The sequence below is a fragment of the Thalia democratica genome, chromosome 2 (assembly GCF_965202585.1).
Source record: "Thalia democratica chromosome 2, ktThaDemo2.hap1.1, whole genome shotgun sequence".
Lineage (NCBI taxonomy): Eukaryota > Metazoa > Chordata > Thaliacea > Salpida > Salpidae > Thalia > Thalia democratica.
The window spans coordinates 29,254,424-29,326,512 of NC_139166.1; the positions used below are offsets into that span (position 1 = coordinate 29,254,424).

Sequence of the window (72,089 nt, forward strand, 5' to 3'; positions counted from 1 at the left end):
CATTTTTAAGGGCTTTTAAAACTAAAATATTTGTTTGATAACATTTTTAAACTTTATTTAAATGATAAAGTTTATATTTATGTAATTTTACTTAAATACAAACAATTTAAGTTTAAATAAACAAAAAAGAAAAAACAAATGTTTAAACTTTCATTTTTTATTAAACAATGACACTCAACTTAAAATTAAAACGACTTTTATAATATCAAATAGTATTAATTAACCACATTTACAGTTTAAATAGGACCTCATATATGTTGCAGTTTTTAATTTTAAATTTTGCCAAAATATCTTGTTTAAAGTTATTGTTATAAAATTGTTAGTTACTAAACAGTTTGAGTGTTATTCTTAATTGCTTAGTTATATGTGAAGTAATTGTCTGTAACAGCTTTAAGCAATCAAAATAAACAACTAAATTAAAATAATTTATCTGTATGGTATTAAACTGTTTTAAAACAAGGTAGTCAAATTAAACGTAAGTCTTTTAAGTATACTTTATAATTAGCATTTAGTTTTATCAAAAAACATCAAACAAGTTTTATTATTTTCTATTATATCAAAGACTGTTAAATTTTTATTTTACTTCGTTTATTACATTACAGTCAGTAAAAGAAAACGTCTTTATAAAAAATAAGCTATGCCTTCAATTAAAAAAATCAAACAATTAGATCGGTCGTAAAAGTTCTAAAGTACTTCGACTTTTAGTGAGGTAATTTAGCTTATATTTGTTGTGTACTAAATATTAAGGCGTAAAAAGGTCAAAGATGTACAAAAGGCTGTACATTGTGAAAATGTATGATGTTTTCAACTAATATCAAAAGTTTTTTTCAGCTAGCTGTTTAAAGAAAAACGACAAAGAAAAAAGGACGGAAAATTCGACAAATCTATTTTTGCTGTTTTCAAAAAAGAGTAGAACAGATTGCTAAATTTTGATTAGATAAAGTTTTTTTCGATGTCATCTAATTTATACAAATATATGCTGAAAATTATGTGCGGGCGAACAAGCATTTTATAACTCTGATTGTAATTACAGTCTTAAAATATACACAAAAAGACAAATGAAAATACAGACAACTAATTTAAGTAGAAGTGATTCCTACAGTTAAAAGAGGCAAGATTGTTAACTGTAATTTGCTGAGAAAAAAGTTTTAATGATTAAGTTTGTATCATAAATACTTTTCAATTTATTACATTGTTTAAAACCTACAGTTGATAAAAATCTACAAAGAAACCAAATTATAAATAAAGAGGTCTTAAAACGTTTTACAAAAATAAAGTTTCCAGCCAGCTGAGAACGGAGCACGAAAAAAAAACGGAATTCCAACAAACTTAGTCCTCTTTAAAACCTCCGCAATTTTAAAACAATTTTCCAAACATGTCGTCACAACCGGAAACTGGTTAGTCCTCCTTCAAGTTGCACTCGCGAACGTTGATTCGTTCCAGCGCTTCGCTGTGACCGAGGTCAACTTTGTGCTGTGAGGCGGACGAAGTTGCTAAGGTGAAGTCGCGAAGGCAGCCGACGAATCCTTCGGTGTATCTGCCTGATGTCAAGTATATCACGTCTGGAGCTCCACCTTTAATTGAGTTTCAATCAAACTTTTAATATTTTTTCTTTTGAAAAGTAATGGTTTGTTGTAGATTGATACAAAAAAGACAATTTAGTAAAACAAGCAAAGCTTAAATTTACTATAAACAACCATATCATTTTAAGATGATGAAAAAAAATGCTATCTAGTTTTCCAATAAGAAATAATAAAACAAAATTTAAGATAAGAATAGTTTTATATGTTAGTTTAAAAATTCATGTTCGTGTTCTACAAATATATTTTTTTACACTTTTAAAAACTAATTCTAAAATAAATCATATTAAATGAGTTAAAAAGATAAAAAAAAATCCTGGGGTTTACATACTACTTAATTAAACAAACCTATGTATACCCTTCCAATAGTTTTTATATCAACTTGGTTTCTATCGCTTTTCGTGTCTTCCGAGTCAAGTATGGAGTCAATGAAAATATCAACGTGGCTTCCTTCTCTAATAACTACCACTTCGTGCCATTTACCGTCGGACACAAAGCTTTTACTTCTCGTCGTGATCATTTTGTTAAATTCTTTTGTGTTTAGACCTGTTGAAAGGTTGTATGCGACTTTTCCTTCCACTAACCCGATCTCAATGTAGGGAGATTTCGATTTACCCATGTTCATTCCGGCCAAGCTAAAATCCTGTTGCAATTAACCAATGTAAAGTTCCTAAAGATTGTGAAATTTAAAATTACAGTAGATAACTTATTTAAAAAAACATTAACACTTTAATATTTTTTCTAAGTTACAGTAATTAGTAATACAACTAACTTTTATACTTCAAATTATTAAGATTGCAACTGAAACTTAAGATTCATAAAGTTTTTAAATGAAACAACTGTTGTTTAAAATATAAGACTTTTGTATAACCATTATGTTTTAGTCTAATTCTATTGATTAAAAAACATTTTATGCTACACTTAATAATTTACCTCCCCATGAAGTAGTATAAGACCATTGTTGTTTATTGTTTTTAATTTGAAAGAAACTGTCTCTGCTTGACTATTGTGCAAAAACATGTTTGGAGTATAAGATATATAAGAAGATCTTGTAAATCTTGCAGCACTTTGAACTATAAGGTATAACTTATTAAGATCGTATTACAACTTTTATTTTTTATCAATTCAATGCATTGTATTAATTTTCTCTGTATCGGTAACTCAAACTACCAATAACATGTTTACGTTAAACTCTAAGTTACTTAAAATACGGAAATTCTAACCGAACCTGTATCAAAAAACTAAATATATTAAAAACAATTTTAAGATGGGCAAATAAAAAAAAATAAGTAAACATATAAACTAACATGGATAGTTATTGTAAGTAGAAGATTCCTTTTTTACGCACTCACTTACGCCTTCGAATTGAAACTTTTTACTTTCAAATGAAATAAACTTGTCGTTTATTTTTAGCTAAAAAAACAAAATTATTAATTGCAAACTTTAACTACCAAAAATTTTTATATCAAAACTTCTACATAACAGTTGTAGATAGGGAGTAGTTGAAGAAAATTGCTAAAAAACTTAACTGTTTAAATATTTTAACTTGATTACTTACCCCGTCAATGCAACCTTTAAAACCGTCAAAGTTGAAACCATTTGGACCTCCTCCTATGTAATAAGAATCATCGGTTATAAATTTACCATTTTTGTTTTTGGATTTGGCTTTTCCATCTGGAACACCATCTATGAACAAGTAAGATTTGTTCTTTTTGACTTTTGCTTCAACAGTGTGCCATACACCTACTTTTGCCGGCTGAGATTGAACTTCGGTTGCAGTTTCTGTAAAGTTTAAGTATTTTTTAGATGTTATATTTTATAAAAGCAAAACAATATTTTTCATTTAAGTCTAGTATTTAATATAGAATAAATGAACATAAAAAGTTTTAATAAAGTGATTTGATAAAACTATTAAATAGATATCTGTCAAGTCAAGACAAAACTCGGTATACAGCTAAAAAACTTTATTAGAATATTTTTACTATGTTTTTTTTTTAATATATAGAGAAATAACCTGATCCAAAATTAAAAATGAAATTGATTGCTCCATTTTTTACTGATAGCATAATAAATGAATTTTCATCGCCTGTTTGATAAAACAAAACTCCGTTTTCAGTTGTTGACCGACGAATTCTCATTGAAATCTTAAACTTTTTTTGAGGAGATGGTGATTTTGTTGATGTCTTCTTTAAAAAGGAATCCTGAAAACGCATCGATTATGATTTATTTCTAATAAAAGACCTTGACTTACAACAAACAAAAAAAATTAAGTTTATTATTTTACTATTGATAAAATATACGACGGTGATTATTAGATAAAAATACTTCTTACATACCCCATTGAAAGTCAAAGCTCTAGGTATAACGCCTCTGTCGCTTCCCAATTTCTGAGGTTTTTCTGTAGTTGCAGGAGCGATTTCAATCACACTTATCAACTCCTCTTCATCATCAAAGTTTCTTGATCGCCCTTCAACAACGTCAATCATTGCGGAAAACCTGCAGTCTTGACCGTAGTAACCTCTGTTACATTTGCATAAAAACTTTTTAGAAGATCTGTCAACAACACAAGCTCCGTTCATACACTTACCTGTCATATTTGAAATTTCTCAATATAAATATTTTAAAAAACATACACAATGTTTAAAAAATGCTATGTACTCAAAATTTTAAATAAATTTGTTTTAATTTTTTTATAAATAAACATTTGCTCGTAGTTTAGACCTTTAAACAAGTATTGTATCTACTAACTATTCTTTGTTTAAGCGCGTTTTTAAACGAATCATATGTAATATTAAACCAGTTTTGTTCTAGTTTGCTAGAATACTATTAAAAGTAATTTTTTTGTTAAAATTGTCATAAATAACTCTAGTTAATATTTTTATGAGCAATAAACCATAAGTCTGCGACGTAATGTAAATAAAAAAAGGAAAAACAAAATGTAGTTATTAAATTATATTTTTTTATACATTTTTATGCCGACCAGTTTAGTTTGTATTTTAAATAAGAGTCTAACATATAAACAACTTTATATATAATTAGAATTCTAGTTTAAAAAAATCGTTTACGCACTCTCACAAAGATCCTTTTTCATATCATCGTGGCAGCTGTCATTTTCAGTGCACTTGGCGCAAACGAATCCGTGCATGGTGCTGTGGGACTTTATGCAAGTTTCGTTGTCGGCGCACTTTTTATCGTGTGGGGAGTTCCCGCACACATCACATTCAAAAATTCCGACTTTCTTCGAGACTTGTGCTGGTGAACTAAAGTCGATCATTTTTTGATCCGTCAAAAGTCCAGATGATTCCAAAGATTGGTACCCAAGTTGGCTGATGCAACCTTAAAACAAATGTTATGTTAATTTTGGCTTAGAAATCTGCAGACAATGTATCTTTCAAATATTTTATATAAAAAATTTTTCAATTTATTATACAATTCTATTAAATTAGCAAAACAAAAAGCTTTGATTGTTAAAAAGTTAAATAACCATAAGAACTATGTAGTGTATAAACTGCTACTTAGACAAGTCTTAAGTTGTTTAATTAAAAAAATTACCATAGAATCCAGTTTTGGACTTTATAAACTCCAACTCTTTATTTAAAACTTTGTCTGTAGGAATTCCTCCTACGTAGAGGTCACCGTCAAGATCTAGTCCACGGAAAGCGCCAGGAGATAATCCGACTATTTCTTGTTGATCATCCAACGATAACCTTCCTTCGCGTTCATCCCGATATATAAGCAGTGTGTGCCAATCGTGCAACGTCACTGGTTCGTTTGAGCGAGCCAGAAATGTTCCCGAACCGACGTTGAACCTGAATTCCACCTGAAAGGTTTTTGTTAGTTTATAAAGGAATTTATTTTAAGTATTTTGGAAGCTTTTTTTCACAAAAAATAACTTACTTTTTGTTTAAAAAAAAGTCAAAGACTTTTTAAACACTTGAATAATAAAATCTACTATAAGCGCAGAACTATAAAGTCTATATGTCGAGTTTAACTATAAAAGTCTAACGTATCCGTCGATCAATGTAACGCTGAAAAAATCCACAGCCATTTTCGAATCCATATATAAAAGAACTCCTTCGATTGAAATGGGCTTAAATGAAATCTGTATGAGGAAACCCCTAAAAAGTAAGCCATTGTCTGGTAATTTAATTGAGGTGTACGAAACTGGTGTTTGTGTGAAATGGGGTATTTCAGCTGTTTAAAAATTGTATTAAACAAATTAAACTTTTGGATGAAAACTTTACAAAATGTAAGCTGTTAATGTTATATTTCTTTTAAATTAATTTTTAATAAGTTTTTAAAGTAAATGCTAAATAAAATTTTTAAAAACAGCTTTAACCTTTGACTTGAAGTTTTTCAAAAAAACGAACCTTTAATCCTTACGGCTTTTAACTCTTACATTAACAAAAAATATAAAAATAACTTTTACTGTAGCTTAGGTAAAACGTAAATAAGTTTAACCTTCCACAGCAACATTATATTCTGACAGAACAACTCCTCTACTACTTTTACATTCGTATGATCCACTATCTATCAAGTATACAGATTTTCTTAAAACTTTTCTGTTGTACCCGTTTCCAGTGAGAAGTTCACCATTCTAAAATAGTAAACAGTTTTTTGGTTATAAAAAACTGTACATTATGCAATTTAATTTAACAAATTTAATAAAAAAAACCTTTAAGTAGCTCTTTAGTTTTCGTAAAATGTAATTAAAGTTTTATTGTTTGTTTATTTTCTATATTTACATATATGAAACTAGTATTTGGGCATTAGCTTGCGATAATTTTTGAGTCTTAAAGTAGTATTTAAAAGAAAAAAGTTAAGTCTTGAAAGCAGGCTTATTTAACGTTTTAGTATTTATAAATCTAGAAACTTAAACAGGTCTCACTCCTGGACATAACATTAAACTGTATCCTGGTGTATGACTCGATAACCGAAAGGTTTTTCGTACACCAGGTCCTTAGACCAAATTTTTGAGCGCTTTTTATTTCGTTTAATAAAAATAAATAAATAAGTAAGTGGTCAAATTTTTTTTTAATTATATAATATGGTTGTATAAAACTAAATCATCTTTAAATTTAAAATTAAAATTTTTTCATAAAAAAAATTGTTTGATCTATTTAAGAAGCTTTTTACTGAACTAATAAAAGAATTACATGTTCTTTCATTTTCTCAGTTGTAAGAATGATTGTTTTGTTATTATTTTTATTGTTTTAAAATTCAGCTTTTTAAACTAAATGCTAATATTTTTACTTAATGGAAAATTTAAAATGGTACATAATTTTTAAGCATTGCTTTATTTTTTCAAATTAATACAGAAACCGAGTATTTAACAGGTTTTTTAAATAAAAAAAAAATGTCCTAAGAAACTCATCAGTCAAATAAAAATTGTTCTTTTTCTTATAAAACAACCCATTAATGCTCTTTTAGAGTTAAAAACAACAAAACTTTTAGAAATAAACTTTAAGAATAATTTTTTCAAACCTTAGACCACTTATACAAATTATCGTCCGCTGTGTCGCACTGAAGTTTTAAAACATCCCCAGACTTAACTTGAACAATCTCTCCACCTCGCTTTTTATACGGCTTAAGTGTAACACTATCTTTGCCTTGTCTTTTATCAGTAGTACTGCCAACTGCAAGACAAATATTTGTGTTTTACAGAGTTTAAAGAGATAAATCCGCTTGTAATATTTCACAAGACAAACAAATTGCTTTGGTAAGTTTAAGTAATAAAATTTTTGCACAAGAAACTTGGTTAAATATACAAAAAAATGTTTGTACTACTTTTGTAAAACTATTTCTTTACAGTTAATGGTTTTGTATAGTATGTTTGAACGAAATTTCGTCGATTTATACAAAAAATATTAAAACTGGCCGTAACAAGTCATTTAAAAGTGTTCTACTTTTGTATTAAGTATAAAATTTATAAAAGTTAATAAATTAAAGTTTTTTTTAGGTTTAATAAAAAAAAGTTTTAAATAAAGTATTTAAGTAACGAAAGCTAAACTTATAAGTTTTATTAGAGCTGACATACTAAAAAACAACTATTTTAAATAAACTTTAAAATTTCTTGAAAATAAGTATTCTTATAAAAACTAGAACTTTCTACGTGTGTATAAAAAATATTTATATTTAATTTAAAAGTTTTGAGAACAATAGATTTATTCATTTTCTGACATATTTTTCATAAACAACTTTTATAGATCTATAATCACTAAGGCATAATAATACGCTTTATAGTATTTAAACTGAGCTTTAACCAAGTTTCAAAACTACATAATTTTACAAGTCTACAGGTATTTAAGCTGATTATTATGATATATTAAAAAATTAACTTATTACAAAACAATTATTCTTCTCGGAAGCTTTTAAAGTTTTAATCATAAATCGTTTTGTATCAAAAGCCTACTTAATTAGTTTGCTTTGAAATAATTATGATGCTTATTTAAACTTTAAAACTTGAAATAAACAGTTTGTTACTGTTTTTTGTTTTGAGTTACAATATTTTTCTTTTGGAAAATAAAACAAAATTTAATTTAGTACTGAATTCTGAATTTAGTGTCTTCTAGTTCATCCCAAAATTAAGTGAGAAATAAAAATTAATTGCTAAATTAGATTGTAAATTGTTACAATAATACACAATTTTATATCTTTATTAAGCCTTTATATGATAATATGAAACAAAATATTGATAAGTTTTTAAAAGAGTTTTACTAAAACTATTTACAGTAACTTAGTATTCAAATTATTTTCTTATAAATTTTGTAGTTAAATCTTAATTTTTGTATTTTAATATTGACTTATACAAAAACATATGCATAAAGCAACATAATAAATATACAAACTCGGTAGAATAAGATTGACTCTGGAAGCCCGGTATCCTAGCTTGTTTTCTGCCACGCAAGTATAAACTCCAAACTCTTTAAATGAAAACTCTTCAATAACAAATGGCACTTCTTCGTTAAATTCTTCAAGTTTAACTCCATCCTGAAATTTTATTTTTCAAAATATTACAAATAAATTTTCTTTCTTATAATAACTTTTCGAATAAGTGTTTGCCTTGCTTTTAAATTAAAATCATTCCTATTTTGTTTTTTTTATAAAGTAAGATAGATAGCTGTTTTTTGTTGCATTTAATACAAAAAATTTTAAAACTAAACTTTGTAATGAAAAATATGATGAACTTCTCTTGTATAGTGGTATACACAACCTTAAAAGTACTTCACGCTGCGTTCTAGATAAAAATTTTTAATATACGATTAAGAAAAGTTTAAAATACTATTTTAGTTTACAAAATAAATCAGCTGAAGTAATTAAAAGATTCTTGCATTTATCCTACATACCCTGAGTTATCAGAGCTATCAGAGCTGAGACCAGCGGGCCACAATGTTATTCTTTACCGACTTACTTAATACAAAAACTAACTTTTTGTTAACTTAATACTAAAAACTTTTAGATTGTATGGATGTTGTATATGTTTTATGACCGTAGTTTTTATTAACTTTTAAATGTTTTAGAAACTTAAATAAATTCTCTTCCAAGCGCTTTTTTGCTTTATATATTATTATTAGTTAGATGCAATCAAGATAAGGTGTTGTGGACTGCATAAATCCTTATGAACAAACTGTTTCCGGCAGATAAAACAGATATACTTGTTCTAGATAAATTAAAAATATTTAGGAGTATTTTAAAGTATGTTTTATATAAATATTTATTAAGATATACATATACTTATTAAAAAACAAACAAGGTCTTTTACTAAACACAAATATAATTCAACAATTTTCTTCAGTGTGTTACAATTGTTACATAATAAAGAAAATATTTAACTTATATAGCCTTATAATTGCATCAGAAATTAGTTAATCAAGCAAAACAAAAATGATTAACTAGTTTCTGATGCAATTATAAGGCTAAATAAGTTAAATGTTTTCTTTATTTTGTAACAATTTTAAAACACTGAAAAAAATTGTTGAAATATATTTGTGTTTAGTAAAAGACATTGTTTGATTTTATAAGGTACAATAGCAGACTAATGCTTAATACTATTTAAAAAAAATTATTTAAATTCTATCAACCTATTTTTTAGTAAATGTTTAACTTCTTTAAGTTTTGTTCCTTAAACCAGCGAAAAACTAGTTTATAGAAACCAAGCACTTAAAAAAGCAACTGATTGCTTTAAACTTTTTTTTCATTTAATGAAAAAAAAAAGCTAAGTATGAAAATTAATCGTTGTACTTGGTATAAAATTATAAATGTGTTTACTTTGTTGAGGGTAACTTTGGGGCGAGGCTCACCCTCGGCTAGACAGCTTATCTCAACCTTCTTTTGAATTTCGTAAACACTTTCATTGTTGTTAATTATAATTTCCACGGTAGGGGCGTCTGTAAATGGTTGGAAAAGTTAAAAAGTTATTAATTTAAAACTAGATTATTAAAGTCAAAAAATTACATGATCTAATATTGAACTTTAATGCAACTAAAATCAAAGTTCACTATTCGTAAAAGAATGGTAAGCAAAAACTTAAATTAGTTTAAAATTTAAACAAAAGTTTAAAAGTTTGTAGACTTCTAGTAAAGCATACATTGTTCTATACCTGAAGCGTTAAGTTTAGAAACACAACTTATATAACTCTGAGATAAAAATACCACTTTATAGCTTTAAATAAATGATATAAGAAACTATGATAAAACTCACATTTAACCGTTAGTTTTGCATACGAAGTAGTAGTACCGTATTTATTTTGCGCAATACACTTGTATCTTCCACTGTCTCCTTTTAATACATTGTTAATGATGAGTTGATTGCCCTTCACTACCATCTGATAAAAAAACAAATTTTGTAAGGAAGACAATAAAAAAAAACTGTTACGATTTGGGAATACTTAACAGTAGTAACTACTATGTAACATATAAATTTGTGATAAAAACAAACTAAAAAAATGTATAGCTTGTAAAACTATTTTTTTTTTCTAATTACTTAGTGAAGCTAAAAAATAGTATGTGAAATTATATATCTAAAAAACATAGTATCTTAATAAGAACCCGATAAGTAAACAAACTCTTAAAGTAAACAAGTTTCTACTTATTAGTAACAAATTACTTATCAAAACTTGTAATAGTATACAGCCGAAATTGTTTTAAGTGTCACTAACCCTTATATCTTCAAGTGGTGAATATTCACGAGACCAAGTAGTTGTTACGTCATCATTTTCTTCGTCACCATAGACGGAACAAGTAAAAGTAGCAACATCGCCTTTGTTTACTGTCTCTTTTGATGGCGATACCACTACTATTGGTGGTCCTAGAAGTTAATAGTTTTATTATTTATAAAAAAATCAAGTTAGATTTTTAACAAAACAGAAATTAAATGCATTCAATAAAAGTACAGCATACAAAGTATAGTTTTACAACTTTTATAAGAAACACACAATTAAATTTTTGTTTTCAAATTGTAAAAAAAGATATTAATAACTATAATTGTTTTGTATACGTTATCATTGTTTTTTTTCTTATCAACGAAATAAAGTTTTCAGAAAAATAATAATGTTGAACAACTAAAAAACTTAATTTGTTTAAAAGTAAGTACTAAGAAAAAACTTAGCAATTGTAAACAATATAATGCTTTAAATGTAGTTTAAAAGCTACGTTAAAACAATATGTGATTACTAAGTTCTTTATAAATTATTATAAAGACACAACTTAAAAATAGTTCTTAGTATTTTTGAACGAACCTAATAAAAACAAAAAACTGTTTTACTGTGCTTTAAAAGTTATACTATAAAATAAAAAGTTTTAATGTTTGTCAATTAATCAGAGTTTTGTAATAGTAATCTACATAACTATGTTATAATTTAAATATTTGCACGATTATCAAAGTAAATTTGTGTAGTATTGTAATCATACTATTTAAAAAAAAATCTATATGCTAACCACGAAACTATTAGAAAGTATAAATATAAAATTTTAATAAAAGAAAAATATGTTTCAAAAGATTTACTTCTTAATTACTGTCACGAACATTTTTTTTTAACTGTTAATTATAATAACGTAAGAAATAATTATGCAAGACAAATTAATTTTCCAAGTAAATGCCCTATACATAATTTAAAATTACAATTACATAATTAAAATTAAGGCGTAGAACAATTCATATTTATAGCTTTCATGTTTTGTACTTTAATTTAGTATTTATACATTTTTTTTTAAATTTCATTCTAACAGTTTCAGTATAAATAAGTTTATGTAATTATGTATTGGCTAATATTCTTTATTAATCTGTATGCTTTACGTAAACATAATACAATAAATAGATATTTTTTTTTATATGTGTATATGTATAATTTTCAAATTTAATTAATTGTATTAAAAATTAGAATTACAAATAATTTTGATAGTTTTTTTTGTAATGTACAGTATAAATTAAAAAAAACTCAAGCATCTTAATTTATTTTGATATAAACTTAACTTGTATTTATAAAAGTCAATAAGTATTTAAAAAATTAATTAAATAAGTTATGATTATTATATTCACTTAAGCAACAAGGAACTAAAAAAAAGCTATAAAATCAGTAACTTAAAATAAAATATTAGCAGTACTTTTTAAAAAGTAGTATAAATTTAACTTAAACTATGTATATATATTTAGATTCAATAAGAAAAAAAAAGCGAGTATAAGTTGAAAAACATAGTTTTTTGTTATTCTTAAAACGTACTTCAACAAAATTAGATACTTATTCTATACTTTATACATTTTTATTGAGTACTTCAAATTAGTGGAAGTAAATAAAATAAAGTCAACTCACTAGACAATGTAACTTGTGTGGTGGCAACGGCTGAGCCAGCGTCATTAGATGCTTGGCAAGTGTACCTTCCGCTATCCGTGGCAGGATTAAAGTTTTCTATTGTCAGTGAATTGTTATACCAGTTTACATTTGGCGAAGTAAACTTTGATTTATGACTCTGTTTGTATTATCATTTTACTTTTTTATTTTTTTGTTTTTACTTGTTGTTAGAAATAAATTGTCGCTTTTTAAACAAAAAATAGGTTTGCCTTTATATTGAAAAATTTATAGTTTTAAACTTTATTTTATTATGTATTTTTTTTAATATGATAAATTGCAAACAGAAAAATTCAGCCGTTCTAAGATCAGTAATTTATTATTCAATCTTTGTAAATTTAGAAGCTACGTAAAAACGACTGCATCCTTTGTTCTACTTAATTTTTTATAATTTTCAAGGAGCTGTTTGCTTGCGGTAGTTCAAAAACTTCATAAACGCGCCGCCCTTGTAAAGCATCCAACTTGTGTTTGGATTTCTATTAGGAGAGCAAAGTTTTTGTAACAAGTAAATATGTTAATAGGCATAGCACGCTTGTCTACTCGCTAATAATACTGGCTTAAACATGTGCTTAATTTTCAAACTAAAATGTTGATGTGCATGGGAAAGTGTTGGTAGGGATTATTATCAATGTGGTTCACGTTGGGTGATATAAACAGTGTTTTTGTTAGCAAGCTCAGAAAAAAATGTTCTGTAGATTAGCTTCATAATACTATTTGCATCAAGTTTACGATCAAGTTTTTAATATGAAATCAGCTTTAAAAAAAATCATACTTGTTTTAAAATTGAACATTTTAAGAAAGATTTCGTATATTTAGTGTAAATATTTTAATATGGAGCATACTAGTTTAAACTATTTTTAAATTTAACAAAAAAATAAATCTGCTCTGTATGAATGAAAATTAAATTTAAAAAAGTTACTAGCTATATAAGTAGATAAAATTAAAAAAAATATTAATAGAGTTTTTTAACTTAAATAAAAAGCTAAAATAATACAGTACAGACAAATGCTTCAACAACAACACTCACCCTTGTCCATTCGAAAGCAACAGGCGGGGTTCCACTTATTAGCTTGCATGTTATAGTTGCGCTGTCTCCTCTATGCAGGCTGACTTCTGAGTCTGGCAGTAGCTGGACTACAGGAGGTTCTAAAAACGTATGTGGGTCTGAAGTTTAAACTGTTAATTCATAACTAAACGCATAATATTTCTGAAACTACAACAAGTTGCCTGGTAGCAGTAGAGAGCTGTTGTAACGACGATGCGGTGTGGTTTAGAGTTTGTGTAGTTTGAAGCAGTCAATCAAAATTTTATGAACGACGACTTTAAAGTATCTTTCACACGTAAAGTTTCGTACTTTAAAAATCATGCTACCTACTGCATCGAGAAGGATTTATCTTACTTTTTAACAAAACTGAAGTATTTCTATTTTTTCTAAACCTAAGTACACTCGATAATTTTTTTATGATAAATTATTATTTGACTTGCAAACAAATTTATAAAGTTTACATTAATTTAAGAAAACACTTTACAATAAAAAAAAGTTGTACAAAAAAGGGATTCTTCGTTTCGAAAAGAATGCTGCTTTTAATTTAAAATTTACTTTTAAAAATGTGAGTATCAAAAAAAAAGTAACCAAATGTTTTAATTTTTGTTAATTATCTTCAAACTTATGTGATGTCAAAAATGGTTTACGTAGAGATCATACACTGACTCACCAAGAACTGATACCAGATAAGAAATTTGATCGACGCCATGTTTATTTGCAGCTACACAAGTGTAATTTCCTGAGTGACCACTGTTTGCGTGAGATATCTTCAAATTGTTTCCAGTTTTACGAGCTAAAAGAAGTAATAATTAGTATTTTAAACTTTAAAGCTTGAAAAAAAATTAAAAGAAAAAGTTTAGATAAACTTCTTATACTAGAGTAAGAATCATTACAGGACTTCTAAGTGTTTAAAAAAGAACTTGGTTGCAGTTTAAGTACAAAGCGAATGTTGTTTAATAAAAAAACAATTACTTTACAAAAAACTAACGCGACAAATGGTTTTCATTGTTTTTCAGCCACCTTACCACAGGTTCAGGCTTACCTCCCTGCACGTTACAAGCTAATCTCAAATCCTCCCCTGATATCACTCTCAATTTCATTACTTTAGAAGGCGACAACACGGTAGGTGGGACGCCACGCACAGGACTCACGACTGCAATTTGAAAAGATAAAAAAAATTAAAAGTTCAGACACTTCTCTGGTTATGGTAAAACAGCCAAAGTCGGCTAACTAATGATTAATGATTACTGTAAAAGTTTTCTTTTTAATTTTTAACCAATAAAACAGCCGTCATGTGTAAGTATTTTAAAATTCAGTTTGCAATGTAGATAACTTATTTTATGAAATTGTAAAAGTTTAAGAGTAGTATTAACACACATGTATTATATTTTATTTATAATATGATATCACTTTGTCAAATTTTAAAAACTGAAAAGCAAAATTTAATCAAGACTTTAAAGGTTCTTAATCACGGGTTTAGCCATCGAAATCAGACTACAATCAAAGTTTGTTTCAGACAAAAATTCCGCAAAAAACGCACGGGAATGCTAAACCGCAACAAAGTCACTCGGAAAACATTGATGGTCTCGCCAGAAATATTCTAGGTTTCCTAATCAAGGATAAAAAATCTCATCAGTAATCAAAAAAGTTTTTCTCTAAGTATGTGTTTTTGTGCTATCGCGGTTTTAAAACCGCAACCGTTACTTTTTTGTTATTTTGGTTCTTAAAGGCATAAATAACAACCGAATTTCCCTGCGGTTTTTAGTTGATAGTGAGAAATAAAATGAGTGAACTTTTGTTTTGCATTTTGCCGGCTCGCAGGCGTCAAATACTATTTGCTAATGAGCAGTTACATGCAAGAGTGGCATTCTTGTAAGTTTAAATATCTGGTACCAAAGAAGTTGTCTCGTTTTTTTATTATCTAATATCGAATTTTTAATAACTTTTGAAAAAGTCTACGTTTTATTTTTGATTTTAAAGTTTCTTTTTTAATAAATAAGTAGGACTAGAGAATGCTTTGGATACAGTTTGTATAGAAATTTAGTTTAGTAGCAAAAATAAAAAGAAATATTTCAAACTGTTTAAACTGTAAAAAAATATTTGTTATAAGTACTTTTTTAAAAGATCTAACAAACATGTTATTTTATTTACAAATTTTTTGACAGAGTTTAGTTTTCATAGATAAAAAAGGTGTTAAAAACTTTAAAAATAAATAACTAAAAAAAGTATGTAACAACTTTGAGTATTCTAAAGAACTGAAAGTATTCTTAATTAATTGATATACATTTTTATTGTTTTTTTTATTTTTATATTTTTGTAAGTTTTATGATAAGCGTTCATAGTTCTGATCTTTTTAATTGTAATCATTATAAGCTTAAACAAACGTTTTATATTTACAAAATGAAATTTAAAAACTAGAAGTATTTAAGACTTAAGATATTAAAATAAGTATAAAATATCACCACTGGAATAACTAATAAAAAACAAACCTTTTACATTGACACTTTTAGTAGAAGTACCGACAGAGTTAGTAGCACTACAAATGTATGTTCCAGAATCTTGTTCCTTGAATTCATCTACTCTGTAAGTTACCTTTGATCTATGGTACTTTGTTAGTCTGACATCCTTTCGTTCTAATTAATTTTTAAAATATACTTAGTCTAAAAATACATCTTAATATAATTAGATAAACATACAGGTCAAAGTTTTAAACGCATCTAAACGTTCATCTATTGCAGAACATTTAGTTAATAATCCAACTTGTGCAAACAGTTATAATTTAAATAGATTTAAAATTATCAAAACTTGCAGTAACGTTTTCGATTGTAATTAAATTAGAGGCCATTTGTATTTTGTTAAGAAAACCTGTTTTCTGTAACCAAAAAGATTTTGACTATACTGTTTCTTTATTTTCGTAATATTTTATAAGGATTGTCTTCATTTTATTTATGTTTAATTTTACTGTAGATCAATTATAACGTAAATAGAATTATTTGAATTTATCTGTTACTAATTGCTTTTGTCTTTTATTAGTCTCTTGATTACTTTATGATTACTTGATTACTTTATGATTACTTGATTACTTGGTTACTATATAAGTTTGTAAAATATTATTACTTGTTAGCTTTGTACTCTATTAAAGGGAATTGCTAGAAATATATTTATTGTTTTTGAAATTGTGTGTCTTGTGTAACTTATTGTATAAATAAATAGAGTTTAAATGTTTTAACAAATAACCAATGCATTTAAACTTCAGTTAAAAAAACAACTTTATTTGACTAAGTTTTTGTTTCACTAAATTCATTTATCAACATAAAAAAAAGTGTTTTAGTAATTATTTGGCGTAGCACAACTTTAGCCTAACCATTTAATGTGTAAGAACTTGGAATCATTTTCCACATTAAAGAGGGAGAGGGTGTACCAGAAGCGTGGCAACGGAGTTCTAAAGGTGCACCTAACAATACTTCAAGATCATCGCCAACATCTTCTACGAAAACTTTTGGACGTGCTACAAGATTTTTACAAAATATTTGTTTTTTTTCTTCTATTAATTAATAAATAGTAAAGCTATACAGCTAAATAATTTTATTTCTAATAAATATTACATACTTGTTTTGTTGTTATACAGTTTGTATACGTTATCATTCGTATTATAAAAACAACATCTTTTCTCATACTAATTATGTAAAGTACTACTATAAAGTTGTTCTTACACTAGGAATGCATACTTTCTTTCTTTTAGAAATTAAAACTTAAGCGAAAAAAAGATAAGTCTAAGCTAAAGGCTAATGGAATGCTTGTTTGTCTGACAATGAAGCGTATGGAAGTTTAAAGTTTTTTGATGATATGTAAATGAATACCAAAATTTATTAGCAATGTGGGTGCATTTGGTTTCCGGAGTGCTATTGTTTATGAGAATAACTGAGAATTAATCTCGCCAATAGTATATAAGTAAATTATCTTTAATTTTTATCATAAACAATTCAAAAGTATTACTTTTGAATGCGAACTTAAACTAAATGAAAAAAAAAAGTTTCTTTTTTAATAAAACGCTAACCTTTAATATTTATAAATAATTCACATCTAAAACATTATTATGTTCTAACTTTATACTATCAATTCGATAAACAAACTTTATACTTGTTAACGAATTAAGATAGAAACGTTACAAGCAGTTAAATAACTTACCCATAACTCTAACCATTGTGGTAATATAGCGATGACCGACTTTATTGCTGGCATAACATCTGTACTTTCCATTGTGGTTAAAGCTTGCATTTTCAATTTTTAAAGTTTTTCCATCTTTGCTAAAGCTCACGCCCTCTAAATTTTTGGAAACATTCGCATTGATAGTTAAGTTTACGTAAAGCAAAAAGAAAAAACATCGACAGTATTTCGTATTTAGGGTAAAGATTTAGCTAAAATTTTCAGACCTATTTTAGGTGTTTGCTTAATTTATAAACTTAATTAAAAGTATAAAAAAAGTTTGAAACCATTCTTTTAGTTTTTCTTCTTTTAATAATATTAAGTAGTATCCAGCACACTATTACATTTAAACTTAATCAATTCAAATCGTAATCAAATGCACTGAGAATGTTTACAAATTATCGGATTAAGTAGAAATGAAAAGTTTTAAACTGCCAAGCTTAACTTACGAATAGAAAATCTCTTTAAGTTTTCAAATGATCAGATTTTAATTTTAAACATCTTTTATTTTCCCACGAAAAGCACAAAAAGTGCATTTTTGATCTTATTTTCATAAAACTAAATGTTTTGCGGTTTAATAACGAAATCTTAATATAATAAAATTTATCGAAATCTGAGATAAAACTGACGAACACTTAATACATGCAATTCAATATTTTTGTGCTCATACAGCTTTATAATTATTTTATTAAACATATTTCAGAGTTATTACTGGTTTTATTGTACAAAGTTAACTTTCTTACTACAAGAAAGAAAGTTTTAAAGTATAAATACAGACTTCTTAATAAAAAAAAATCTCTAAAAAATGAAAACTTTATTGGTCATTCTATACTTTTATCTTTACAGAAAAGTGGCGATAATAGTTTGCCATCTTGAAATTTGAGTATTAAAAACTGTTAACTTTTGAGTTTCTTTCTCTTTCTTATAAAGATTAAAGTAATTTTGAATCTAATTGTTTCTAATTTGATCACTAGTTATAAAACATTATTGAAATACTGCAACAATTTTTAAACTTAATAAATGTCCTGTTACAGAATTAATAACATATAAAGTAATTATTTTTTTACATTTACTACCTTTAATTTGCTATAAAAAAATGCACTACAAAACTTTACAGTCTAGTTTAAAATTTCTTTTTTTTAAAGTCAATATGATAAAAGATCCTAATAAAAGGACTTTAATATACACTCTTAAATATTTAAACTCACACTTACTGTTTAAATTATTCTTTTTTTTTAGTTTTTATTACTCAGACCCAATTAGCATTGTACCAGTTTTTATCTGATGAACTTACCAGGCATGTCTTCACCTTCTGGTTTTTTCCACTCAATAGTTGCATTCTCCTGATCTGTTGAACAAGCCATTTCAACTGCGCCTCCTTCTTCTACTTTCATTGAAGTTCGAGGCCTCACAAGCACCTTAAAGCACTCAAATAAGTAAATTATTGCATCAATTATTTTCTATACTTAACAAAAAACTAAAAAATATGCTATAAAATTATTTGAATAATTAAAAAAATAAAAATAAGTTTTGTTTCATTTCTAATGAAAAATATACAAATATTCTTTTTTAAATTAGTAATTATTAAATATTAGGAAAAATCACAAATAATGAATTTTTTATTATGTAAAATTTGAAACTAAAAAAGAATTAGGCCTTTCCTTATATTATTTTTTAAATCTTAGGAAGTACTCTTTTAAAGCTTAAAAAGCTTTAATCCTAAGTTTTAAATAAGAAAAATTAATATTTTTTTATTGTAGAGTACTAAGACAGATTAGTTTTAAAGACCTAATATTTGACTGATAAAATTTAGTCTGGGATATTCTATTAATGGTAGTAACTTCCCACATTTTAAACTTATCACTTACAAAACGTACCTATTAAAATTTTAACATATTAGTTCGTATAACGTATCTAAAATATTTAAACCTTTTTTAAGCCATTAGTTTTGTAAAAATAAAATAAAATAATTAAATTGTAAAAAAACGTGGTGCATCTACCCCTATTAGAATTTAGCAAAAACATAAATTAATTGAAATATCTTAACAGTTTTTTGCAATATAATGCTTTTTAATAAAGTTTTTAGCAACATATTTAAATAAAATATCGATTATTTGGGTTTTGCTATTGTATTTACACAATGTTAAGTTTTAAAAGTCTTTTTTTGACAATTATTTTTTGATATATGTCGATGCCATATAAGTAAAATATATACATAACCTTTTTTACTGTCACCAAAAATTAAATTACCGCTTTCAAAGAGGCTTGTTTATTTTTACTTCGATTAATTTTGAAACTAGTAAACAAACATTGAATAAGAACAAAACTAGTTTTAATTTTTATAATAGATGAGTTAACATAACAAAGCAAGCATTTCTTACATACTTTTTTTCATATTCTTGTTTTGTATGAATTTACAAAATATAGTTTTAAGTTAAAATTAAAAAAAGGTTAAGTTTATATTTTTTGTTTATAGGTAAATGAAACATTTAACGTCTTTTTTTACTTGACTTATTTAGTAGTTGAAAACATAAAACTTAAAAAAGTATTTTTTCTTAAGTTTTTAATATCTACTTTTAGTGGTCATACAGTTTAGTTTAAACATAAACGAACAAACTTGTAAAACCAACTAATATAAAGAAAATGTTTAATTTTTACTTATTTGTGTTTTTAATCATTAATTAAGCTTAAATAATGTATCAAATCAAGTAGAGCTCTAAAAATTATTTTGAATTAAATAATAAAAATGCATCTAACTAATGGTAGTTCGACTTTCTTAACGGTGATTCTGGCTGGACTTCGAGACTCCCCGTCGTTATTTGTTGCTACGCATTCGTAACTACCTGCATTTTCCAGCATAACCCCGTATATTTTCAAGTTTGTACCTTCAACCTTAAGTTTTATAAATAGTTTTAAAGAAAACTAAGTTTTGTCCGTTTTATGGTAATAAAACTTATTTATGGTTTATGGTATAAACTGTACAAAATTCAAAAATAAAAATAAAACTTGTACAACTTTATACATTTGGTTTATGAAGGATTAGTTGCATGAATTGTTATTGATTGTATCACGTTCAACGCCCTCTATTTTTTTCTGAAAAACAAAGTAAAAAAAAAAAAACCTTCATATTGCTTCTAATGGTAGACCCATTTACGCCCTCCCAAGTAACTTTCGGAGGAGGGTTTCCTCCTACGTCGCAACGAATTGTGCTGTTTGTTCCAACGTAAATCTCTATTTCCTTGAGAACAGTCTTGCACAATGGTTTTCGAACTGTTATTCATATAGTCGATTATTAACGACAGTTTTATTTTAAAATATTTTTACTTCAAATTCTTATTATTTGAAAATTAAATAAAAAATATAAAATATTTCAGTTAAACTAGTAGGATCGTGCACAAAATATTAGTTTTGACAAATTCTATGAAACTGTTTTTATAAGAATAATGTAAAGTTGAAAAAACTTTTATTCAACCTTCATATTAAAAGTAAAGACACACAAATTTCAAAAAGCATTATTTTTGAAAAGTTTCTGTTAACTCTATAAATGACATATAATTATATTTTTACTTTAACATGTAAAGCAATTCTGCAATATACAAGCGAAAAACACGTAAAATTAAGCATGTTATTACAAAACAAATATTATTGCAAACTTCAAATTCTTTTTTTTTTCAAAACTCTTACCTTCAGCTTTTTCTGCTATCATACCGTACACTAAAAAAAGCCGATAGTATAAATATGTGACCTTTTTTTAGATTAAATTAAGTTAAACTGTAAAGCAAAAATTAGCTTAAAAATAAAATATAGTTTTAAGTTAATAAAGTAGACTTTTTATCTGTTTAGTATAACTTAAAATGCTTTAGAGATATATACTTATACAATTTTATTAAAATACTTTAATAATGTACTTTAATATACTTTTGATCTGTGTATTATGATTTTAAATTATTTATGAAAAGAAAATCTACCAACTAAATTTAAAAAATATGAATCTTTTTTATTTTGTTAGTACAAATATTATTGTTTTAACATAAATTTATTTCAAAAACTACGCAAACAACATTACTTGCATTTCGCTTGAGGGTAATTATTTTTTGTGTTTTTTATTGAACTTTTTGATAGTTAAATTAACGCTAGTAATTACTTTTGTTTAGTTTATTAAATTAAACTGTTTTTCAACCTTTTGAGTTATAACGTTTATTTGATACATGATTGTTACTTTTCGTTTGTAACGTTATACGTAAAGTTCTTGACTGCAGTTGTTAACTAACCCGGTAAGAAAAAATCAACTAATTTTTTTAATGGTTTTGCGATAAGTAAATAAACCGAAGGCGTAAGGTTAGCTTTAAAAAGTTTTTAACTTTAAATCAATAAAAAGGTTTAATGCGTAAATTCCAAACCAATGTTTTATAAATTGCTTTGATAAATTAAATCTTTAACAACTAAAACAATAAAGGTTCAAAAAAAATATGTATATATAAAATAAACAAATTAAAAAAAAATATTTCAGTTGCTTTTTCACGCTTCATAAAGGCTTGTAAGTTCCCATAACGAACAAAAACGCTTCAGTTTGCTTATGTAAAAAAAAATATTTATTATTGTATGATGCTTGTTTCTCAAGCATCATTTCAAAAAGATGTATTAATTTGGTTTAATTGTAAAATAAACAACTTTTTGGTTTAAAGAAAAATATTAAAAACTGGTTCATACATATCCACTTAATTACTTTTGTACTTTAATGATCAATCAAAAAACTGTTCGACGTTTGTTGGTAACAAAAAGTCATTCTATACATGTATGATATGTTCAAAAATTCTGTTTCGGTTCTTTATTTTTAGTTATAGGGTTGTCGTATTTATTTATATTCATATTTAAGTAAAGGGTATTTAAAAGTAGGGTAGTCGTGAACAACTGTTTTGAAAAAGAATTTAACCTCTTTTCTTCACAATTAGTTGATACTGAGATTCCACGACACTGTGCTTGTTTCTCGCAGAGCAAGTATACAAACCTTCGTTTTCTTTTGTCACGTGAGTGAACCTTAGGTAACCTCCTCCTTGTTGTACCTTAAAAAATATTCAAGCTTAATATTTTTTAGTTTGGTACAAACGAGTAAATGTGGTTTGCGAATATCGAAATTATGAAACACAGTAACTCATACGGTTTTGTATTGGACCTTGCTAAGCTCTGACTTTAAACATACGCCAAGTTAAACTTTTAAACATTCTTTGATCTGGATTTACTTTTCTTTCATACAGAAAGTTTAAAATGTTTCCTGTAGGATAACCGCAAAATTCTTAACACCGTTATCAAACTTAACTTTGCGAATTTACACTATAACACAGACAATAGTAAAAATATATTTTATAGATCAAACGTTTTCTCCTAGATCTTGTTTTTGATCAGTTCTAGTCCACGTAAATTTTGGAGGGAGTAGGCTTGGTGAGACACATTTGACTACTCTACTGTCGCCGACAAACAATTCAAGTGGAGACGACGGCTCTACGCTGATAATTAGCGGTTCAAGTTTCTCTGTTGAAATAATTTGAAACATTTTATACATAGCAAAAAATATTTTGTAATAAAACATTTATCATTTGCAAAATAATAATAAATTAAGTTATATTTTAAAAATCAACTGTTTTATCGAAACATTGTTTATACTTCTAACATGTAAACACACTAGAAATTAAAGTATTGAAACTTTTTTTTATGATTTATTTAGTTCACTATTTACAATCTTTGATTTTAAAATTTGTGTACATTTTTGATACAATTATATATGTATATACTTTTTAATAAACTTTGCGGTAGCTGTATTTTAGAACTTATTTTTAGTTTTTTCTTTGTATACCAAAAAAAATTGACGATCCGCATATAAACAGATATAAACTAATATTTTTTGGGTAAAGAAAATTGTGCATTTTTTATAAATATTTTTATATTTATAGATTGTAATAACACACCTCTGACTTGCAGTTGAGCGCCACCCTCTGCACTGCCGTATGGATTGGTTGCCCTGCACATGTACATGCTGTCATCCTCAACACTTGCTTCCGGTATCACCAGATAATTTCCCTCTATACGTGCGTTGCTCGGTAATGGCTTTCCATCGGCTGTGTTTTTTTGTTGTTGTAATTTCCAAAGTTTCCAAAAGAACAAAGATGCTTATATTGTAATTTAACAACTATTGAATAACTCCATTAAATTTTTATTATATAGCTCAAATCGCATTTAGTGTGCAAGACCATTGAAATATTATTACAGGAATTTTTTAAAACAAAACTCTTTTGTATTATTTACCACATCTGGTGACGTAACGGTATTTTACCTTCAAAAAAAAGAACTTTCACTTTAGAGCTATGCGCTTTAAACAAAGAGCACGGAGCCGAAAATAATGAAAATTACACGTTAAATTGCATGTCCCGTGAATAATTACTAATCATGACACTATAATTTTCTTTGAGTTTGTTTACCTCTTCTCCATTGAAGCTCCGCATCGGGACTTCCCAAAGTTATTTTGCAGCGAAACCTGGCGAGTTTTCCTGCTGAAACTTTCACTTTTATCGGCAGCACCTCAACTTTGGACGGCATTCTTTTGTCTACGCATAATAAATTTGGTTAAAATAACAAAATACGTTGTTCATTTATGTTGGAGCGACTAAGGCGATTAAAAGATAAACGACGAAGCTATATGAAAACTTTTAATTGTGCGGAATTTATTAAAAATATTTTAACGTAAAGTTTTAAGTTTACACTAAATTATATTTAAGTATATATTTTTGTTTAAAGCGTGTGTGGTAAAGTTTTTCCCACGCCATCAATAGCAAATGACTAATAAAAGAGTTTTCTAAGTTATGTAAGAAACCGCATTTTTATTATTTAGTGTATGATTTATGCCTTTAGTCCTATATTTTTTTACCATCGTGACCAAAATATATCACATACGCGTTCTTTAAAGCATGTCTTTGGCTTGTTTTGACTATGACGATTTTTTTAAGCCGTATAAAACTAATAAAGTAAGTAAATATTTAGAGGAAAACTGAATAATTTATAATAAAGCTTGTTGGTAATTTTATAAACATGCAGTAACTGTTATAATAAACACTTTAACAAGCGTATGTGTACAGTAAGTATAAATTATTTGAAAAAACAATTTTTTACAATGTACCAAAATAAGAAAATGTGTTAAATTTTGATGAAAACAAAATAATACTGTATCTTGTAAAAATTTTTCTAACCTGTTCGAAGGCTTGTTTGAATTTCATGTGAATAATGAATGCATGAGTTAGCACGAGTGGAATCACTTTCGCACTTTCAAGTGACAAATCATTAACAAGCTACTAGCTGGGTTTAACTTTTCTATTTAATTCTTTAAATCCTTGTTTATCTTTTTTCTTGTGTTTTTTAAACCGAAATGGTTATATAACACTTTATAGTCGACTATCTTTCGCTAACAAAAACTCTTGCATGTATATAAATTCAAAGTTAATACTAATTGAATTAAGTTCTCAATAAATAAAAACTTACTAAACCTCTTCAGCAATATGAATTTTCAAATAAACTTAAAATAGTTATTAATATCTAACTAGGCTACTTAGCTGTATTTAAACTGGCACGTACTAATCACTCGTAAATTTTGAGGGTGAAAGATTTTCAATTTATCGCTCTAGTTAAAACATGTTGAATCAAGAAGCAATCTTACCGTTTTAACGTCAAATTTTGGTTATTAAAAAGCTTGAGTTATTCTCATTATTATTGAATTTAATTTTTTTTGCCGATGGCAATTATAAAGCCGCCAAGCATATCTAAAATATTGAAAAAGCCAAGGCAGTCATTAAACTCACATACACCAATTTACACACTAAATAGAAAATCTAAAGCAAAACATAAATTTTCAAAAATACTTGGGTAAATATGCTTGATTTTAAAATACTTGCATTTTTCCATTAATCATAAGCTTTACGCATTTCGGCGCTTTTATACATTTTTCCGCCTTAAACTGTCACATTAAAGAAAATTTTAAGCAATTACAACCATTTGTCAAAAATTACTATAGCAAAATTACACAACAAAACATTTTTAAAAGACCACCAATTTTTGAATAGAATAGTTTCTTTCTCGAATGCTATTGCCATAATGGAGTTTTTATGTTGTAAGTAGTTTATAAAAAACATTTAAATTAAATTAGTTTTGAGGTGACTATGTAAAACAAACTCAAACGTTTCTAAGTAACTGATGTGTTTATATAATGAGCTAATTTGATTCTACTATTTTTAAGCTACTATGTTTACATATACAATACACTCTATAAAGTCTAACTTTATGTTGAACATCTGGAGAAGCTATTGTTTAAATTTTTGACGTAAACTTTAGTAATTTTTTATAATCACAATTTTTTTTTTAAACTAAAATAATCTCATTCGAACTAATAAACTTTGAACACTAATTAATTTAATTACTACATATTTACAAATAAAACTGCGCTTAAAATCTTTTTTCAATTGATAGTTTTAGCAAAATCATTTCCTATCTATGCTATCACTTTTCAATGCATTCAAATTCCACATGAAGATTCACCTTCAGCTCGAAAAAACTGTTCATTTAAAAGTTTCAATTATATATTCATCGAAGCTAAAAATGTAGTAGAATACAAACAACAGTTATTAAGCAAAGCTTTTTAGTTATGCTGATTAATCAAACTAGCATGCAAAAGTTACATAGACTACAAATTGAATAACATGCAATTAATTACAACAAGTTATACTCGGATTAGACTATTAAATCATGCAAGTTATTGACTTCTGATGTACAAAAACTAGTCGTGACAAATAATGAAACTTCACCACTCTAACTCATGAATGTTATGTACTACTCTTGACAAATTAAAACAGTTGTGAAAAACTACAATTAGTTTATTATAATGTATTTAATAATACTAGAATGTGTGTGATTCAAACAGTTTTATTTCATCCAGCTATCGAGTTAAAATTACAAGAAAAATCATTTACACTGAATAAGTTCAAAACAAACAACAAACGTATGCACAATGCAGTGACAAGAAAATAAATAAAAACTTAAAATAATTTTTTGTGATGTAACAAATATATTAGCTGACATCAAAATTGAAGTGTTGCAAAAGTAAACAAAAATGTAGATAGAGATAGCAAAACTTTAAGATTTTTTGATATTTATATTGCTTTAAACACGTTAGAATGTTAACTAAAGTAGCTGTGTTTAATGATGAGTCATGATTCAGAAATGTACGTGTGAATGAATAAATTTATTTACTAAAATTTAAAAAATTATAGTAACCAATGAGGAAACTTTAAATTTAAGACCCTTCTACTAAATAAAATTTTGCACAAGATGACTCATACTCAAACAAAACAAGTTTTAGACAGTTTACACAGCTATAAAAGAGATAAAAAACAAAAATAGGTCAAAATTCAAACTCTCTATTTAAAAATAAAATTCTGTCAGTAATTGCATTATATATAAAAAAAATTATACAAAAAATGAGGATTGCATGAAAACGAAAACACTAGTTTTGTTTTAAAATACAACTTTTTGTCTCTTAACACCTTATAAAAATTATTTGCATTTCAAAGTTACTATTTTTTATGATTCTTTTTTAAAATTATATTAATGCTGCTGTCTACATCACACACAAACACACGGAAGAAAAAGGAAATTTTCAAGCAAACTATTGCAACACTTTGAAACTGTCCCAGAGCTTTTGCTGCTGCGCTTTCACACTCTAACCTTGCTGTTTGACAATGAGATGCGATGCGGCCCTGTTCATGCCTCCCTTGTCGTCCCGACCCACGCATATGTACAGCCCACCGTCGCTCAGCTGGACGTTTTCCACCCTCAGCAGGCCGTTGTCGTCGGTGTACGCACTTTCTGGCAGCTGTCTGCCCGGTCTTAGCCATCTCAGTTGGTGGTTACCCTGTTTATTGAGTTAATTTGTACTTTTTTGAACAAAGATTAGTTCATTTTTAACTTAAAATAGTTTTTATTGGATATTTTATTCCTAAAAATGACTTAACATGTCAGTAAAACTACGGTGTTTATTTTAAAAGGAACTTGATAAATTCAGATAAAAATAACTTAAGTAATTTATGATAGTTTATTTGGTAACTCAATAATTAAAAGTAACAAACCGAGCTACTTTGAGCTTGGCATCTGAACTCAACATCTTGACCAACGACCACATGCTTCATTGTCGGGGATTGTATATTTACTTTGATAGGTATGTATGGGTCTGTAAATTAGTGTTTGCTTTAGTTTTTTTACTTTAGTGGATGGAATTTTTATAAAAAAACATGAATAAAAAAGTACAATAGATAATATTAAATTAATAACATAAAATCAGTATGTTAGACAAAAAGCACCAGTTGTTAAGAATTTGTACACAAGCTTGATTTAGTAAAAAAAAAGTATCGATTATAATATGATGGAAAAAAAGTTAAGCTAAAATACTTCATGGTTTAAAGCAGTGGTCGTCAAGGTGTACATTGGTGCACACTAGTGTGCACGAAATTTATTTTGAGGTGCACAAAACTTATGGGTACACAAAACTCATTTAGGGGTGCTCAAAATTTAAAGACTACAAAAAAAATCCAGTCTTTATTATAATATTTATCTAGTTTAAGCGACATAAAAGTATTAAATATACATTTTAAGAGTACTGTACTAGGAATTTTGTTGTGATTGTGGAGATGTGTTTAATTAATAAGTATGTAAGACAAAGCTATATAATTAAAATACCATTGTGCAAACAAGGTAAACCAAATAGAAAGGTTCATTAAAAACAGGATCAAAAGATAAATTCTAGTTTTAGTTGTTAAAAGGTTTGCATGTAAATATAAACTGAGTAAACTTTGAAGGAGAGATGCATTAGTAAAAGTGTTTATGTAGTGACACCACTAGCGGCGTTTATTAAAATTTGATCTTGGGGTACACCAATTTTATTTTTTTTGCATTTTGGTGTACACATATTTTGATCAGCTTGACGACCACTGGTTTAAAGGATTGTATTTTAGAAAACAGTTTTGAAGTTACAATGTCTATTTTTTCCATAAAACTATCATAGCAACTAAGTTACTTCGTTTTTATGAAAAAAATTACATTTGCATTAATAAACACTTTAAATACACAAAGCGTTTTATACTCTGTTTTAACTGACTAGATGCAAACACGGTGGCAGTGTCGCTTCCTTCACCATACTTGTTCTCAGCCACGCACTTAAACTTTCCCGCGTCCGCCGGCCTGAAGTTCCTGAACTGCAGCACCAGCCCGTTCTCAATGACCTGCACGGTGTTGGGCAGCTCGTGAACGTCCACACCTGCTTTTGTCACTCGCTTCCACGTCACTGTGGCGTCTACAGGGCTCACTACTTGGCAACTGTGTTGTAAAATAGTCGGTACTAAAAACTACTTGATAGGATTTTTGTTAAATTTTGTTTATTAAGAAAAGTAAGGTCTGTGTTTAATGCATAAGCACTGCTATAACTCATTTTTTAAACTCACTTCAAAAACAGAGATTCTCCTTCTCTCAGCTGGACGTTTTTCGGGTAAACTTCGACTTCAGGGGGTCTGCGGCAACTCGTGCAATCAGTCATTATTTTTGCTGCAAAGAAACTTTAATCATTTAAAACACTTGAAAGATCAAATGTGATCTTTTACATTTATTTAAGTTTCAAACGAACAACAGGCTTCAAACGTGTTCTTGATTTTTTGTTATTTTTTGTCAAAACACTACAATCAAAACTAAAAAAATTGCAAAACATAGTTTCATGTTTTGAAACAATCATCAAACTGTTTTTTTAAGTTCCTGTTTGTTAGACAATAAACAGCTTTGTCAAATCTGGGTTTGACTAATATATCACTAGTTTAATTCCAGCCATATCAATTGTATAGAAATTTTAAGCTTTTTTAGCAAATATCACAACTATATTGCTTAAGCAATTACATTAAAAGACATAAACTGAATCAACAAAGCAAAACTAACAGTCGACGGGGATACATTGCCCTCCGGAAATTCTTGGGTTGCTATCGTAACCATCGGCACATTTCTCACACTGTTTGCCTTGATACCCACGAGGACACCTGTCACACACAATATCGCCCACTGAATCGAACTCACATGTTGGAATTTCTGCCTCTGTGCAGCTGTTTTGAAATTTGAAAATCTCAAACTGCTTTTATCGAAACAGCTTTTAAATACTTATGTAAATTATAAACTGAAAATTCAATAATGATTTGTAAACTTTAACCAAGGCTGTTTAGCACTCGAAATTAACATTTACCTAAACTACATATAGCAGTTAAAAAAAAAGCTATTTACAACAATTATAAATAGTTAGCTGCTAGACCAGCGAACCGTAAAGTAGGCGATTTTGACAGGCTAGTGGGCAATAAATAGTAAAAAATTTGATTTTAAGTTTGTAGGAATCATTTTTTTGAATCTGAGTTTTAACTAACTGTTTTGTATACTTATATAAATACACTTTTTACTACAGTGAAAACTTAAAAAAAATATTTTGCTTAAAATAATAGTATTAACTTGTAAGTATAACACATCTCAAAAATATTTTAAAGTAAATAGCTTTGAATTTTTTAAACTAACTTTCTGTTACAAAATTTATACCAGCTAGTTAAAGTTTAAGTTGATTTGTAAAAACTTTATATTGTTGTGATCCATTTAGAATAAACTTAACTTAAAGCCTTGCTATTTTTTTGTAGCTGTTTTAAATGTTTTAGTAGTTGAATTATTTTAAAATTATTAAACTCTAAAAAGATATTTGCTTTGCTCTCATTCTGTCTGTTTATTCTTTAGTTTGATTGGATAACAAAAAGTATCAAAAGCGCAAGAAAGTAAAACTTTTACATAATAAATTTAAATTTAAACAACTCTATTTTTTACTTTGCTTTCCTAGGGCACGGACATTCCCTACATGGGTTTGTTTTGGGTTCATCCGGGTGTCGGTAGAAGCCCCGCTTACAGTTCTCACAGCTTTCACCCTCAGTGTTGCCAGAACAAACCTGTTAAAATAATAATACTTTAAGCGTTTGAACGAAAATAAAGGGTCAAATTTATTTTATTAAACTAAACGGTACCAATTTTATCAATTTTTTTTAAATAATTTAGTTATACTTTTACGAGATAAGCTTTATAAAAACTGTGATTGCTGTTTTAAGTGTTAGTTCATTACAGAAACTAACCAGACAGCTTCCACTGTTAGCATCGCATTCATCACTGTGTGAGTTGCAGTCACATGACTGGCAATAACCTAAGTACTCGCCCGTATGATTTCTTGTGTACCCTGGTGCACAGTCCTAAATGTTTGTTATGAAAAGAGTTTATACTGTTAAGCTCACTTCTGATAAACAAACTAGTAACAGATTTTTAATTTAAATTTATTTGTATCATTTTAGCTCAATTCGTTTTCTTTCATTTTGAAAAAATTTGTGTAAAAAACTTTTAAGTAAGTACAATTTTCCAAACACTTTATGATTTCCAGGTAAGAAGTTATTAAAAGTATGCACATCCTCGTTTTCACTTATGTTAAAAAATTAAAAGATGTTCTTATTAATTCTAATGTTGAGAGCCTCACCTCGCAAGAAAAGCCTTCGTAACCGTCCGGACATTCACACTGTTCAACTGCAAAAGCCGGCTCCAGTTGTAAGTCGTCTTCCCTGGCGGTTTCCATGGAAACGTAAGCAATGCCAGTTGCACGTTGGTCATTGTTGAACTTTGCTTGCACGAAAATAGCGTCCAAATCAGCCAACACCATGAGCATGTCCTCCCTTGAAGCCGGTTGCTGCTCGTGATAGTGTTGCCAAGACCTCTGTTGAGTTGTTTTGAATATCAACAGATTTTATTGATATTGTTATGATCCATAATAAGTATAAACAAAGTAAATGAATGATTTATTGTTTTATACTGTAAATAGTTATAGTTTCAATTAACTTATTAAAATAAACAACGTGTTTGAATAAAGTGGAAGTTCTTCGAAGTTGTTATCTTTATTGGTAAACACAGAAAATAAAGTTTAAAAACACTTTAAGATGGTTAGAATAAATTAAAGTTATTAGTTTGAAGAGCCCGAAAGTAATAAAATTCAACTTGTTGCTATATAAAATCATTTAAAATACTTCTTTAAGCTTTGTAACATATCCCATTCTATCTGAGGCGTCATCGTGTTCTCCCTTTTTAATCTTTACTGCTTGAAGAAGCATGTTGTTACCACTAATCAACACTTTTGGTCTAAATCTCCTCCTAGATCTCAGATTGCTTGGAAGACTTGTTAGAGTGAACTCAAGTTTTCCTCCGTAAGAAACAACCTTTGTAGTAAAAACTGCTTTTAAACTTATAAATTTATAATATTGGTTACGTACTACGATATAAAATCATACCAAGTATAGTATTGGAAAAAAATATTTTAAAATAGTCAAACAAACTTCTTAAAGTAAATTATCACACTATTTAAATAACAGAAAGTGCTAGTATTTTTGTTTGTTTAAAACAGAGGTATTGTATGTTACACTCATTTAAAATACTACTCTTAAAAAGACCTATAGCTGTGTCAATTTAGAAAATAACTTTAAAGACAACCTTGTCTCCAAGGAAATCATCATCAAATCTCCAGTACAATTCGATATTTTTTGGGATGGAATTAAGTTTTGGGTAAAATATTTCTTTTCCATCACCGGAATATTCTATATCTCGCATTTCTTTAAAACTACCATCAATATCACTTAAGTAAAAGAAGTGTTCTGATGCGAAGTCTGCATTTATCTGTTTAAAGATGATTTAAAGTAGTTTTAAAACGTATTATACCAACATAAACAAAATCTAAAATAAAATGTATACCTAGCTCAAAACTTTATTAAAAGCAAAGCGCTGAATATAATTACTTCTTTTCTAAATGTTTCTTAAAAATAAAAAATATATTTAAATAAGTTATTGTACTTATTTTGACTTTTTTAAAAGTTATTTTAGACTATTATAATCATCCTTTATTGTAAGTTCTCGAATAATGAAAAGTAGCAAGTTTATTCACTTGAACTCTCTTAAGTTTTGAGTTGGAGTTGCATTGTTGTGTGATTCCCATACAGAAACAAGGGGTGCATCCTGAGCCATCTTCCTTTTCCAAATTATACTGGAACAAGCCCTTCTTGCATTCGGTGCATGATGGGCCTTCATAGTCTTCCTGTAAAAATTTAATGAACTTAAAAGACATTATAATAATTTAAGTTATATATTTTAGTTCGAATTTTTTTAGATAGTTACTTACTTTTTGTGTTAGTTTCAAAAACGTTTTCAACTGTCTAAATCTAAAACTAGCTTTTGTATGTAAAAAAAACATCTTAAATATTTTAATATATAATTATTATTAGTTTTAAACACAGATTTACTAACACTAATAATTACCATTAAAAACTCAAAAAGGTAACAATTATCTTGAAATGTTAATCTACAAAAAACTTATACAACCTTATTAACAAAAACTGTAGTACCAAATTAAATTTTTTTTTAAATAAAGTTAAGAAACTTATTCACGGAAAAATAATATCTCAAAGAAATAATTTGTAAAAATGTTCAAGTCTCTAAACAACTTTCAAACTTAAATAAATGTTTAAAATATTCAGTGTATAACTTATTTACATGTATTCCGCTAAAAACTAAATTTTTTTTAACTTTGCCTTAATAATTGTTGTAATACGTCAGGTAAGTTGCATGTAGATGTAAGTCAACTTTTTACATGATGTAATTAGCAAAATAAAAAAGGAAACGTCTGATAAAAACTATAAAAGGACTGCACGAATGTTTATAAAAGCTCAAGGTGTGGCTTTGGCTCATATGATTTCATTAAGCCTGTTTTGCAAAAAAAAAAACAGCAATTTTGTATTTCAAGGGTAAGTCGGGTAGTAGTAAGGAAATGACACAGAAAAAGACACAAAAGCAAAATTTAAGGAAAAGTCACGGTTGTTTTAGCGTGTGTCAATTGGCCGATGAAGTAAACAGTTTTGACGACGGAAATGAAAGTAAATTAAACGCGCTTTTGAAAATGTATACTACTACACAAAGAAAGTAAACTTTCTTATATCAAATGAGTTTTCATTACAATTGAACTTTTTTCCAACTTGTTTAACATGCGGGTATTGTCGTACATGAAGTTTGATAAATTTACGTTAATTTTAAACTTTCCCACACGTTTTATATCCATTTGAAAAACGTATTATAGAAAAGTGGACAAACAAACAACGCTTAATCCTTGTATAAATAAGTATTAAGATAAAGTTTCTTCGGTTTACAAAGTAATTATTTGTTTTAGTATTATGTTTACTTACTAGTTACTAGGTTATTGAAATAATAAAAAGTTTAATGAATTATATTAACCTCTGTTGTACCAGTTTGTGCTGTGTTAAAAAGGTATAAGAAAAAAATAAGACATAAGTTTATACACCGGTATATAATTATAAATATGTATATATTTTCATAGCTTATATTTTACAACTTAAAAAAGTGAGTAGATTACAGTAAAAAATGATCATACTAAATTTTAATTAGGAGCAACCAATATTAACCTTAAAGTAGCTCCTTTTTCAGTATAAAGTTTTTATATAACATGTTTAAATTTAAAACTGTGTTTGTGTATTTAAATGAATAAAACACAGTTAAACGAAAAAGTGCGTAATTATAAGTTCTTCGTTTTATATTAGTTGAATTGTAAAAGCCAATGTTATAAAAACATTTTTATATAAGTGACATAATATAACTCTCAACTTCTAATTTAAAATATAAAATACTAAGACAATGACGCAAGTTAATTTTTTAATTACACTATTAGTTGAAATATTTTATCAGTTTTACATGTCTTAACCAAAATAAAACCAAATACAAAAAGAAGTCTCTTAAAATTTATTACGAGTAAAAACTGCTGTTTTAAGCTAAAGAAGATTAAAAAAACATTTATTATTCCAAAATTTAAACATTTTAAAGTAGTCAATTCTTATATTATTTTTAACTTGAATTTAAATAAAACAACTTATTTTAGCTTATGTTTGTTTAAGTTATTAATTGTCCACTTAAATTGTTTTTATCAACAGAATATATGAAATAAAATAAAATATAATGATAATTTAATAATGTGTTTTAAACTGTGCGCATACTAAAAAATAGCAAAAAGTGTATAAAAGACTATGGAAGTTTAATGTATTTATAGCCTGATATTTCAGAGAATTACCAAAAGACATCTAAAACAATATGCAGTACGTATACAATTGTGATTAAATATACATATATATATATATATATATTACATATGATAATTACATAATATTTTTAATGATTTACTTAGTGACGTAACAATCCTTAAAGTTTTTGCTTAATTTCATGTACATTTTGACTTATGTTTTAAAATATTATCACAATAAACAAACTGAAGATCTGTTCTGCTTAACAGAGTAGTGAAACAATTGTATTTGTAAAACGCTGTGTTTTATTAATATATACATGTATATATATATATATATATATATATATATATATATATATACTTTTTATATACTTTTTATATATCTTCACTAACTGTACCTGATGTATTATACAGAATGACTTTATAATTTTAAGTTCATAACTTAAATCAAATGAAGTATTACTTTGTTTTAAGCATAAATATATCCAATGGTTTTTACCGCAGTTAATTTTTGTTCTAATTATAATGTGTTTTGGTATTGCGATTGAACTACTTAATTTTGATTGGCAAAAATATTTTTTTAGTCTAAAAACTACAGTGTCGTATCTTATGATAAAATGTTTCAAAAATTAAAATTCCTTCAGAGCTTTACTTTTTACAATACAAGTATTCACCGTGAAATGTTTTAGTTACAATTTATTTTAACGTTTTTAGTTATTATTTATCAAACTATATATATATTTTTTTATTACTTATGATATTTTGTCTTAGCATTCAATTCTTTTTACTTAAAATAATTTTAGCTTTAAAAAAATATTGATACAAAAAAAAACTACAATTTTTTAACTATGTACCTAAATTCTTTACTCTCAATCTTTGATTCTTAAACAAGTTGTTCTAGTTCTAAAGCAAGTCTTATAATTGAAGAAAAAGTATTTAGCTGTGTGTTTACTGTGGAACTTTAGACAAATATAAACATTTGTATAAATAGTAAAAGAACAGTATACTCTCAAAGAAAATTTAACAAACACACTTTAATGTAACTGCGAACTTAACTTACTTTGCATTTACATTGACCGTTGTCACCGCATTCTTTACCATATGATCCGTTTTCATCACAGTCACAGCTTCCTTCCTTGATGCACACCACTTCCTCTGATATGCTTGTGTCTCTCTCATAACCATGAGAACATCTAGAATAAGTATGTTTTAATAAAAAAACAATAAACTGCACTACAGTGGGTATAAGATGTTTAAAGTTTATTATTATCATTCTATTACTACAAACTATCAAAGTATTAGTTATAAATATAAATATTATAAATATAAAATATTTTATAGTTTTTTTTAAATTATCAAGTGTTCGACCCTATCTAAAGTTTAAACCAGTGCGAAAACAACAACCATTGCAACAAGCGACAAGTTTACTTGCAGCAGGTTAAAGAGCGAACAACTATTATGTACTGAACACCAGCGCGCACTGGTTATGGTTAATTAGCAGCGGATAATAAGGCGTGCACGCGGGCTGTGGAAAACAAGGAGCATAGCTGAACTGCTGTGTTTGCACTTTGCTTCAGATGCGAGCGGTAATTATTATCCTTTGTTTTCGCGAAACACTCATATTTTGTCAGATCAAAAGAAGCGCACGTCATGTGTATAAAGAGCAACCCTTGTATTGATATATTAATTCAACAACACTTGTTACGTGTGCAGCAGTATTATATAAAAACAATGAGTAATATGTTCGGAGTTTAAAGAGAGCATATACACTGAGACGCAATAATGTGGTATAAGAACAGCACAAACTGAACTTCTGTACGTACGTAAAATAAAGTTGTTCTTTTAAATAAATAAACATCATAGACAGTAAGTAGTATGTAAAAATAACTAGTTATATATTGAAAATATATATAATTAGTGTATTTATAAAAGTTTTTTAAGTAAAAAATATTCCGTTATTTAATAAATTAAAAACTATACACCAAAGTATATCTTAAGTTTAATTTTTATGTTACAAAGAAAGTTTATCTTATAAGCATTTTTACTTTATACTATAGTTACAAAACAAATCTGTTGTACATAAGATGTTTAAAAGTCTTATAGTTTAAAACGTATTTAACAACAAAACATGTAAATTAAACCAATAATAAATCTTTAAAATAAGTTCAGGCTAAAACGTTCAAGTTTTCAGCTTTAAGTTGCTCTTAAATAAACTAACAGGTTGCACAGTGAACCGGTGTACCCTTCTGGGCACTCATCGCAATTCGGGTTGTTGAAGTTGTCAACGGTGCATTTCAGACCTTCCTGGCGACACGGACACATTTTACACTGTCCATCGTAAGGGTCCATAAAGTACCCGTCCATGCAAACCTCACAGTGGTCGCCCATAAAGTTACCACGGCAATTCTGTAGTTGAGCGTTTCGATTGTAATAGTTAAAAATAAAAAACAGTATAAATCTAAGATAACTTTTTCATAAATATGTTTAATAATTTTTTTTTCGAAACTATTTCTAGTTTTCAAACTTAAATCTTAACTAAAATACTGCACTTCCTACTAAACAAGACAACGTGTGTTTAATGGATTTTGAATGATTCAATAGTCAAAACTTAGCTATACCCACCAAACAAATACCGGTGACTGCATCACATTCGTTACTCCTTTCGTTACACTCGCAGTCACTTGTAATTTTTTCAATTTTGCGACAAGTGAAACCGCCAAACACATCATTCCTCTCATAACCTTCTTCACAACTCTGTACATAAAACAATTGACTTTGAACTTTGCTTCGAATTTATATTTGTACAGTTATTTTTCCAGTAATCGAAATTCGATAAAGTTTAATAACTTTTGAACTTTTTATATTAGTGTATCAAAATAAATGAAATTATGTTATCTTGCTGTAATCAAAAGTAACACACTTAAAAACGATAAGTTAACTTATATTAATTAAAAGCTGAAGGGACTACATTATATATCAATTATAAAAAATACTCCTGTACTTTATCGAGCTATGCTCTTAGAATGTGTAAATACCACACACTGGCATTAGCATTAATGTGGATTTAGCCGTAGTCATGACAACAAACCTCGCATGAAAGACCTTGGTATCCCTCGGGACAGACGCACTCTTCAACTTCGAACGCCCTTTCTCTATTGCTAAGTGACACAGCTGTCTCTAAGTAGACATTTGAAAGTCTGTAATTTAAAAAACACTTTTAGGTTGTAAACGATTTACTTTTTAAATAAAAAATAAATTGAGTGCTAATAAAAATTATTAGTATTTAGTAATACTTAGTTAAATAAACTTTATTTTTTTAGCATTTAAGCGTTTAATTTTTGGCAGATAACTTCAATTATTAATATAGAATTTTATGTAAATATAAAAACAATAATATATGAACCAATTGTTTGTTTAAATTTTTAGTTTTTTTTAAATCTGGCACACTAGTTGTTAGAAACAAAAAAATAATTGATAAGTAAATTATAACTGCTTGATTCATATAAAACGGACCGTGAAATATTTGGTTAAGTATTTTTATTTCAAAGGTAATTGAACAATGATTGAGCTGGCTGCGTTGTCAAAATTAAATACCAGCTTTTATATTTTGGTGTTTTAGTTCAACTTCCTGTTCAATCATAGTTTTCATATAAGGTTTTTACAATACTTAAACAAAATATTGTTGAGCGGCTTAAACTAATAAGTTTATATTTATAGTAAACAAACAGAGATCGTGATATTTTTTTTATCAATGATAGTTCTCAAAGTTGAAGGTCGATTTCTAATCTCGTAAAGATTACTAAACGGTTTTCGTACGCTTTTTAAAAAATTGGTATATTTAAAAAAAATATGGTAAGAATTAAATCTTTAGCTTTAAAATTTGTTTTATTAAACTTAACTTTTACTTAAAATTAAATATGAACTAAGAATACATTTTTAAATCAAAATAAAATAAATCAAAGTTTAAAAAAATTAAAGTAGCAATACTACAATATCAAAAAAAGAATCATGCATATGAGATTATACATAGTAGGTACTTCAGGTTAATAAATAAAAAGTAAAAACCTAAGTATTTAACTCACATAAAAGTTCAAAACATAAAGTACTGGTATGTTACGGGCTTGATACACAGGTTAATTTTATTTGTGTTCATCGCAAAGTTGATTTAAAACTATTTGCTAAGAACTAACGTTGAAACAGAGGGACCAGGTAAGTAAGCAGCTCTCACCAAAAATGTCTCAACATCAGTGAGCAACGTCATTAACTCATCTCTGGTAGCCTGTTCACCATTTTCATTTACCCAGTACTCCTGTTTTGATATCAAAAAGTAAAAAAAAATCGGAAAAACAAGTGATTTACACTTACTTATTGGTTTAGTATACATCGTGCAACATAATGAACAATAAAGCATAAAAAAAATATTTCATTGAAATAAAATATAACGTTTATTAAACCGTACCTAATAGTTTATGTAAACAAAAAAATATATATTAACAGCAATATTTTTTAAGAAAGTAACTTTGAACAAAAATTATGCAAGTTTTAAAAGTTGAAAGAAGTAATCAATAGTATTTCAACGGAAGTTACTCAACAAAACATCTTAAAATAAGGAAGTATTATATAAAATGAGTAACTGTGATATGGAAACAGTCTTTTATATATGAGTTTATTCTACTAAAATTTGAGAAAAATAAAGAATGTGTTATAAATATAACAAAAACTTTTTAAAAAACGTACTTCTCTAAATTTAACAGAAAACAAGTTGTCCGACCCTTCTAAGATGGTCTCGTCGCCCGTGTAACTTAGCCTGACTCCAGCACCTTCTAAAATCACGTTGTAGTCGTCAACAGGCCTCTGTTCGCCTCGAACAGACTCAAAGCTTACTGTGTAGTCGAAATTTCCACCATACGACGTTAACTGTTGTATAACATTAAAAAAAATATTCAACTATTTTACTGTTATTTTTAAATTAAAAAACTAAAATCAACAGAAAATAATTTTCTTTTTACTTGTTTATAAAGATTTCATAAAGTTAGTTTTAAAAGGTATAGTTAAGAAAAATATCTAAAATATAGGATAGGGGTCGGCAAACTTCGGCCGCGGGCCAAATGTTGCCTTCAAAGCCAAAATCTTCGGCCCGCGAGGTACTTTTCAGCAAAAAACAGACTTTTTTTTAAACAACTAAAAAAAAGGTTTTCATGATAAAAACTTACATTTAGACTCTGAGTTCCATGATAATTCATTACTAGTGCTCTTTCATAGCCTTATTTTATCACATTTTTTCGTTTAAAATAGTGATTATATATTGATTACTATATTTATTTTAAATTAACTACGGTCTGCGAACAATATTTTATAAAATAATGGCCTTTGATTTATAAAAGGCACCCGACCCCTGATATAAGATCAGTTACAAAATTAAATAAAAACTTCTTTGTTTAAAAAAAAATTACAACCAAAAAAAAACGTAAACCGATTCCTTTTTCTATCAGTATGAGTGCTTTAAAAAGTTTAAAAAAATGACTACTAGATTTTCATAAGTAGCATAACAACAAGGTATTAAGTGAGATAAATAGTTAATTCTATCAACTTGTAGTATTTTTATCAACAATCTCCGGTAACTAGAAAAACAAAATTCAGCAACAAAACTATTGTTTAATGTTTTTATAAAGGTAAACTAAAATAAATCTATTAAATTAAGCTAAAATTGTATAAAATTATTTTATACTTTTTCTTATTGTAAACAACCACTATCTCGTTAACAATTACAATTTTCAGCATAAGAACTAAATTTGTAATGCCTGGATGATTTCAAGTTTATCATAGCTGGCAGGTGATTAGACGAAAGTATTTAATCACATAACCTTAGTCTGATAATTTTTTTAAGTTTAAAAAAAAGAGAATCTGTGCATTGTTTGTTTTGTTGTTGGCTCAGCGTTTATCTCTCATTAAAATTACAACATATACTTTCCCAAACAATTATTTTAAGTTCCTTATCTAAACAGATAACTTTTGGTTGATGTCAGTCTAGATTTGTCAATGAAAAAATTGACTACAAAAGAACCATTGCTTATCGTTTATGGTATCTTAAGCCGCTAATTTGAGATTAGATCTTCAAAGAAAGTTTTATTTTAAAACTTATAAAGAATTTGTCAGTTTATAATTATGATTTAAATACTTTTAATCATTAAAAATGAACCATGACTTATAAAAATGCCTTAGTGTAAAATGTCTATACATAATTTAATTAAAGTATGTTAAGATAAAATTGAACCGTATACAATTGGCTAAATACACAAAACAACAGTGTGTTCAATAATTAAAAAGAATACCCAGTTTACGTAACAAGCTATTAGTTTAAAAGTGAAGTTGAACAAACATTTTAGTTTTCTTTTTATATAAATATAATATAGAATTATACTTTGTGAAAGTTTCAAATTTAATATATAAAGAAGAAAGTAAATACAAAGGGTACTTTTTATTTAGCTAACAAAATATTCTTTTCACATATCTTAAAAGCATTTTCCAGAAAACATATTTTAAAACTTAAAGTTTACCTTGTTGCCAAGGAAACTTTCTTTTATACTCCAATACTGAACTCCTTCACTTATACCTTCAAGTTGCACTGAGACACCTGTACTTTGTTCGTTTACTTTTATTAATGCAACTCTTCCGTAACTGTCCACTTTGTCACCTTCTTTGTGGATAGAAAATTGCTGGGAGTTGTAGTATTCAGGTTGTATCTGTAAAATTTATGAGGTTGAAAAACAACTTTAAACCCTAAATAAAACCAAAATTCGAACTTATTATCTAAATAGATAGTGCTAAATAAGTTCCTAAAAATTAAATTATTTTTAAATTATGTTTGGCTATAAATTTAAAACCTCATTTCGTCTCAGACCAGAAGATTTACAGTTAGAAGTTTTGCCTGAACACCAACATGAGATGCAACCCTGCAAATTTTCTGCTGCCAGATAAAAAAATCCTGGTTTGCACTGACCACAGGAAGGTCCTTCGCATCCTGGCTGTTTGAAAAATATATACTTTATATTTTATACAATAATTTCAAATTTTGAACATACTACTTAATTATATCCATTAGATACTTGGACTTCTATTATAGTACTTAAATAGTCTTATTAAAAATACGATAGAAAATTTTTGTGTTTTATGTAGTTTTAAGATCTATAAAACAAGTGAATCAAAATCTTGTTTTGATACCCTATGACATTTTTAAATTTCGAAACTTTTTCCTTAGAACTACACAAGTGTAGACAGAGTTTTATGATTATTCATGAATAGTTGAAACAAAATACCTTGCAGTTGCACTTGGACCTGGTGACACTGTGAGTGCCAGGCGTGTAACATCCGACCTCGGGAAGTTTCGTGCAAACTCCGTTCAGCATGGAGTATCCCTCCGCGCACTCATCGCAATCCACTCCGGCGTATCCCTGATCGCAGTCCGTTCTGGCTGGCGGGGTAGTTCTCCTTGGAGGCGGTGTCGGTTCCTCTTCGTTTCTTGTCGGGTCAACGATTTCAATTCTGCCTTCGTCTTCTATAAAAATAAATAAGAACTTTAATAAAAACAAAAATAGTTTAGAAAGTTAGTAGTCGAGTAAAAGTTTTTCTATACTGATTGCCTGATGTATATTGTATATAAATTTAAGTTTTTCTTAAACTTATTAAGATTAAAATAATCATTTCAGGTATTTGTGTTGCGGTTTAACAGAATCAAAACAACAACTAACTACCTTGGCAAACTTTTGATTTGTTTTCATGGTGGGCTAATAAAAAATTGGCGCTTAAACTCGTTAATTAAGCATGTAATTCTTGTAATTCAAGTGTGAGATTCTAGCAAGCTTGAATCAAACAAATGATTTAACCTTAACTGTTGACAGAATAAATTCAGTATAAAAATGTGATTTTGTTGTTAGCTACGCACTTTGATTGGCACAAAGTTTATATACATTCTGCTACAAAAGTTAATAGTTGTCTTATGATACTTAAATGCAATAATTATTAAAAAAAAAAGTATTTAATTCAACAAGAACTTACTATAATTTTTATTCAAGCATACTGTACAATAAATAACCCACCGTCGTCATGACGGTCATCAATTTTTTCTTTCCCTTTCTCCTGGTTTTCATTAGGGTCTTTGTTGTTATCATTTTTATCTTTGTTTTTGTCTTTTTTATCACCATTCTTGTTTTCTTTCAACTTGAGAAAATTGTCCGTAGGCTGACAAGTTTCGTCATTTGATCTTTCATAACCTTCTGCGCACAACTGTTTGAAATAGTTTTATTTCTACGTTTTTTCAAACAACTGCTTGTTTTTACTATAAAATAATAAGTGTTAAGACAGGTGATCATAATACTTTTTGTGTTTGTAAATGAGTTATTATAAAAAAATCACCAAGAACTTAATTAATTGTACTTTTTACTTAAATTATTGAAAACTTTGTTTTATACAGCACAGTTTTTAAAAATTAGTAACAGGCTTGTTTTGATTCTATTAGAAGTATTAATGTGTTCACTATTTAAAAATAAAATGAACTACATTTAAAACAACGTATGAATTTTATGTAAACTTTTATTTTTATAGTTTTGTTTATTTTTTTTCCTTTTAGTTAATAAATAAAAAAGAATTTATATATATATTACAGCAATTTAAGAATCTATAAAAAACGTATTTAACCTGTTCTAATTATTGTAAATTTAACTTTTAACGGAACACTAATTTTAAACGTTATTTACTTTCTAAATACTATTTTACAACTTCTTCTTGATTTAATTTTAAAATATTTAAATTACAATTTATTTGTACCTGACATGAGTCACCAGCGTATTCTGGCGGACAATTGCAAACTTCAACCATGGACATTTCATTACCGCTTGCTCCCAATGCTCCATTATACCTGTCACCATCTACACTTGATGTATCCAATACGATGTTGCCAAGTCTACAAAAAAACGTTTAGTTTAATTGAAATGTTGTAAGCCGTACGGGTTAGATAAAGTAACAAAATAAGGCAGTACAATTTTTGTTTTTTTATTTATATCTATTGATACGCTACAACTATTGTAAAAAAAACAGTTTAAAAAAATAACTTTTCTATATTTTGTTATTTTCTCATGTTTTATATTCATAAATTTTTTTTCAGCACAACTAATTTATAAAAGTTTAACTGTTTGAAATATAAATAATCACCCAGTATTAATTTGATTCTCATCATAAGTTGTCCTTATCATAACTTTATTGAGATCTTGTATGACATTCATAAAATCGTTTCTAGTTACAGCATCACCAAATTTATCTTTCCAATTACGCTGTTTAAAATTTTATAATTATACTTGATTATTTAATAAATACATTACAAATAAAAACTATTTTTTCTTATGTTTTAAAGTACGCTGTAGTTTATCAAAATGCTTAAAATAGATTTAATTTTTTTACAGTCACAATATTATTATCAAATTTTCATAAAAAATATAGTTAAAATTACCTAATTAAATTACTAAGTAAAAAGTAGTTAAGTTTTTTCAATAAGTTGTTTCATAATTAAACCAAAGTACTAAAACTGCGATAAATGCAGCATAAACCCTTTAAAAAAATCTTGTTATATCTATAAAAAGTTAAAAAAATCAAGTTAAAAGTATTCAAAAAAATACCTCATCAAGAACGACATTCTGAGTGTGCTTGGTACCATTTGATGGATGACTTTCTTCGTTTGCATAATATAATCTCTTTTTGTTCTTGCCCTCTAAAATAACATCCGTCCCCTTAATCGGCTTATTTTTGTCTCTCATAGAAGTGTTATAAGTGAATTCGTATTTTAAAGTGCCCCCATAACTTCCGATCTGTGAAAAGTTTTAATAAGTTTTCTTTGCTTAATGCTACAATATGTTATACTTTGTTATATTTTGTTATAAAACTAAGTAAACATCTACTGAAAGTACTTAAAAATTTACTCAAATAAAAAATAATCAAGTTGCTAAAATCTTCAAAACTACCTTGACGCCTGTAAACATTGCTGGCAATGCGAAGTAGTGCGCCTTAGCAAGAAACCTCTTAGAAAGATCGATAAGCATGAGCATGTTGGTGTCAGGATCAACTTTTATTTGGTTCTTGTTAACCGGAGACTTGGGTGATTTGCCGTGTGGGATGTTTTCGGGAGTCAGTGTCACTCCATGCTGTTCTTCTGGCTCTTCAAATGCAACTACCAGCTAAAGTAAAACAAAATTTGTATTAAGCTACATAACTAAAATTTGTTTTTAATTATTTAATAAATAATTTTCAAAAAAATTAATGTTGTCAACTAAATCTTTTTGCATGTAAACTTTTGTGTTCAATTCATAAAGAGACAATAAGAAAAAAATATAAAACTCTAGAGTTGTAAAATTATTTTCTAAAATTTTGTGCTTTGCTGCCGACAAATATGATAACATTAAAATTACTGACTGGTTCTGCTTGCTTGGTAACTCCTTTGCAGTCGCTAGAAAGTCCTGAACACCAGCAAGGCTTGCACAATTCGTCTCCATAGTAATCTACAGCTAAAAATTCTCCTTCTAGGCAGGCTTGTTCTGTTTAAAGTACATTTATAAAATAAACTTTATAAAATAAAGTGCTTTAAATTTTTTCTTAAGCAATTTGCTTTTAATAAGTAAAATGTTTTAATAGTTGTAATACTAGTACCAAACATTGCTCTTAATAAATATGTAAACTTATAGTCTTTTTTGTCCTAAAAGCCAACAGTTTTTTAACTACTATTTTTCGATAAAAAAATTAAAACATATTAGAAATATCATTTAGATCTTTTGTGACAAGTTTATCATAGAACAAATATAGTATGACTTAAACAAACTATTATTTTAACTTACTTGCTTTTGGAGTAACGCTTACAATTGAATCTGGAGTAGCTAACTTTGTTCCAACAGCATTTATCGCCTGGCAACTGTAAGCTCCTTGGTCTGATAGTTGAATATTCCTGTGATAATTTTTTTAAATTTTGCTAGAAAATAAGTAAATCATTTTTAAAGTTGTAGCTCTAGTACCCTAAAATAGTTTCAGAAAGACTTAAAAATAAAATAAATACGAGTCATTTATATTATAAATTTTTGAAGTAAAACAACTATTCTGAAACGCCATATTTAATTATTATATTCTATAGTGATTTTTGTAAAACTTCTTATGATATAAACTGGAATGAGCTTGTAAGATTTTTAGCCATTATAAACGCAAACACTATATTTGTGATTTATCACTTAAAGTAAACACTGCCAAGTGCTCTACAAAAGCTTTAAAATAAGCAACGCATTATTTAACCTATTTTAAATTAGTGCTTAAGAAATTATTTGTAATTTATATTTAGATGTATCACTTTTATAAAGGTTTTACAATTTTTTAAATATTATTTCGATATAGGCTAAGAATGTTTTAATTTTTTTGTGTAAAACACATAAATTTAACATATAAACTCTTCTTTTTGATGACAATAAATTGAAGAGAAATTTAATTTACCTCGCTAGTTCTGTTTAGAGCAATAAAGATAAATTATATGTTACATCTAATAACGTCTACGTAAATAATTTATTACTTACTGATATTCCTAAAAATGTACTTTTTTAAATAAAAATAAAATTACTTATATGTAAATTTCCAAAGTTTTACCACATATAAATACTTAGCTTCTTTTAAAATATATAGTGCTTTGCTGATAAAAATAAAACATCAGTTAAAAATGTTTAGAAAAAATTACCTAATAGTCAAGGTTCCCGTTCCATCAACTGACGTCATGGTGACGCGGGGTGGAGAGGGTACGTTGTCCCAGTTGAGCCTCCAAGTGACGACAGGAGTCGGAAATCCAATAGACTTGCAGTGGAGGATCACTTCATCACCCTCAGTGGCGTTGACGAACCTCCTCGGCAGCTCTGTAACTTCCGGCTTTGCTGTGAATGTTTGCACACATAAGCATTTTTGATATAGTATGCCGCTGGGTTTCGTATGATACATTTTACGGTCGTTAAAGTTGCTAGCTAAATCTCTCTTAATTAATATTTCATGTCTTGGCTACCTTCAAAAAACTGGTGTTTCCATATGTTAAGACTGTTTAAAAATTACGTACAACATTTTGTAGAAGTAAAATACACATTGCAAATTTTTAGTTTATTAGACGCCTTTTCGACTTTACATCAGTCAGTAGTCACACCACATTAGTAATTGTAATAATTGTAAAAATGAAAGTTTAACTGTTAACAAATTTGATATTTTAAAATAATGTAGAAATAAACTTGAGACTCTGATCAGTGAAGCTGTTTTAATTAAACGTTATAATCCAATTTAAAACAAACAATTAACTAAACCGGGTTAAATCCACACACTAAGAATTTTGATTGTTGAATATATATTTTTTTAACAATGTATAAGTATTTATGTAACCTCTAATTTTACTGTAATTTATAATTATAATATATAACTGTTTATATGAATTTTATATATTTAGTTTTTAACACAAATTTTTAGTTATTTTGCACAGTTTTGTTATTGATAGTTACTGATGAAAAGTCGAAACGGCGGCTAATAAACTATAAATTTGCAATGTGTATCTCTTTAAAATGGTATTTGAAGTTTATAAAAGAGTTTCTTTAAGTAGAACGTTAATAATAAAATGTATTATTTTAATAAAGTACATTTTAAACCGCACTCTAAGTTCATAGTTAAAGGTAAATTAATTTCTATTGATGAAGTTTGTCTATTTTCACTTTTGAAAATATGTATATAACTTTTTGTATCTATGCCCTTAGTTTAAGAATTACCTGGCCTGTTTAATTATCATTTATAAATATTTTATAAGTGTAAGTAAATTGTATTCAAACTAAGTATTAGTAAAACAGGTTATTGCTACAGCATGATTTTACAAATAAGGTGTTTTTTTTAATTTATATATTAAAAAAAAAAACTTCTGGCATAATTTTAGTCTGCTTTATCAGTATAAGTCCATATTTTTTTAGCTTTTAATAATCTAATCAAAACTATTTACTAAAGAATAAAAATACATGTACACCACCCAATAAATTTTTTTGTATAATCTTTATATAAAAAAAAAAGAATATGGTTTTTACTTATCAACAATATTCTTATATTTTAAAAATGTCAATACTATATAAGGTGATAAACTAAAATTATTTCTATAAGTATCACAAAACGTCTTATATTGTTAAAAGTTATTAAAAAGTAGATAGAAATCTAAATACTATAATTAAGTCGAAATTAGCCTCTCATATTATCTTTATATTCTAAATTTATTTTAGCACAGTTAAACTTTAAACAAAAAGGTAGACCTACTTTTAGATTAAAAAATGTTTTAAAATTAAGTCTCATAGAAGTTGATGATATACTATTTTAAATATTTTAAACTGCTATGAGACTATATTACTACTAAATAATACTAAACTTTAAAAGCTGATTAGCGCTACCTGACATGAAAAACCTTAAACCTTGATTTACTTCAGAGTTAAACTAAGTTTAATTGAACTTTAATGTTTTCTTATCCTTCTGAGAAACCTTTGCAAACTAAGTTTAAATTTATCTTTAATTTTTACTTAAAAAACTATAAAAATTTTAAGTTTGATAAGTCGGTCTATTATCAAAATAAAAATAACTTTTTAAAAACATTCTAAGTGAGTCGTTTTTCTACCAAATATAATCTTTAAAAACTAAAAAAAATATTAAACAGCTACGAGTTTTTTTATACCTGTCTTTTTATAGTTTAGTTTCTAATTAATTAAATGCTTTTTAGGTTTGCTTTTCGGTAAAACAATAATTTTAACTAAAAAAAAAAAGTTACTCAATTAAAAAACTTATACAAAGATACTGACCGCATCCTTGCTCGTCTGAAGCATCATTGCAGTCTGACTCTCCATCACACAAGTAACTTTTCGGGATGCACAATCCGTCGTCATGACATTGGAACTCCGTACCCTGGCAACTTTCCCCTAGTTTTGCTGCAGCTGCAAAAATCAGTTGTTTAGTGTAAAGTAAAAAGAGCTGCTAAATGTTCACTGATTTTTTTCTTTTCCAAAAAGTTTAAGCTATAAGTTTTCAACGCATTAATTAATTTAGTGTTGAATTTATTCATTCTATGCACAAAAATACTATTAACACAACAGCTATCCTTTTAATTGTATTTTATCCGTTAAACACTGTACTGATTTATCTGTACTGTCTTTATATTGATTTTTAAAGCTTTAAGAAATCTAGTTCGTTGCTATTTTTTATACAATTATATTTTATAATTATAAAAAAATTCGATAAACTAAAAGCTTGAATGGTTCCAAAGTATCGAAAACAGTATAATTTTTGATTAATGAATTTATTATCTAAGATTATTTGATGTAAAAATGTTTATAAGATTAATAAAATTTAATGTTCAAGATAAAGTCTAATGTATAAATATATAAGCAGAAAAATTAAAAAATATGTTTTGTAATAACACAAATAAAAAGTTTGTTAAACTGTATTTGTAAAAGCTATGTTGAATGTAATATGAATTTTTTTTTTTTTTTATAACATTATCGGCTAGCTATTTAAAAAGTTAGTTTTGTTGTGTTTTCAAAAATTGCTTTAAAGTTTATTTAGCTAATATCAAATAGGCTTTAAAAACGGTCTGTTTGGACTGAACAATATAAACCCTGCAGCAGCTGTTAGCATTCTCTATGAATAAGGAGCTTTACTTTCAATACATCAAAGCTCGCAAATATGCTTTCTAAATAATACTTCTTGGCAATTATCCGCTAAACTATTTCAACATCACGATTTTTCATTAGTTCGCATGTTTATTTTGCTACTTCAATAAGAACATTTGGTATGTATTTTTAAAGCGCTCTAAAAAGTATACACAATACGTGTTTGTATTTAAAAACAAACTATTATTGAAATGATAAAATTTAAAATTTTGATTTGCATATTTGTTTGACATTTAGTGATAATTAAAGGCAAAAAAGTACTATAATTTATTTATTTTTTTGATTTTTATGTATAAGAAGCTTTTATGTCTAAAGTTTAATTAATAGCAGTATGATTGCTGCAATGTTGTTACTCGTTTAAATACATTTAAACATCGTTATTTATTATCATCCGCCTTCGAAAGTCAAACTTAAACACATAAAGAAGCATTTTTTTGATATTCAACTGAAATTAAAAGTGTTCATCATAATAGTCAACTGTACAGTTTTTTTTTTGTAGAAAATTATGTACTTGTTGAATAAATTTCATTACACATTTTGCATGCTAAAATCTAGACGTCTGTTGTTAAAGGTAAAGAGAAATTTCCGACCTTGTCTACTACTACTACATAGTAATGCGAGACCTATTTATATGCCAGCATTGGAAATTTAAATCATCTGACGAATATAGATTGCAAAAAGTTTTAGGTTACTAAAAACTAATCATTTAATTCATAAATACTAAAATTAAGCCTACAAATAAAACGAATTTGACCTGCAGCTTGCCTTAACTTGTTATACGGCAGTATGTCGATCAATAATAATAAATTATGTATACTTTTAAATATAGAAAACATTTGTCGAAATGCTTATTTATTTGCATTTAGTCTATAGTTATATTATATTGTTTTGAATTAGATGCTTAAAACTTACGTTTTTTTTTTATTGAATATTAAAAATTTTACGATAAGTATTAAAAAAAGTTTCGGAAGTTAAAACAGAACACTTAAAACCAATATAAGTTTTAAAATTAAAAAGAGTAACGTTCTGTTGATTTATCTTAATTTTATTTTTATTCACTTACTATTTTGTTCTAACAACTAAACTTTTCTTTAAAGTATTTATTTTTTTGCAAAATAATAAATTTTAAAAAAGATGCAAATTCAACTATCGTGAGTTTTCAAAACTTTAGTAAAAATAATTATTCAAATTGAACGCAGTTTTACTTAGAAATAAGATAACTCACGACATTCTTGTTCGTCAAATCCATTCATACAATCGTTGTCACCATCACACTTCCAAATTAGTTGTTTACACTCTCCTGTTCCAATACACATAAATTCCTCTGGGTGGCATTTCCTATGCTCATCTGTGACACGTTTAACGTTATACTCATTAAAAAATAAATATATAATATTTATTGTCATTAAGATAAGTTAACAAGCTACATAGGCAAATCAATACTATATTGAAAGTAAAGAATAGTAAAGTTTGTTTAATAAATTATTTTTAATAACTAGGATTTTAGGTACAGTATGTTTCAATATTTTTAACCAAGCGAAGCGAAAGTTGATAAAATAAAACGTTTTTTTGTGTAAGCTTGAACTTCAGTTGTTTTTTATATCGCAAAAATTTATACTGAAAGTCTTACGTAGGTTCTTATCACAAGTAGCTGGCTCATCACTACCATCTAGACAATCAGGAGTTCCATCGCAAATTCGCTTCCTGTCAATGCACTGCAGGTTTCTGCACGTTGCCTGGTCAGGTCCACACGGCTGGTTTGAAATTTGTGTAGTTGTAGTGGGTCTGACAGTAGTAGTGGTTTGTTTTCTTGTTGTAGTCCTGTAAAACAAAAACCCTCAGTTCGATTTGTTGATTAATAGTTCTAAAATTTGTTTGTAGAAGTTCTTTTGTTGCTGAAACTTCACTATCTTATGTTTGTTTTGTTGATAATTTAGTAAAATAAAACTTTTTATCTCTTTTTCAAGAGAGTAAACAACTTTCTAAGTCTAAAAACTTAAGCAATTTTAAAAGATTTTATCTAAAAATACTTTTGTTGTTAATTTATTTAAGGTTTTTTATCTAAGACGCGGTTTGAACAAGCGATGAAATTTTGAATTCTTAGATAAAACTTAAGTAGGTGTGAAATAAAAAATTTTAACTTTTTGGTTTGTTTATCTTTCCTTTTTTTTTTGAGTATTAAAACAAAATTATAATTTTATTTGTATGAAATAAGTACTGCAAAGGGCTTTAATAAGTTAAAACTAATAGATTAATAGCTATCTATTATACTAAGAGGTATTTGTTTTATAAAATCACTTTAATTATTAACCAACTTTTTTGTTGTTTTAGGAGCTTTGGTTGTCGTGGTTGATTTTTTTGAGGTATCCTCTGTGTTAAATGGTTTTGGCTGTAAAATATAATATATTATAGCTAAGCTTTCTTGATTAAAACTGGATACTAAACTATTAAAAGTGCTAAACTAAATCAAGAGTCAATATATATGAAGCTTTTAATATAAAAGTTTTAATATAAAGCTTTTAAATTATATACATATATATTTATTTGTTTTTTTACTGAGTTGCTAAAATTTTATCAAATATAATTTATTGTGAACTGGTTTAGTGTTACTCCATTGCTACCAATTTATTATTGAATTTAAACAGAAAAGTTTGAGCTTCTATTCTTTATTTTTTCATTGTTCTTTTGTCAGGCATATGTTTTTTTATTGCAATCATTGAAAAATTATACATTTTTTCATAAAAGCATATTCTAATCAGATAAAACATTCTAGACTTTAATGATACATTACTTTTATTGATGATACATATGGTAGTTAAATTTAGTAAAGTTCGTAGTTACATAAAAATGTTTTTTCATCAGATAGTGTTTTCTTAGATAACTTTTAAGCCGTATTAACAAAAGCTCTTTTCTATTTTATTTTTCCTTTGGCTACGGTCTAAAAAATCGTTTGATTAAATAATAAATGTAAACAAGTAAAAAAGGAACTACAAAAACTTTAAAGTAGAAGTAATTAGCTTAAATATTTGCCTTTTTATTAACATTTGTATATTTTTTTGCCTACAGAAGACAATAATACTTTTTCAAATGTTGTTTGCACAAAATGTATCTTTTATTTAACAGAAATGTTTACAATTTTGTAATTAAAACCGTAGCAACCTCTTCATCCTTTATGCCTTAGTTCATATCTTATAAGAAATTAAACACAGTTAAACGTTTCGAATACGTTAATGATAGGTTTATTAATATTTCAGCAGTTATCGAAAAAGTTACCATGCTAGCATAAACAACTTCATGGTCCAATGATTTGTAAGAGGCGATTTTGAAATATGAGAGAGAGAGTTAGAACTTTAAGTAACGAATAATAATGACAAAGAGCTAAAACCGCCGGTGTGTTATTGTTTTCTTACCCACACCGGCTAATTCATAGTGAAAATTTGCTGTCACAAAACAAAAGATAGGTGTGTGTCCGACCCAAACAAAGGCAATTCTTAGGTTTAGAAACAATTGCTATTTCAAAAAAGTTCAATGAAACCTATCCATGAGTTGTGATAAAAGTTATCTAGCTGTATAAACATTTCACTGTAAGTTTTTTTTAATACAAATAGAACTGTTTTTCTTTCAAATTTCATTTATTTTAGTTACTTACATGTACAACTTAGTGTTAAACTAAGTATCAAAGTTTGAAAATGTTAAAATCTTTTGTTAAATACTCTACTGTCTTTAAAGTATTAGTATAGTAAGCTGTGTAGTATTTTAAAATATTTTTCTCTATTAAACTTTAAATTTAAAATAAGCTGAAAAACTTTTTTTTTATAGTTTAAAAATGTCAACTTACATAAATGAAAAGTTTTTAAGTAAAATATAAAGAAATTCTGAATCCCTTACAGGTTTATCATTTCCCGCCAAAAAATCGGGTTGATTGATGTCTTCTAAAGATATCATGGTGTCATCATAGATTTGGTTATACTCGTCATCATAATCATAATAGTTATTATAATCAATGTAATATTTTCCTTTTGTGGTAGTTGTTGGTTTAGTTGCAGTGGTGGTTGATATTTTTTCAGTTGTAGTAGTAACATCTATCTGCTCCGAGAGGTTGGTCTCTTCATTGAAATGTGAAGTTGCAGTGTTTTTCACATCTAAAATTAAAAAAACCTCATTAAAAAACTAAAGCTAACTGCATGACCAATTTTTTCTTGTACTTGTAACTTTAAACTTTTCATACTCAACCTTTGCTTATATTGTACCTATTAAACTTTTGTATTATAGTTAAAAGTTTTCTTTATTATATGTTTTTTTAAAAAACAAAAACATACAGCACTCAGGTCTGTTGGGATCGATTCCGAGATTTTTCATGTGAAACTTTTCTAATGTCACCCTAAAACTTGCGAGCACTCCCGAAGTCAGCAAAGACTCTATTTCAGGTTGCAGGAGCTCCGGATCTTCCGATCCGCACATTCCGATGTCCACTGTCGCTACCACGTCGTTTTCATCTCGTCTATTGTTTAGAATATTGTAGTAGTATTTAATTTTTTAATATAACTGTAAAGTTTTTAAATAAATTTTATTGTGTTTATTTAGATTTAGAATACTTATTACAGTTTTGTTTTTAATTCGTCCACAGATTTAATCTACAAATATGAAACAAAGTTATAAAAATTGAACAAATAATTTTTGTAATGAAAGTTACCAATAAGTACAACTTATTAATGGATACTTTAGTTTTTCTCAGTCAGAATTTTTTTTATCACAATTCAGTTTTAACCTTCGCATTGTTTAAAATATTTTAGAAAACCAAAATTGTTTATTGATCATGGCATTTTAGTTGAAGTCTTAAATGGTTGTGAAAACGCTATTTTTCGTATACAAATTGCAGAAAAATAAAAACTTTTTTCTAACTAAATACGTACTTTTTTTAGACAAAACAGCAAGACTTGATAAATTTATAAACTTTAGTTTAAGACAATAATATCGTAAAATAAAAACCTGTACATGATTGGAGTTGCTTCTGAATAAACCCCCAGTTTTGTTCTTAAGTAACGTTCAATCTATAATCATAGTTTAAAGTGATCACTATTAAAAACGAAAAGCAGTATTTCAAAAGATTAAACATATAATAAAAACACAGAACGACTAAAATAAATTCATACTTTCTAAAAAGTTTGCAGTTTTTTAAATAAATAAAATACTATGAAAATTTAAGAAAAATAGACATACTTAATTTTTTTTTCTAATTTGTATCTTAGGTAGCAGAGTAATTTTTCAATGTAAAAATGTTAACACAAGGTCAATAATGACCTAAAAGTCTAAACTAACAGTTGTCATTATTTCGAAAGAAACGTCAGAAAAGTATTGTGAGCTTTGATCGCTCAACTCTTCATTGTATCTTATAGAATCCATGAAATTAATCTTTGCCCTACGCCAACCTTATAAGCGAAATGTTATAAACAAAAACTTAAAAAATATTTTGTACTATTTTACAAATCAACATATGAAAAACTCTAGCAAGTAAACTAAAAAATAACTAAATTTAAAGATTTAAAAGTATGTCTTTCTAAGCAGTTTTTTAATCTAATTAAAATATAAACTTGTACTGTGTTTAACACCTTGTTACTTTTTTACGTAGTTAACTTGTTGGTAATGTATAAAGCGATGTGAATAACAACTTAAAATAAGATATTTGTATTAAAATATAATACAAAGTTGTTTGTATAAGATTACTAAATTACTATTTTATGCAAATAAAGGTACTCATAGTTTATCAAAACTTTGAAGATAATTTTATCGCTTTTTGTTTAGATAGTTTTAGTAGTTTTAAGCTTCTTCCAAAACATGTTACTTACAGTATTTGCTATTATTTTTAATGCTATAAATATCTCTGTGATCGTTAATGTTGTTTATATAAAAAACTAACCGAAATCTTGAGAGCGAGGGTTAAAGTCATCTTCTTGATCTTCAAATGAGTCATCTGTTGGTAACTCAGTATTGTCTTCTTCTCCACTTGATCCAGAGCCCTCTAAGTCACTTTCTTCTAAGTCATATAAGGACCTTTTACTTCTTTTATGATCATAGTAGGAGGCTCCTGAATCAAGATCGGTTCTACCTTTTTTTAACAATATTGATCTTCTAATGAGTCTTCGTTCCTATAACATATTTAAGAAGTTATACTTGATTTAGTTAAAAAACTTATTAACATGCATTATAAACAAGCTTTTTAAATTAAACAGAACTAATATTTAAAGTGTTATTAAATTATTTTTAAATTCTTTGTAAAAAAATACATAAGTGGTCAAACTAGTTTGTTTATCAATATTTAGATACTAAAATAGAGTAAACTTTATAATTATTAGACATTTAGTGTTTATTATTGATCATTATAGTAAAAAATAGTAAAGTATCACTTACTTTGCACTTTAATTTCATTTCTTTAAGCGCAGAAAATTTACTTAATAGTAAAACATACTCAAAAGTATAACAAAGTTTTTTGATGAATGCAAAAATAAAGGGTAAACGATAATTTCCATATATACTTATTTTTTATGCTTTTTGTTTTTTAAAACAAGGTTACGCCCTTTGACAAATATTTTCGCACTTACTTGTATAGGTTTAATATATATTGAAGAATATATGCACATCTATACGCATGGTTATTTAAAAAGTTATCAGATTTAAAAAAAGAAACCATAATTCCATCAAAATTCTAAAACTAAAGTCTCACACCTTTTGCATTTTAAAACAAGCTCATGCTGTGAAAACAAAACAAATGTTGGATTTATTTAGGTGGCTTTATTAATTTTCCACAAGAATGTTTGATTTTAAAAAAACATTTTCCAGTTCAACATAAGAGTTTAAGCTTTAAAGTATTTTAACAAGTGAACTTTGTAATGAAAATAACTCTAAAAAAATAGATAAGTAAGTGTTTCTAATGCTTTTTCAGCATCCAACGACAACTAAATATTTTAGTTGCACAAGGCTGATTTAAAGTTGCACTATTTGCTAATTAAAGTTTTAAAGTAATTGATCAAGAAGCCACCTAGGTTGAACAACCATTTGCGACAATTTATTCAACTCTAAACACATAACAGAAATCTGCAATGATAATACAATATCATCGCAATTTTTAGTTTTATCTGTCTCTTTTTATCTTATCTTACAGCTGACGGTGCATAAATCAAAATATTGAGTTTCTGTTTGCACTCTAAGTTTTTTTTTTTATAAAAACCATTCAATAAAGATATGGTGTTAGAAGTAGACTACGGTTTCAATATACAACCGTCGTATATAGTAAGTCATATGATTATTTCAATACTATGATTTAGTAATCAAATATTAAGCACAGATAATGTTTCAGTTGAGGGGCTTTAACGTTTTAAGTTAAATAAGTTTTTTTTAATAGTTGGTTTAACTTATGTAGCAAGCTAAATAATTATTTTATGTTTCTGACTTTTAAAAAGTTTTGATGCTTTTTACTTTTTTTTTAATTTGTTTTTGAAAACACAGTTTACTTGTAAAATAAAATTGTATATTTTTGATCGTATTTTAACAGATAATAATTTTGAAATTTTGAATCTAACTACTTTGAAGTTATTGCTTAACACGTGTTGAAGACATTTTTTGCTTAGAAATATATAAAAGGAAGATACTACATTTATCATTGCACCTTTTAGAACCTAAAATCTAAATGTTTTAACCTTCGATGCTTTTTTATAAAGTAGAATTATTTAAGTTTTTGCTGACATTTAAAAATATTAATTAACTTTTTTGTTTTATCAAAACCTTAGTGTTGCAACAGTTTGCCATACTAAAACTAAAGCTTAAATTCGGTATATGTTTGTTTATATAACATATAACAAACATTTCAAGCTACTAAAAAGCAATCAAAAATATTCGACTACATTTTTTAATTATAATGGTTTATGACAAAAAACACGTTTTAGTTTTTTGTAGTATTACTTCTTTCTTAATTCTTTTCTTAATACATCGACTATATAATTTAAATGAACACAATATTTGATTTTTATTTAGATTCATGCATAAAATTTTCGTAAAGTTAAATCAGGTTTCGGCTTAAGTAACTGCGTAAGGAAAAAAAGATAATTTATCATAATTTTCAATAACGCATTGTAGTTTTTTTTGTAACCATAACTAAACATTTTTTAGTTTTGCACTGAATTTAGTTTTTTAGTCACAATATGTCACTTTTCAAACAAATAAATCATACATGTCTTGTTTGTTTCTAACATAATTTTTCATAGTTATATTATAAGTTTCAAAATAGGTAGAATATATTTTTAAGTGTTCAATTTGTGATTTACATTAGCATTAAACAAAACTTTGTCGTTATTTTCTTTAAAACATAAGCGGTAACTTTTGTACAATACTAAAGTTAATGTGTAATAATAATTAAAAATACTCTACAGTTGTACATAATCAAACTAAATTAAATAGTTTTAAAAACCGGTAAAACTTTATTCGGAAACCGCAATCCGTAAAAAAAATGTATAAACTAACAAAAAGTCTCTGTTATTTTTAGTTGAGAAACGCAAGCAAAATCATTAATTAAAAATATCTACTAGCTAGTAATGTAAGGTGCAGTTTAAAAGTTTTACTTAAACTTTGTTATGTAATAAACAGCTTAGCATTAATGTTGTGATATAAATTTTGAGCGCTTTGAAAACATTATCTTTATTTGTCAGCAGTAAAGGCTCTGTTTAATTCTTGTACCTTGCTCATACGACTTCATTATGGGATTAAGTTTTATTAAGTTTATAGAACTACACTTAATTTCTTTTTTGTCATTGGGTTGTAAACAAATGTTTTAAAAGCTACAAATTAAAAAAAATTGTTTCGTACGTTTTGAAAGTAAAATTAATTATGTAGAGATTTATATACTTTTCGAATTTTATCTACTTTTTTTTTCATAATAACACCTTTATAAATAATAAAACTGTCTTTAAAAAGAATCGGTTTAGCACTTAAAAATACTGACGCATTAAAACGATATCCATAGTAATTATAAATGATAACTTACTTCATTTCTATCTGCCTTTATGAAGCTGAAGAACGCTAAAATTACGAGGATATAATTGATAGTCTTCATACTTTTAGTCAAAACTTCTTAAATTCAGTTTGTCAGCTCTAAACTTGGAACGTTTTATTAACACTGTAACTTCGACAAACGTTATTTTTATGCCTTTATGAGGCTAGTTGACAAGACAAACCCAGCTCTCAAAGTGTTCTGCTTTGCTGTTTATAAAAAACAGTAGGGCTGAAAAAATACATTTATAGTTATAACTTTAATTCAATCAAAAATATAATAAAATATATAAAAGCATTAACTAAGTATATAAAAAAAACGATTTCAAAGTATGACACAATCTTTATTATATTTATATTTTTACTTACTAGGTTCTATGTTAAAATATAAAAAAATATGTCACTTGAATAACTTATGAAGCTAAAATAGCAACGAAAGCTTATTTTCGCTTCAAAGTAAATTACACTTTACTCCGTAGCAAGTGCAGCTTTCAATGCTGTCTTGTCTCACGCTGGTCTCATTCAATCTGCTCACGCTTGCTACATTCTAAAACTAAAACCACCACTTAGAAAATGAAAGCGCAGCAACTGTTTGCTTCTACGACTTCAACTCAAACTGTCTAAAAAGCGGCCTGCCGTGTTTTGAGATTTCACGCAAAAGCCTTTTTTTGATGCTCTTTCCCGCATTTATCTTCTTTCTCGTCATTCTCTCCCCAATTAATTATGCCCACCCAACCTCAAAGTCTTTCGTAAACTTGTGCATTTGTTGATTTAATTGTATAAGTTGTATGAGTGTTTTTTTGCCGGTTTTAATTAATGTGATTGAAAAAATTACGCTTTTAAGAAGTCTACAAAAACAGTTTTTATTAAGATATAGATAAACTATTATATATAAAATACATTTCTAAACTCAGTCAAAATCACAAGCAAATTGTTTTGAGATTTTCTTAAGCTTTCATCTAAATAAGTATTGAAAAAAAAAAATTATATTAAAATTCGACTAAGTTTTATTGATCCTCAAAATTTGTAAGTACTTCAGATTATATTTTATTGTCAGATAAATTGAATTTTCTAAATATTAAATTAAAAGTTTACTGAAACTAGATTAAAACTAACGCAAATTATGATATATCTAACAGTAAAACTTCGAAAATTGGATGTTCATATGAAATTAAAATTAACGTAATAAATTAATATTATGTTAAGTTTATTAGCTTAAACTAAACAAACTTATTTCTTACTTCCAGCAATTTTTTTAAAGTTTTATATCTTTAATGTCATTTAATTACATAATTTAATTTCACAAAGATGTGTAAAGTTCAATTTAAAAAAATGTATATAAATTACACTGATGACAAAATAAAAATAAACTTTAACAACTCTTTTTATTTTTATAAATTTTGCTTAATAAATATTTTAAAGATTTTACGAATAAAAATTTATATATAGTGTTAAAATTTTTATAGGTTTTTTCAAATCCTATGAAAATTAAAACGCCTAATTCTCAACTTTAGTATGCAAGCTTATAAAAATTCAAGTTTTATTCAAAAAACAGTCAAGCTTTAAAAAAAAAACGTAAATTGGTACATTCTTATGTATATTTAAATTAAGCTGTTATATTTTTAATTTTCTATGTACAAAATAAAATCAAAAATAAGAGTTTTTTATATCTAATGTAGAAAAAAAATCGAATAAATCGTTATTTAAAACGTAGAAAACAAACGCCAAAGTTTTATTATAAACTTCTATACAGTACAGTTCGGCTATAAAGCTAAAATGCTTAAATACTTTTTAGTATTATTTCCAGTATTTATAAATTACAGAAAGTTATATTTAAACATAATCTAGTTAAACTATTGTTAATAATTTTACGCGGATTTTTTTAGGCTGTAAGTTTTAACTATCATTAGTTGTTGGAAAAAAGTAAGTCCGAAAAAACTCAAAAACAGTTACTGTAAGCTTGATATAACAAATTTGCATAGATAATAAGACACTTTGATGAATATTACTTTGTGCAAACAAATTAGTATACGAAATTAACAAATACTATTTTTACAAAAACAAATTATTAAACTGCAAAATAAATTAGCGAATCAAAGTATATTTCCATTACGCTTTTTGTTTCTAAAGAAAAGGTATAAACGAAGTATGTTCTTGAGTTTTACAATTTTATTTAAGAAAGCTGACTTTTGTAGAGTGTTTTAAATAAGTTGGTTTATACTTACTCATTATATGTATTGTTTTTGAATAACTCTAAATGTATATTTTGAAAAACAAATTGTTTTATCTGGTAGTTTTTAGATTTATAAAAAAGATATTATAGAAAAGTTCTCAGGAGTTTGGTTTAAAAACTTTGAAATACTGGGTGTAGAAAGTGACTTTATGAATAAAACAGAACTTAACTTAATTAAAGAAGATATTTTTTCATTTTTTCCTTGTTCAAATTTTTTTTAGTCAAACCTAAGTAATTTTATTTCGTTGAAGAAGTATTAAAAAAACTGATAATTTTTAAGTATTTGAATGCACTTATGATAATTATTAATTCTACTAATTAGGTCTTGAAGTTCAGACAAAATCAATTTAAAATATGTCTTTATGATAACACTTACTAAATTGTATAGTAGTAAGATAATCTACAACTAACGAATATACTATGATCCACTCTCGTAACTTTAAACATGTTACTTGATCGTTAGTTTGACAAAAAATAACGTTAACCAAAGCTACTTCTTACTTTTTTTATCTTATATTAGAATGCTATTTTTTCAAATACTAATAATGTTTTTAATATACTTTTTTAAATTTTTTTACTTGCGATAAAAACTTGTAGTTGAGTTTTAAATAAAAATTTACGATGTCAGGTACTAGTTACGTGTTATGGTTTACTAATGAGAACTTTATGACCAATAAAACGCTACATTCTATAGTATATAAATGTAATTATAGAATACAACTATCATTCTTAAAAACACGTTCTTATTAAACCAAATTGAATTGCATAAGAAAAAGTTTAATAAATATCTTAGGACGACATCTTGAGGAGAAATAAAAATAATAACAAATGTTTTAAGTATACTGACAAATAAATCTAAACATCAAAGTTAATCCTACTTTCAGCACTTTTGATAACAATTTAAAGTAATGCTTATAAAAATACTTACTAGTTATAAAACTTCAAATGACAAAAGTTGTTTTTGATAATAAATTATCATTTTATCATTAATAAAGTATTCAGTGATATCTATATAGAATATCCTGGACAAGAAGTTAAAAGGTATCCTTGGTGTACTACTCGATAATCGAAAGGTTCTTCGTGCACTAGGTCCCAGGATCAAATATTTTGAACGTTTTTTTTTTGTCCTTCAATAAATCAAATCTTGTCCTATAGCAATTTCTATTTTGAGACTAAAGTATAATTCATTATTATTAACTTTTTTTTATAGTTTATAGCAAAGTAATATTAAATAAGTTTGTATAAGTTGTTTTTAAAACTTACCATACCCTAAATCATGGTTTATATAAAATCAAATTAAAGATTATCTGCGAAATTGATTCTTATTAATTCTTTCAGACAGTTTTAAATGAGATAAAAGTCAAGTTTAATTTTTTTATTTTTAAATCGAAAGCTGACAATAAAAACGAAAAAAAGTATATGTTTAAAAAAATGTTTTAGTTAATACAATAATCCTACATATTTTTAAGACTTTGAAAGAGTTTTCTTTTTATAATTTATTATTTGTAAAGGTTATAAAAAGTGTATAAGCTTTTATTTCTTTATAAAAATAAATACTTTTACTTAACTTGCTTTACTTTCATCCTAAGTGATGTGCAGTATTTTAAAATTAGTAGTAACGGTCAGTATTAAATTATCTGAAATAAAAGACTCGAGTTTTATTTACTCAACCTTAAACATAATACTTAGTGTATTATAAAAATTTTAAAACGTTTTAACTAAAATATGTTCTTGAACTAGAATGGCAAATGATTCGAAGTTTTTTTTACGTGTTTATAACTAAAAATATATACATATATTAAAAGATTAATTTTAAAAAGTCTTTTCAATAGCCATAAATTTTAAACTTTTTTTTTTTAATCTTGATCTTTTGTGATTTAACAAACTTTAAAATACTGTTTAACTTTAATTAATGATTAATAACTTTGTTAGGTTGCATTGTAAAAAAATTCAAAATTTCTAAAGAATACAATTAAAATACCTGTAACACTTAGGATAGGGGTGGGCAGTTTCTTTAGTCGGTGGGCCGGACTTGTTAAAAAAAAGTTTGCGGGCCACCCTATCTAAAAAGCTGTACAACAAAATTGTACTAAAAAAATCATGTTTCTACCACTACTATCAACTCAGAATTAAACTATCATTGAAATTACATTTACAAATATTTGTAATTAAAAAGCTTAATTTTATCTATTCAGTACAAGTTTTTTTTTTATAATGCTTTTCGGGCTATGCTTTACGCACCCCTAACTTAGCAACTAAAATTAAAACAAAAACACCACAAATATAACTTTACCGTTTTTTTATTGTTCTAAACTTTTAATAAAAAGCTTAAATGATACTATCATTTTTAAACATAATAACAACTTTTAGTTAGATTAAAATTTACAATTTTTAAGATCCGTATAAATTTTAACAGTTTTTATTTTTACTTTTATTTTAACCTTTAAAAACATTTTTTTTTTAGTCTTCATTTCTATGTAGAGAAAAATTTGTATAACAACTCAAACTTTTTTTAATTAATTTTTCTATTTAGATTCAAATAAATTGAAAAAACTACTTTATTCTGCAAACATTAAATGAGTATCAAAGTATTTCAATAATAAAAAGTTTCAACAAATAAACAACAAATAATTAGTTTATACAAAACATTCAAGTTTTTTAAAAGTAAAAATTAAAATGTTAGTAAATGTAGAAGCATTTAGATTTAGTCTATTACGCTATAAAAACGTATTATTAAACAACTTTTTTAAATAATTGAAAGTAGGAAGTACAAAGTTTGTATAAACTTTTGTTCGACAAATTTGTTTTTTAATAGAATTGAATTAAATTTAACTAGCATATTTTAGCTTTTATTTTAAAAAGATTTGTTATTTTTTACCCCAGTACTGACAAAAATTTTGCACTAATTCTAGTTTATTACAATTTAACTATTTAGTTAGGTTTAGAACAAAAATAAGCTTGATCAGCTTTAGTTTTATTTTTAACTTTTAGCTTAAAAACTTTTTTTCAAGAAACTAAAAAGGCAGTATAGATAAATAAGTTAAGCAGCTTGGGCTTTTAGAAACGAATACTTGAAGCTATTATTCTAAATTTAAAATCTTAATTTGCAACTAAGCATTACGAACATGTTAAACATGGGTTTTTTAAAGCTAATTTCTGTGTTTTGTTTTAAAAACAAGAAATTTAACAAAAAAAATTACAATCAAAAACTTTATGAGAAGCCTTTTAAGCTACTAGAAAGTTTTGAAAGGTAAATTTTGTTAGTTTAGCTTCGAAAACAATGAACTACTTAATTATTTTCATCATGCAATTTAAATTATGTCTTTTATATTTCTTAACCCATAAGAGTATTAAGTTATAAATAAACTCATACTATTGTGAAATTTGTAAAAAGGATTAGAAAATTTAAACAAAATTAGCTTTGTATTTAAACTAAATATGAGCGTATAGCTATGACAATGAGTTTTTTGTACATTTTCGAGGAAGCAAAGTTATTTTTAAAACTTCATGCGTGTAAAAAAAGGCTGTTTTAATTTTCATTTATTAAAATTTTATAAAAGCCACATCAAGGGTATAACAGCTTTTCCAGCATATCAGTGGAGTTGCTGCAATCTTTGTAAGTAGTAAAAAAAATTGGATAAAGTTTTCTACGTGTCTAACAATCCAAGGATACAGACATACTTTTATGTCACATTTTTGACAAAGAACAATCTAAAATATTTCCGTAGTGTTGTGTGAAAAATAATTGATCGTTACGCAAGATTAGGATTGAAATTCCATTTTTAACCACCGTATCACGAGAGAGTGTAAATGAATATTTTTTAGTGTTCGACATACTAATTTTTGTACATTATTACAATAACAGATTACGTAATTTTGCTTTTGTTTAGTTTGGTTTTGCAATCGCATTAGTCTTATTTACGCTATTATCTTTCATTTGATAAACTATAAGTAATACAATTAAAGAATAATAATTCGTTACTTACAATTCTTATACTTTTTCATTGTTCAAAAGCTATAGAATTACGTATTTTCAGCAATAGACTTATTAGTAACAATTAAATGATTCTATTATGGAGAAAATAAGAAGCGTTACTAAACTATTTAAAACAGTCTTTGTATAGAAGTCTAAAATTGTGTTTTTATAAGTAGTAATTTTTTAAATAAAACTTCACAAAACTAAGAACAAAATCACATTTGAATATACCCTGGTCAAATGAGTTTCTACAGTTTACTCTGTTTCTTTGAAAAAAGTATTAAGTTCACAATTAATAAATATTTATATTTAGAAAAAAATATATTCAGGTCATCGGAAATAAGTTTTAAAAGTTTTTATTACACTTTTTTTTAATACAGCATTATCGGACAAAAGGTTTATAGTGCACTTTTTTTAATATTTGTGATATGAATCTTGATTTTTTAGATAGTCGTTAGTTTTAAAATAAGCTTAGAATAATAATTTTATAAAAAACACTAGTACTTTTATGAGGCAAAGTATTTTTATTTCTACTAAAAGTTTTAAGAATTTAAAACATGAAACACAGCTTTACTTAAAACTTTAGTCATATATTATATCTTATATAACAAACAAAAAACTATAATGAATTATTTCATAGTTTACGTCTTCTAGTTATTTTAGTTTATCCACAAATTTTTTCAAAAGTACTTGATGTTTGTAAAAAACTAATGCTTATTACCATAATTTTCTTATAGGTTAGATAAAAAAATACAATTGTTTCAAAACAAATGTAACGTTTTTTTTTACATTAGGTTAGTTTTTTACTGACTTATTAATTAAATATTGAAAATTTTAATTAAAGACTCTATTTACATAAAACAATTATATTTAGTTTAATTAGACTTTCCTTTAGCTGTTATTTTTCATTTTTAACTGTTCCTTTAACTTTTGTAGAAAGCACAATTTACTAGCAAAATTTACCACACTTGCGACCAAGTTTTTGAGTAGAATAAAATTATTTTTCAAGTTTATAATCTTTTGAAATTCATTTCAAAAAAAATAACTTCGACAAGGTGACGCTGTAACTTAAATTTTTTATTAGTTTTACCTTTTTAGTACGGACACTAATACTTAAAAACATGCCTAAATAATAATAATAAAAATGTATGTCAAAACTAACAACTTCATCTTATTATAATTTTTTGGAAAAACTAATCTTTATATTTAAACTTTTTTACAAAGTATTATCTTTTTTGTTAGTGGTGCATTCATAACAAATTATATAAAGATTTTACAAAATACAAAATTTGGTATAACTATTATAGTCCCTATTATAATAAAATCATAAAATAATAATAAATCATAAATACTTTTACTTTTATCATTACTATTGTTAACTAAGGCTAACGTTGACCCCGATATCAAAACTTTAGTCACTAAAACAAAAGGAAAAAATAATAATTTAAAAAAAGTTTTTATCTCTTACATAAGGTATGTATTTAGCTTATAAAAGTAGTAGGTTATTCTTTAATTAAAAACTGAAATAAGGGATAAATATTTAAACGAAAACTTAGTATAAAAGAGCATAGCATATTTCAAAAAATAAATTTTTATACGAAAAAACCCATAATAAACTCAGCTAAAGAAATATAAAAATAATAAACTAGTCAAATATAAATATAGTAAAAATAACTTTTAGCTTTAAGTATAAAAATGTTTATTTAAACAACTTTATAAAATAACAATTTTTTTTATCGAGAAAGTTTTTTAGGAAAAATATAAACGCTAACAGTAAGAAAACATAAGCAGTAGCTCAATTGAAACATAGCTTAACTGTCTAAATTTTTTATAACTTACTTTTTGTGTTCTTATTGAGTTTTATTGACAACCATTTTATCTAAATTAAGTTTTAAAGTCTTAAACAAAAGTTCTCTACAATTTGATCAAAAACTATTTCCTGGTATAAATTGTCCATAAAGTCATTGCTCTATAAAAAAAGAATTATGCCACTGACCGTTATTAAACTCATGTTTCCATTTTATTTTCTACTACTTTCTCTTGAATTAAAATATTTTGAAAAAAAAATATTTTGCGTATCTTTGTAAGTTTTAAGTGAGTTATCAATTCAAATTATTTTAATCTAAACACTAAATAAAAATATTTCTTTTTTTTTAAGAGATTGCTGTTATATGTTATATTTTCTAAATCAATGACACTTCAATGTTTGTTTTTATAAATTTTATGGTGTTTTGTAATTTGTTCAATTTATTGAAATACCTACTGATATTGCTTTTTGCTGGTTCAAAGTTTTTTCTTTGTACGAGCGTAAAGTTGAGTTAACACCTAAAAATTTTGAAACTTCTACCTTAGATAGTTATTGTATTGATAAAATTAATGTTATTAATATTCTCTAATAAAAATAACAGATTTTAGTTTGTTTTGTTGTCTTTCATGATATGCGTTCGATTGTTTTAACAAGTTTAAATAGCCAATATTCTTTTTGCTGAACAACTTAAACTTTTAAAAAGTAAAAACAATAACTAAAAAATTACAGAACTTTAGTGTTTTTTACAAAGAATAAACTGGAATTAAAATATAAGCATATGTATGAAGATGTGTATAATTTGATATAAAAAGTTTAAAATCTGAAAATTTTTTTCAAAAGTAAAAATTATAACTTATCTGGTAAACCGCGTTGTCGATTTAAAAATGTTTTATCAGATCGAAAACATTTTTTTTAAATGATTGTTTAGTAATTTATCAAGCTAAAATAGAATTATTTTTTTAATTTTTGAAAACTGTTTAAAGTAAAAAAAATAAAGTTTTTGAAATTAAATAAGTTATTTTGCAAAAACCTAAAACAAATACACAAGACTTATTTTAAACTTTTGCTTTATAAGTTCATAAAAAACAATAGAAATTGTTATTGTTTAAATAAAACACAAATTTATAATTTTAAAATTAATTTGTTTGTCATTTTGAAAAAAATTTCATTCAAATTCTATTACGCCTGGAAAAAAGAATTTTTTTTATCTGTATACCTTTACAAAATAATATTGAAAAGGGTACAACATTATAGCCTAAAACCCCATAAAACAATTTTGATACGCAAAAAAAACACAAGTTGTTGCAAAATTTCAAATTAAAAGGCTTCTTTATTACTGCTTTATTTAAACACTCAATTGTATGCAAAAACTAGGTAGCTATTACATTTTTCTTATTAAAAGTCTATATAAAGTAGCAAAAGTTCATTAGATTAAAATTGTTAAGGAAGTTGTAGAAAGTAGTAAACAAGGTAATTTTTCATGATGTACATTTACAAAACTGAAATGAATGTTTTTCATCTCTACCAGCTACGACATTAGAGTCTTTTTAATTAACAAAAAGAAATCTGCTTTGTTTGTCATTTATTCGTTAATTTTTGAGACTAAAACGCAACTAAATAGAACATTTGTTGACCTTACTATTATTTTCTATCAAAAAAAATGTTTTCCTGATGATAGTTTAATCAAAACTAAATGTCAGAAAGTAAGTTGATGATTGTAGTTTTTTAAAATGCTGTTTCAAATTTATAAACAGTGAAGTTTGTTTTATGTTTTTATAGTTTAAAACGGAAAATAAAAGTGTTAAACGCTAGTAAAAAATGATTGCAACTTAACACTTTTAATTAACCTTAGTCTTTTTTAATTTTACGTTTACTCCAAAAAGTTTTTAAAAGGATGTCTACTTACAATTTAAATATTGTTTCAAAAGCTTAATTGTTAAAATAGGCTTGTACGCGGAAATTTGTGTAATTGGATTTAAATTTTTTTTATAAGATGTCATTTTTAACTAAACAAGCTCGTATGCAAACTTCAAGCATGTGACAACAAGCAAATAAGACTTGAACACAACTACTTTCATGTTAACATGACCCTGGAGACTGTCGTTTAAAACAATGAAAGTTTTAATTCCCTAACTGCTTGAACTCATTGAAAAGTCCTAGTCGAAGCAAAAATTAATTAAAGGTTTCGGGCAGCAGTTATCCATCGTAAACACGTACTTTACCTTGTTTAAAGAAACGAAAATGATGGAATACCCTTTTTGGCCTGAGCTTGTTGATGGTGTTTTGTTGTAATCAGCTTCTAATGAGTCTGTTCTTTGATAATAAGCCATTAAGATTGATTGATGATAATCACTTCCTTTTTTGCTTTTGCTGTATATTTTGCGTTAGAAACATATTAAAAGAGTTTTGAATCAATTTTGATTACTTGCTTAAAAAAAACTAAGCAAAGGAGCCTTAATAAAAAAATGGCTTGATATGAAAATGTTTAGGTCAGTGTTTTTTTTTATGGAGATATAGCTTATGTCATTATTGATCATATATCTATATATATATATATAGCTAACATTATTAATATATAAAGATTTGTTTTAGCTCCTACAAACTTTTTTGATTTATTATTATTTATTATATAGGCTTGCCTTAAGTACGACGTACGTTTTTAAAACGTTAAAAATTATAAAACTGTAAATTAGGAAAGGAATTCGGTCTTATCTGACTCACAAGCACTTTAAAGCGCAAAAGGAAGCCAGTTTATCTTTTAAAGGCCACACTGCTAGCCAACTTTGCTCTAATCTTTGTTCGGAAGCGGTGACCTCTGCGCGACAGTTGCACGTCGTTGCAAGAGCAAAGAATGACGATTCTGCCAAAAGAAACTAATTGAAATCAAAATAAATTAATCGTGTCGCCCTACCTACAAATTTGTTTGCACAAAGACTTTAGCACGTTTTTTGTTCTTTTTTAATGTATTTTTGAGAGTTTTAATTGCAACTGCTTTATTGTATGCATTTTAACACAATGGTATGTACTTATTGATGAACATGAAGCTTTTAAATTTATAAATAGCCCAATTTCTAAGCATGATTTTAACATTAAAAAATAAAAATCCATTTTTACAAAACAAGTGTTAATTACTATTTGTAAAAAGTTGGTACGTATTAGAATTACAAAAGCTTACTAACTTTTATATGAGCATAAGGTATCTTTTTAATTGTACGGTATATTGTAACGATTTAACTAAGTTTGCGGTTATGTTAGAACAAAACGAAAACATTTTATAGTAACTTATACTTTTCTCCTTTGTTATATGAAAATAATCAGAGAAGCGATTTATTTTACATGGCGTGTTTTGACCTTAATCTGAAATTTTCCGACTACTAAAGTCACTGTACTCTAAGCACGGTATCAAAAAGACAATGACACAATTGTGTATTGTTTAAGTATACAGTTGTATACAGCAATTGTTTTCAAAGCATTATAAAACCAAATTTAAAATTAATAAATACAGTTATTGTAGCTAAATACTATCCTTAAGCATAAGTAAGCTAATAAAATTTTTTTACAAATAAGCAATTGAATATAGTTTCAAAAGATTAATAAAAGAAAGTTTGAGTTACTAGAAAAAATTATATTCGTGAGAAAAGCAAACTTTGTTTCAGCTGTTTGGAGCAGATTTGGCGAATTAATGTTTGTTATCCACAGTAGATATTGACTCGAACTCATGAGCTAATCAGCACGGCTCCTCCAAGTCTATGAGAAATGGAAAGTCAACTGTACATCAAACATTTAATTAGCAGTTTTACTAGCCACACACACACATGTGTGTTTGTATTTCTCTCGAGTCAGTTTCTTATAGAAGGAAACTAGCTGTTAATTACATCTTTCGATTTTATAAATTAATTTTTTTTTTTAATTTAATACTAAAACTTGTGTTGGTTCAAAAATATTGCTTAAAGTAAAAGATGAATATTAAACTTCATGATTTTGTTAATCTATTAATGATATACATTTGGTAATATTGATAAATTCAAAGTAAAAACAATTTTATATGTTTATGTTTCTGTAAAATAATGACTACTATAATAAACAACTAAAAATCATAATTAATTTTATACTAAAAACTTTAGAAGCAACATAATTTTACTACGGGTCTCAATAAATAAAAAATTAAGTTCTACCAATAAATAACAATGTATCCTGTAACATACTTGTAACACTTTCTTCTTTGACTATATATACTATAAAAAGAAAGTGTTACAACTATGTTACACAATACATTAACATTTAGTGGTGGTATTTAGTTCTTTATTAATTGAAACTCGTAGAATAAACTTTATTTATTTTCTCTTTAGATAAACTTATTAAATATTTTTTTTGTAATCTACCCTTTAAAACATTATTTATTTAATAATAATTCTTAAGTTCTTCTACTTACTTAAAAACTAACTTTTGTGATACCAAATTAGAAATATTTTTCTAAGTAGTATTTTTAGTACATAGACAAGTAAATACGAAAGTGTTAACAGTTTAAGTAGAACTTTGATGAGGTTAGGAAGTATATTTACATATAAGTACTTTTTGAAATATTTTCTGATATAGACAACACTTTTTTGTTTAACTATTTTAAGTTATTCAACTTAACAAGGCAACTTAGTTATTTCTTTAAGTTTCACAGTTTAATAGTATTGATAGATACTATTAAACTAGATAATAGTATTGATTTATATAAACATTAATATCAAATTGATAAATACAGCTTACTTATTTTATTTATTACCAAACACTCAAGATTACTTTTTAAAACATATGCCGTTTTTACTAACTGTTGTATTTATTCACATAATATGTTTACTTCATGGTATAAGATTTAGCCTTAAAAATAACATTTATGTCAAAATACTCTAGTAGAGTGAAAATTTACACATTTACGGCAAGTATCTTAGATGTAAGTTAAATGTAAATCCACTTAAACACATACAACTTACACAAGTTTGCTCTTCTTACACATACGCTTTTCTCAAGGCCACTATTGCAATACAAACTTGGCTTGCGTCATGCAGTGAGTTTGTACGCTTTTCCTGTTTTCGTTTTTTTATTAGGCCATCTTTTTTCACTCCCGTTTCGTGCAATGCAGTTTGTTGCCCAGGGAAAAAAAAGTTGTAATCGGATGACAATCTCACCTCAAAACCTGTTACATACTATATCACCGACTTTGAAGAGCAGCTTTGTGTACAAACACAGAACGCTACCGCATTATTCCTCAGCTGCTAATATTTTTCTTTGTACTTTTGTCGCAGGTAAACATGTTGCAAATTAAGTCGCAATTTAAAATCATTGGCCGTTTGTTAAAGTTTTTTGGGCAGGAATTAAAAATAAGAACATAGGTTTTTAATACCACTTGTTTATTTTATATAAA

General features: G+C 26.5%; 1 protein-coding gene across 3 annotated transcripts; it reads right to left on the minus strand.

Moving 5' to 3' along the window:
* Positions 1-306: 306 nt before the first annotated feature.
* On the minus strand, positions 307-59,049 carry LOC145829849 (basement membrane-specific heparan sulfate proteoglycan core protein-like). Of its 3 annotated transcripts, XM_082937721.1 has the most exons (70): positions 59,030-59,049; positions 58,656-58,892; positions 55,539-55,767; positions 54,941-55,050; positions 54,611-54,672; positions 53,941-54,122; positions 53,510-53,763; positions 51,937-52,010; positions 51,252-51,442; positions 50,847-50,969; positions 48,755-48,886; positions 46,636-46,825; positions 45,758-45,864; positions 45,339-45,460; positions 44,891-45,103; positions 44,549-44,737; positions 44,088-44,206; positions 43,704-43,839; positions 42,977-43,163; positions 42,197-42,435; positions 41,765-41,905; positions 41,438-41,623; positions 39,618-39,797; positions 39,071-39,189; positions 37,969-38,077; positions 37,503-37,634; positions 37,099-37,286; positions 35,941-36,073; positions 32,742-32,891; positions 32,294-32,476; positions 31,834-32,022; positions 31,293-31,526; positions 30,901-31,014; positions 30,602-30,720; positions 29,687-29,847; positions 29,206-29,305; positions 28,863-29,080; positions 27,838-27,938; positions 27,437-27,623; positions 24,148-24,273; positions 23,638-23,787; positions 23,049-23,203; positions 22,608-22,737; positions 21,359-21,388; positions 20,796-20,944; positions 20,432-20,566; positions 18,969-19,092; positions 17,657-17,791; positions 16,833-16,976; positions 15,958-16,101; positions 14,457-14,621; positions 14,139-14,261; positions 13,451-13,569; positions 12,388-12,544; positions 10,738-10,886; positions 10,281-10,404; positions 9,849-9,967; positions 8,429-8,570; positions 7,065-7,216; positions 6,042-6,177; positions 5,587-5,774; positions 5,133-5,400; positions 4,650-4,916; positions 3,917-4,167; positions 3,595-3,781; positions 3,139-3,362; positions 2,888-2,993; positions 2,514-2,653; positions 1,929-2,223; positions 307-1,574 (listed from the first exon to the last, which is right to left on the minus strand). In XM_082937721.1, exons 2-70 carry the CDS (start codon positions 58,722-58,724, stop codon positions 1,399-1,401), a joined length of 10,782 nt encoding a protein of 3,593 aa, XP_082793847.1. In that variant the 5' UTR covers positions 58,725-58,892; positions 59,030-59,049; the 3' UTR covers positions 307-1,398. The 3 variants fall into 3 exon arrangements, with proteins under 3 accessions (XP_082793847.1, XP_082793848.1, XP_082793849.1); XM_082937722.1 differs by lacking the exon at positions 21,359-21,388; XM_082937723.1 differs by lacking the exons at positions 21,359-21,388; positions 22,608-22,737; positions 23,049-23,203; positions 23,638-23,787; positions 24,148-24,273 and having other exon boundaries at positions 308-1,574.
* Positions 59,050-72,089: the final 13,040 nt, after the last annotated feature.

What these genes read in the sequence shown, in the direction of transcription:
- LOC145829849 (XM_082937721.1), bottom strand. Translation starts at nt 58,724, where the DNA reads ATGAAGACTATCAATTATATCCTCGTAATTTTAGCGTTCTTCAGCTTC. An exon ending in CTTTCGAAATAATGACAACT is followed by an intron (nt 54,673 to 54,940) that starts GTTAGTTTAGAC and finishes CTATGATTATAG; the next exon opens with ATTGAACGTTACTTAAGAAC. An exon ending in TTCAGACGAGCAAGGATGCG is followed by an intron (nt 46,826 to 48,754) that starts GTCAGTATCTTT and finishes AAACATTCACAG; the next exon opens with CAAAGCCGGAAGTTACAGAG.